Genomic DNA, 72,089 nt, shown 5'->3' with positions numbered 1-72,089 from the left:
CTAGTGTTGGAGAAACTTCGAGAGCACCAACTTTATGCCAAGTTTAGCAAATGCGAATTCTGGCTACAGGAAGTTGGATTCTTGGGTCATACCATGACGGCAGATGGATTGATAGTTGATCCTTCCAAGATTACCACGGTAACCAACTAGAAGTCACCAATGAATGTGAAGGAAGTTAGAATCATCCTTGGACTCGTGGGATACTACTGCAAATTCGTGGAAGGGTTCTCTCGCAAAGCCGGACCAATGACTCAGCTCTTGAAGAAGGTTAAAAAGTCCGAATGGACACCGGAGTGCGAAGAAAGCTTCCACGAACTAAAGAAGAGATTGACCACCGCCCCAGTACTGCCCACTCCAGATATCAACAAGGAGTTCGTGATATATTGTGATGCCTCAAGAATCGGGCTCGGTGGCGTCCTAATGCAATATGGCAGGGTTGTGGCTTATCTATCATGGCAACTGCACCCGCATGAGGAAAACTACGCCACTCATGACCTCGAGTTGGCAGTTGTAGTGCATGCCCTGAAGACGCGACAACATTACCTTCCGGGGAAGCGATGTGAAATTTACACCGATCACAATTGTCTGGAGTATATTTTTACCCAAAGGGAGTTGAATATGAGGCAGCGAAGGTGGTTGGAACTGATCAAGGACTATGACCTCAGCATTCAATACCACCCCGGTAAGGCCAACGTGGTGGTTGATGCCTTGAGCCGGAAGGCCTGCACCTTGAATGTTATGATCAAGGAAAGGCTACCCGCCCTATATGACGAGTTGGAGAGCTTCGGGTTAGATCTGGTTGAACCAGGATTCCTAGCTAACCTCGAAGTCAAACCCACTATGGCTGACGACATCAAAGAAACCCAGAAGGGACACGAGAGCATTGAAGGCATCAAGAAGAAGATCCAGGAAGGCAAGGCCCTAGAATTCTCAGTGGATGAACAAGGAGTTGTGTGGTTTGGGAAACGTTTATGCGTATCCAACAATGCTGAACTCAAGAATTTAATCTTGCAAGAAGTCCACGACACACCCTACTCAATTCACCCATGTGGCACCAAGATGTATCAAGACCTGAGAGAAAGATTCTGGTGGGGGAAATAGTTTCCCATATCGCCAAGTGCGATGCGTGCCAATGTGTCAAGGCTGAGCACCAGCGACCCGCCGGACTGCTACAACCTCTCCAGGTGCGTAAATGGAAATGGGACAAGGTTGGTATGGACTTCGTCACCGGTCTACCTAGGTCCAACAGGGGCCATGACTCCATATGGGTCATTGTCGACCACCTGACCAAGGTCTCACACTTCATTCCTGTCAGCACCACTTATGGTGGTGACAAGCTGGCTAGTCTCTACATTGAGCGTATTGTGAGCCTTCATGGAGTTCCCAAGGAGATTGTGTTCGACCGAGGCACGCAGTTCACCTCAAGATTCTGGAAGAAGTTCCAAGAAGCTCTAGGAACCAAGTTCTCTTTCAGCACCGCCTTCCACCCGCAGACGGGTAGACAGACGGAGCGAGTGAATCAGATACTTGAGGATATGCTTCGCGCTTGTGTCTTAGCACATGGGACCAAATGGGAAGACCGTCTGCCATTCGATGAGTTCTCATACAACATCATCTATCAGTCCAGTCTCCAGATGGCCCCATTCGAAGTGTTATATGGACGCAAGTGTCGCACCCTACTCAAATGGTCCGAAACTGGTGAAGGGTTGATTTTCGAGCCACGCGTTTTTTGTGAAGCTGAAGACGAAGTGCAACTTGTCAGGGAACACCTGAAATCTGCCAAGTCGCAATAGAAGAGCTATGCGGATTCTCACCGCAGGAAAGTGGAGTTCAACCCCGGAGACCAGGTGTACCTTCGCGTCACACCTCTCAAGGGAACTAAGCGTTTCCACGTCACGGGGAAACTTGCTCCTTGGTTCATTCGACCTTTTAAGATCACGGCAAGGCGAGGAGAAGTCGCTTACCAGTTGGAGCTACCTCCGGAACTTTTGAGTGTGCACAACGTCTTCCACGTGTCACAAATCTGAAAGTGCCTTCAAGTGTCGAACCATCTAGATCTACATGATCAAGTTGATGCTCCCCAATTATCAAGCGCAGAACTCTTGGAGCGTCGCGCAACCAAGATTGGATCCAAGCTGAGAGTCAAATCACATCTTATGAAGAACGTGCTTGGAAGTTTAAAAAGGAGAGTATCCACACGTCAACAAATTTTAATTTTTTGTGAGCATCATGCGTTTGTTTCGTATTGTGAACCTCAACAGGTACAGGAAGCGCTCGACGATGAGGATTGTCTTATGGCCATGCATGAAGAACTAAACAACTTTGAGCGTAATCAAGTCTGGAAATTAGTGCCAAGACCAAAGGAGGAACATAATGTCATTGGGACCAAATGGATTTTCAAAAACAAGCAAGATGCCAATGGGATTGTGGTTCGAAACAAGGCGAGATTGGTGGCTCAAGGCTACTCCCAAGTCGAGGGTATTGACTACGATGAAACCTTTGCCCCTGTTGCTCATCTAGAATCTATTCACATGCTGCTTGCATTTGCATCTCATCATGATTTCAAATTACAACAAATGGATGTGAAAAGTGCTTTTCTTAATGGTCCTTTAAATGAGTTGGTATATGTCAAACAACCCCCGGGATTCGAACATCCCAAGCTCCCCAATCACGTATATAAACTTAATATGGCACTCTATGGCCTTAAACAAGCCCCACGTGCGTGGTATGAGTACCTTACCGAGTTATTACAGGATCGTGGGTTTGAAATTGGGAAGATTGATCCCACTCTTTTTACCAAGAAGGTCAAAGGGATTTGTTTGTATGCCAACTATATGTTGATGATATTATTTTTGGTTCCCCTAAAAAAACTTTCAATGAAGAATTTGTTGCACTAATGACCGAGAAATTTGAGATGTCAATGACGGGTGAGTTGAAGTTCTTCCTCGGGTTCGAGATTAAACAAGGTTTAGAAGGAACCTTCATCAAACAAGCCAAGTACACCCAAGACATGCTCAAGAGGTTCGAGCTAGAGGACGTCAAGCCCGTCAAGTTTCCCATGCCAACCAGACGCAAGCTTGACAGTGATCCCAATGGTAAAGAAGTGGATCAAAAGGTATATCGCTCCATGATTGGATCCCTTCTTTACCTTTGTGCATCTAGACCGGATATCATGTTGAGTGTAGGGATTTGTGCATGGTTTCAGTCTGCACCAAAGGAAAGCCATTTTATGGCTGTCAAACGGATCTTTCGATATTTGGCTCATACCCCAAACTTTGGCCCATAGTATCCCAAAGGAGCAAGCTTCAACCTAGTAGGCTATTCTGACTCAGATTGGGCGGGAGACTGTCTGGAGAGGAAGTCAACTTATGGAGGATGTCAATTTCTTGGTTGTTCGCTGGTAAGTTGGTCTTCAAAGAAGCACAACTGTGTCTCATTGTCTTCCACTCAAGCTGAGTATGTTGCAGCTGCGAGTTGTTGTGCACAGTTGCTATGGATGAGGCAAACTTTAAAGGATTATGGTGTAACTTGTGACAAAGTGCCTCTTCTGTGTGACAATCAAAGTGCTATCAAGATTTCCCTCAATCCAGTGCAACATAGCAAGACCAAGCACATTGATATTCGCCATCACTTCATTCGTGAGCATATCAAGCGTGGTGATATTGAGGTTCACTTCATCAACACTGAAGAGTAACTTGCACATATTTTCACTAAGCCCCTAGATGAAGCAAGGTTCCGGGAGTTAAGGCATGAACTAAATATCATTGATTCAAGTAATGTGGATTGAAACTAGGCATTCTGCACCTCATTCCACATTATATCTCGTTCTAGGTGTAGGCATGGACATAGGGGGAGTGTTGTTCTCTCAATGAACTTTACCTCCCCCCATTATGCATAAATCGATTAAGTCTTTCACATTGGCCATTATTGATGGCACTTGTGCTTCAAAGATGAGCGTCGGTGATGAACCCATGGATAATTCTTCGCGGTGTCATACCTTTTGTCTCAAACATAGGTGGCTCCGGCCATCGCCCCTCTCCCTCCTAGTAAAGGAGGGTTATAATATTGCGAGTCAGTATATTTTGCCTCTGTCTTGCCTCCGGTACTGACTGGTATGTGTCCATAGTGTTTTCTCGCTGTTCTAGCAATTTCTGGATTTCTCTGTATGTCCTGGAGCGGTACTACCGCTAGGGGGAAGCGGTACTGATGCCAGGGGGAGCGGTACTACCGCGATGAACCGAGCGGTACTACCGCGATGACCAGCGCGGGACTACCGCTGACTAGGACTAGCATCTGAAAATCCTCAGGGGGAGCAGTACTACTGCCTCATGCGGTACTACCGCGATGATCCCAGTGGTACTATTGCCAAGACTCGAGCGGTACTACCGCTAGGGCACGAGCGGTACTACCGCTAGGGCACGAGCGGTACTACCGTAGCAAGCGGTACTACCGCTTTGCCCGAGCGATACTACCGCCCTGCCCGTGCCCTGGGGTATATAAAGAGAGGGGGCAGTTTTTCCTTGCCCCATTTGCTTCTTCTTTGTGGAGCTCTCCCTCTCTACCTCGAGTTCCCCCAGATTTGATCTTCCTCCGTGACGTTTCTCCTCCCGTTCCAGTTGGAGGGATTGCCCCTCCTCCTCCTTCCTCCCCCATGTGCCATGGACTCCGGTACTACCCCTATCCCCCTCGTGTTGTGTTGATGTTCTTGGTTCTAGGGTTAGGGATACATGTATTGGCTCCATTGTTGTGGCATGATTTTGTTTTGTACATGGATAGGAGGAGAGATGTTGGGAAGTGCCTCTATTTGCGTTGTTGCATAGGTTCTGCATAGTTTTGGGCTTAGATCCATAGTTTTGGTCTCTTATGTTTTTAAATCTGCAGCTTTGTGGTTAGATTCATTCTTCTTCCTCCAGATCTGTAACCACGCGGTACTACCACCCTGCCCCGAGCGGTACTACCGCTAGCTCATGGTACTACTACCTGACCGAGCGGTACTACCGCTCGTGGCGTGGTACTACCGCCCTGGCCGAGCGGTACCACTGCTAGCGCTTGATTTGTTGCCTATGCTTGCTCCTACTTGGGTTCTTTTGTGTTTTCTCCTTGTTCTGGATGTTGCCATGACTTCTCTTGTCATTTTCGCGTGTTTGTGTTGCATGTCTCGGGTGGTGGCTCCTGTCGTTCCAACCTAGTTCGCAACACCGAGTCCAAGAGGTACCGCAACACTGAAGAACCACAAGGTTCCCGTCCTCGGAAGCGCCAAGTCAAGAAGACTGTATCAAAGGACAAGGAGTCCACCATTGACTATGACACTATGGCTCCCAAGGAGTTTGCGAGGCGCCGAAAGCAAAACCCTTATGTTAATGAGAGGGAGGAGTTCAGGGGCTGAGAGATGTTCTGGACCAAGTAGAAGCTCATGATCTATCAAGTTGTCGTCCTGACTAAGTAGAAGAAATTTGTTCCAATGCAGTGGATTGATTTCAATCATCTCCGGAAGGATACTGAATATTTTGGCGAGGCCCTGCGTATGATTGAGCAGTTGGGTATTGAGGATATCATCACTTTTCACTGTGACTTTGATGCAGAGGTAGTGGCTCAATTCTATACCTGTGTCTTCTTCCATAATGATGAGAATCTCTCTTTGACTTGGATGACTCATGGCGAGAAGTTCACTGACTCTTGGGTTGAGTTCATGAAGCTTTTGAGGATCAATTTCGTTGGGCTGCATAATTCTCTTGGCTTGTGCCCTCATCGCAACCGTGATAACACCCCCAAGGACAAGTTGATGCCTTTCTATGTCAGGAAGCGTGTGTGATAACCCACAAGTATAGGGGATTGCAACAGTTTTCGAGGGTAGAGTATTCAATCCAAATTTGTTGATTCGACACAAGGGGAAGCCAAAGAATATTCTCGAGTATTAGCAGTTGAGTTGTCAATTCAACCACACCTGAAATACTTAGTATCTCCAGCAAAGTATTAGTAGAGTGGTGTGATAGCAACAGTAGCAACGGTAATAGTAGCAGCAGTAGCGACAGAGTAACAGTAGCAACAGTAACAGTAGCAACAGTAACAGCAGTAGCGGCAAAGTAACGTAGCAAGGAGCAGTAGGAAAAACTCGTAGGCATTAGATCGGTGATGGATAACTATGTCGGATGATATTCATCATGCAACAGTTATAACATGGAGAGATATGTAACTAGCTCCAGTTCGTCAATGTAATGTAGGCATGTATTCCGTATATAGTCATACGTGCTTATGAAAAGAACTTGCATGACATCTATTGTCCATCCCTCCCATGGCAGCAGGGTCCTAATGGAAACTATGGGATATTAAGGTTCTCCTTTTAATAGAGAACCGGAACAACGCATTAGCACTTAGTGAATACATGAACTCCTCATACTATGGTCATCTCCGGGAGTAGTTCCGGCTATTGTCACTCCGGGGTTGCTGGGTCATAACACATAGTAGGTGACTACAACTTGCAAGATAGGATCAAGAACACACATATATTGACGAGAACATAATAGGTTCATTTATGAAATCATGGCACTCGGGCCTAAGTGACAAGCATTAAGCATGGCAAAGTAGTAGCAACATCAATCTCAGAACATAGTGGATACTAGGGATCAATCCCCATCAAAACTAACTCAATCACATGATAGATCTCATCCAACCCATCACCGTCCATCAAGCCTACGATGAGATTACTCACGAATGGTGAAGAGCATCATGGAAGGCGATGAAGGAAGGTTGGTGATGACGATGGCGACGATCTCCCCTCTCCGGAGCCCAGAACAGACTCCAAATCTGCCCTCTAGAGGAAGAACAGGTGGTGGCGGCGCCTCCGTATCGTAAAATGCGATGAACTCACCTCCTTTATTTTTTTCCGGATGAAAGGGACTAAATAGAGCTGGAGTTGGAGGCGGCGGAGCTCCGAGGGCCCCACAAGCCTGCTAGGCGCGGCTAGGGGGGCCCACACCTGGTGGGCTTGTGGGCTCCTTGCTCCACTCCTCCGGTTGATTCTTGCGCCAGTATTTTTTATATATTCCACAAAAAAATCCTCATAAATTTCGAGGTCATTCCAAGAACTTTTATTTCTGCGCAAAAACAACACCATGGCAATTATGGTGAAAACAGCGTTAGTCCGGGTTAGTTCCATTCAAATCATGCAGATTAGAGTCCAAAACAAGGGCAAATGAGTTTGGAAAAGTAGATACGACGGAGATGTATCAACTCCCCCAAGCTTAAAGCCTTGCTTGTCCTCAAGCAATTCAGTTGACAAACTGAAAGAGACAAAAGAAAAACTTTTACGAACTCTGTTTGATCTTGTTGTTGCAATTATGTCTAACTCATATTCAGATTTTCAGCAAGATCATAAGCTAACCACATAAGCAATGACATTTAGGTCTCAAGAGGAACTCATGTCAATGGCATAATCAACTAGCGAGCAATAATGATAAGTTTCAAACGTCAACACTTCAATCAAAACAATCATGAAGCGGTATGAATAGATGGTATCTCACTAGCTCTTTCTGAGACCGCAAAACATAAATGCGGAGCACCTTCAAAGACCAAGGGCTGACTGAACATTGTAATTCATGGCAAAGAAGATCCAGTCACAGTCATACTCAATCACAATTAGAAGGAAAGCATAGAAATGACGGAGGTGCTCTCTAATTGGTGCTTTTTGAAAGAAGAGGATGACTCAACGGAAACATAAATAGATAGGCCCTTCGCAGAGGGAAGCATTGATTTGCAGAGGTGCCAGAGCTCAAGCTTTGAAGACAGAGATAAATAATTTTGGGTGGCATGCTTTCATTGTCCACGCAATGACCAAGAGTTTTCACCATCTTCCATGCTACACATACTATAGGCGATTTCCAAACAAAAAAGTAAAGTTTTGACTCCCCCACCACCGATCAATCACACTCCACGACTAGTCGAATACTCGGGTGCCGTCCATACCAACAACAACCCAGGGGGAGTTTTGTTTGTAATTACCTTTTCGATTTGAGCATGGAACTGAGCATTCCAATTACCGGCCCCTTTCTTGTGAGTGATAGTGAATAAACACATATCGAGGATAACACGCCTAGCATGGAAGATACCGATCGCCCCTTGTCACCACAAGAGCGGTTCGGGCATGCAAAATAGATTATTACTTGAAGCTTTAGAGAGTGGCACATGCAAATTTACTTGGAACGGCGGGTAGATAACGCATATAGGTAGGTATAGTGGACTCATATGGAACAACTTTGGATTTATGGAAGTGGATGCACAAGCAGTATTCCCGCTTAGTACAAGTGAAGGCTAGCAAAAGACTGGGAAGCGACCAACTAGAGAGCGACAACAGTTATCAATATGCATTGAGATTAACCAACATTGAGTGCAAGCATGAGTAGGACATAAATCACCACAAACATGAAAATCATAGAGGCTATGTTGATTTTGTTTCAACTACATGCGTGAACATGTGCCAAGTCAAGCCACTTGAATCATTCAAATGAGGATACCATCCTATCATACTACATCATAATCATCTCAAAATTCATGTTGGCATCCAAGACAACCCATTATAAGCTCCTAGCTAATTAAGCATGGCATCAGAAACTATGATCTCTAAGTTGTCATTGCAAACATGTTTCTCTCACAACAAAGCTGAATCTGGAACGATGAGCTAGTCATATTTACAAAACAAAATAGATCGAGTTCATACCAGCTTTTCCAGGCTCAGTCACTTCGTCATATATCGTCATTATTGCCTTTCACTTGCACGACTGAATGATGTGAACAATAATAAGAGTGGCCGTGCATTGGACTAAGCTGGAATCTGCAAGCAAACACAAAGGAGAAGACAAAGTAATATGACTCTTTGACATATAAACAGATATGCATGCGAGAGCCACTAAACATTGTAACCATGGTCTTCTACTTGACCCAAAGAAAAAGAAAACTATTTACACGGGAAAGCTCCCAACAAGCAAAAGAAGAACGAGAAATCTTTTTGGGTTTTCTTAAACTAGACAAACACACGAGAAGAAAATGAGAAAAAGAAATAAACTAGCATGGATGATACAATGGAAAAGTGTGAACACCGACTATCAAAGTGAAAGTGTGAGCAAGAATATAAAGTTGGTGAGAAACACGTACTCCCCCAAGCTTAGGCTTTTGGCCTAAGTTGGTCTACTCCCAAGGTGGGAAGTAACCGTATCCGGGGTACTCCGGAGTGTACTGAGGGTGCCACTGCTGTGTGAGCTCCTCTAGCTCCCATAGATAAACTAGCGTCTGGTACTCAACTCGTAGCTCGGGCACGGGCGCCTGTGGTGGTGCTATGCCCCAATATGCGTAGATGTCCGAGGGCATAATAATGTACCTGCCTGGATGAAGATTGAACAAAGAAGGAGCAGGCAAAGTAATAGTCTCATGAGTACCCTGACTAAATACCAGGTTATAAATCATCCTCGTATTTATATCTTTATCAAGAAAGTCATGGCGAACCATGCTATCATAATCTAGATATCTCTCAGGAAGAAGAATCTCTTCTTCCTCGTGCAGTCTAATAGGTATCTCAAAATGTCTAGCAAGACGGGTAGCATAGATACCTCCATAAACAAAGCCTTTAGAACGGTTCGTGTTCAACTGTTGAGCTACTATAGCGCCCAAGCTATAAGTTTTATCATTATAAAGGGCTTCGCGCAAAACCGCAAGATCTGGGGAGCTAAGGGCCCCAGCTCTCCCACGGCCAATCAAAATTTTCCCACGAATAATGAGAAGTACCGAAGCACGGGAAAATGTATGCTAGCATCTGAAAAGACCTTGATGACGCCTAGAGGGGGGTGAATAGGCTATTTAAAAACTTCTTTGGATTTGGCTTAAACCTAATGCGGAAATAAACTAAGAGGATACTTGTCAAGCACAAATCCTAAATGCACTAGGCACTGCAACGTGTATCAACAACACAATCTACCAAGATGGACACAATATAGTTACTAACAAGCACAAGTAAGTTACACAAACTTACTTGAGCTATATCACACGACAAGTAGGTGAACGACACAAGATACTAGATCACACTAGCACACGATATATCAAAAGCTGCAAGTGTGAACGTGTGGATATAGAAGGTATGCTTGAATGATTAATCTTGTACAAGAAATAGCCAACACAATATAATGAGCACAAACAATATGCAATGTATGTATGCTCAAGTAACACAAGCAAACCACAAGTAAGGAGTTAGGGTTAAGGATAACCAAGGTCACTGAGACGAAGATGTATCCCGATGTTCACTTCCTTGGAGGGAAGCTAGTCACCGTTGGAGAGGTGGATGTTACCACAAAGGCACACCAACGCCACGAAGGCTCACCCTATTCTCCCTTTGAGATAACACCACGAAGGCGTTTCTCAACCACTAGTGGTAAGCCTTTGAGGTGGCTTCCAAACCCTCACAAACTTTTCCGGGGGGTAATCACACGGATTGATTCCTCTCCGAAGAACTCCTACCGCCTAGGAGTCTCCAACCTCCAAGAGTAACAAGATCACGAGGAATGCTCAAAACTTGCTCAAATCTCAAATAGCTTGGGTTAAGAGAAGGAGAGGGAGACGATCTATCTTTTGATTGGAACAACTCTCAAAGGGGCTCACAAATGCTCTTGGGATCTAAGATTTGGTGTGAGCAAATGTGTGTGAGGTAGAAATTAGTTCTTATGAGGATAAGGCTGTGTTGGGGCACCCTCTCACAAAGTGGGAGGGGGTATTTATAGTGAGGAGAGAAAAACAGCCGTTGGGGACACTTTAAGTCACACACGGGTCGGACATCCGGCAGTTCACGGATGTCCGAGCGACCATAAGGGGTCGGACGTCCGACAGGGGTCGGACGTCCGAGAGCTGTAAATATATCTGGAACCACTATGGAGTTGAACAGGGACCGGACGTCCGGAGAAGGCCGGAAGTCCGAGTTATTCGACTCAAACTTCTCTGGTGCAAGATTCCGAATTTCCGAAAGGGGACGGACGTCCGGCCATCGGACGTCCGGAGGGAGCCGGAAGTCTGAGTTATATGGCTCAAGTTTCTCTGGTGCAAAGCTCCGGATTTTCGAAGCTGGTCGGACGTCCGGCCCTCGGACGTCCGGAGGGAGCCGGAAGTCCGAGTTATATGGCTCAAGTTTCTCTAGTGCAAAGCACCGGATTTCTGAAGCTGGTCGGACGTCCGGCCCTCGGACGTCCGGAGGGAGCCGGAAGTCCGAGTTATATGGCTCAAGTTTCTCTGGTGCATAGTTCCGGATTTCCGAAGCTGGTCGGATGTCCGGGCCTCGGACGTCCGGAGGAGGCCGGATGTCCGGGCCTCGGTCGTCCGGATGTCCGAGGCACTGGTCCTGTTTTCTGATAACAGCAGAGCAATGGAGATGCGGTAAGAGCAGAACAATGGATATCTAGTTTGAGCAAGTTCATCACAAAACCTGTGATCCCCTCTTAATAGTGCGGGATCCCTAAAGACTCAAGAATTATAAAAGGGTACCGATGATCCATACTTGAGTGTATACTTTTATTCGCTGATCATCACTCCGCACCACTAACGTCAAAGGAACTGATACCTTTGAGTTAGCCCTTTCACTTGACTTGATGTTGTTGTTCCTTCTTGGCTCAAGTTGAAAGCAAGACATGATGAAGTCTTCAAGCAGCTCTCCCATACACAATGTGGAAAGCCTAGCTTATGTATTCATCTTCATTTGTCCACCATGTGAACATCCACAAGAATCAAGCATGTAGTGCTCAGGAATGCTTATCTTGATCTTGTCCTTGTTAGCACATGAGCTTGTCCTTATCAACACATGATCATTAACAATAGTTTCAATGATATATTCGTGCTGATCCACTTGAACTTGCACACCACAATCTTGATGACGATCGCCACTTGACGTCATCCTTCATGGGTTGTATGAGATCTTCCTTTTGACGCAAGCCCATGGAAGCACACCTAACCCCCACATAGGACTCTCACAAAGACCATGGGTTAGTACACAAACACGTCATGGACAATGCTTACCATACCATGGGATTACTTGATCCCTCTCGGTACATCTTATACGCTTTGTGTGTTGATCATCTTGATTTACTCTTTGTCTGAGATCTTGATCAACCTAGTGTCTCTATGACCATTCTTTGGATAATACCTTGAATACCATCTTGGTCATCATATAAACTCCTTGAACCCAACAGATGGACTTCAAGAAGTGCCTATGGACAAATCCTATAAATATAACTTAAGGCAACCATTAGCCCATAGGAATTGTCATCAATTACCAAAACCACATATGGAGATATATGCTCTAACAACATCTCTAGCGCAAGACACTCCTCTCTCCTCTCCTACAGCAATAGTATCTATGAAAGCCTCCAAGTCCCGTGGACGAGGTTCATGAATATCCCCAACATAAGGTAATTTGCAAACATTGCAAAAATCCTGAAGTGACATGCGCTGGGGGATATCATATAACTTGAACTCAACCATAGGAGGACTCTCCCTCGGATAGAAATTAAAGCTTTGCAAGAAAACATTAGTGATGATGAGGTATTGCGGACACTTATCTTCAACGAAGGCGGTAAGGCCTGCGTTCTCCACCAAGTAGTAAAAGTCATCATAAAGTTCGGTGGCGCGTAAGAACACATCGCTTGGCCACTCGCACACTTGAACTTCTACAACTCTGGGGACCGGATACTTGGGTTTCTTCTTCTCATTTTCATTATCCTTGGGGTCACGGCTTGAAGAGCCTCTTAAGAACCTCCTCATCTTTTCCTTTTTCTTTCTCTGAAAATTTCTGAAATTTTTAGTGACTCTAAGGAAAAGTGAACAAGGCCCAACGAAACTCGTAGCAACTACTCCTACAAGTGCCTAGAGGCCATATCACGCATCAAAACTACTTGGGGCCAGCTAAAATTAGCATGCAAAGCTCGAGAACAGGGTCAACAAGGCAGCAAAAATACGCAACGAATAAGGCACTAAAGCAAAAACTAATTGGACCAATGGAGGAGTCACATACCAAGGAACAATTCCCCCAAAACAGTTTGGTGAATGGGGCTTTGCACAAGGAGATCGAAAATCACAGCGAGAAGAGCAAGAACACGGGTTTGAGCTGTAGAATGAATTTTTCTGGAGGTAGGAGAAGGAGATGGGAGCTGGAATAAGTGGAGGGGGGACATGTGGGCCCCCACAAGCCTGGTAGGTTTTGTGGCCCCCTGGTGCATCCCCCTAACTAGCTCTCCGTCTCAGAATTTTTCAAAAATTCCAGAAAAAATCATACTTGTTTTTTAGGGCATTTGAAGAAATTTTATTTTAGGGACACTTTTCTACGGGATGCAAGAAGCAGAAAACAGGAAAAACTAAAGCTAAATCTATCATTTTTCTTCTAAGCAACCGAATGTAAAGGTTTGGAATAGAGGGTTGTGACTCTTAGATTCATCCATCACGGTCATCAAAAGAAATCCGTCAGTGAGGTTGATCAAGTCTCCTTGACAAACTTTTCTCGAATCACGTAAAAACGGAGAATTTTCGAATAGTCACTAGGTTACCTCAATGGGGATGTGCATATCCCCAACAAGCAGATCATACTTCATCTTAACAGTAGGTATAGGGCATTCAAAGCTCCCAATAAGAATCGATGAAGTTTTTTCAATAGCATTGATGCAATGTACCCGATAATGTTTCTTTGGAAAGTGCACCGTATGCTCATTACCATTGACATGGAAAGTGACATTGCCTTTGTTGCAATCAATAACAACCCCTGCAGTGTTTAAAAAGGGTCTTCCAAGGATGACCGCCATGGCATCATCCTCGGGGATATCCAGAATAACAAAGTCTGTTAAGATAGTAACGTTCGCAACCACAACAGGTACATCCTCGCAAATGCCGATAGGGAAAACAGTTGATTTGTCGGCCATTTGTAGAGAGATTTCAGTGGGTGTCAACTTATCCAGTTCAAGTCTACGATAAAGAGAGAGAGGCATAACACTAACACCGGCTCCAAGATCGCATAAAGCAGTTCTAACGTAGTTTCCTTTAATGGAGCAAGGTATAGTGGGCACTCTGGTATCACCTAGTTTCTTAGGAGTTCCACCCTTGAAGGTATAATTAGCGAGCATGGTGAAAATCTCAACCTCAGGTATCCTCCTCTTATTAGTCACAATATCCTTCATGTACTTAGCATAAGGAGACATTTTGAGCATATCTGTCAAACGCATTTGCAGAAAGACGGGTCTAATCATTTCAACAAATCGCTCAAAATCCTCATCATCCTTTTTCTTGGATGGTTTGGGAGGAAAGGGCATGGGTTTCTGAACCCGTGGTTCCCTTTCTTTATCATGCTTCCTAGAAATGAAGTCATTCTTATCGTATCTCTTATTCTTAGGTTGTGGGTTATCAAGATCAACAGGTTCAATCTCCACATCCTTATCATTGCTAGGTTGAGCAACTTCATGAGCATCACTATCGATATTATCATTAGGCTCATGTTCATCACCAGATTGCGTTTCGGCATCAGAAACAGAGACATCGTTTGGATTCTCGGGTGTAACAACAACAGGGTTGCTAGCATGCAAGTTCCTGTCATCTTTCTTTTTCTTTCTAGGATGACTAGGTGCCTCGATGCTAACTCCTTGAGAATCTTGTTCAATTCTCTTAGGATGACCCTCAGGATACAAAGGTTCCTGGGTCATTCTACCGCCTCTAGTGACGACTCTGACAGAATTGTCATTCAACTCATTGAGCAAGTCATTTTGAGCCTTAAGTACTTGTGCTACCTGAGTGGTGACCATAGAGGCATGTTTACTCAAAAGCTTAAGATCATTGACGTTTCTATCCACACAAGCACTTAAATGACTAAGCATATGAGCATTCTATCCCAATTGTCTGCTAACATAATCATTGAAACTTTGTTGTTTGGCAACAAAGTTATCAAATTCATCGAGGCATAAGCTAGCAGGTTTATCAAAAGGAATATCACTCTCATTGAATCTACAAAGAGAATTTACCTCTACTACCTGTGTCGGGTTATCAAGACCATGGATCTCTTCGATAGGTGGTAGATTTTTGACATCTTCAGATTTAATGCCTTTCTCTTTCATAGATTTCGTAGCTTCTTGCATATCTTCAGGACTGAGGAATAGGATACCTCTTTTCTTAGGAGTTGGCTTTGGAGGTGGTTCGAGAATAGTCCAAGCATTCTCATTGCACAAGATATTATTCAATAGGCTCTCAGCTTGTTCTACGGTTCGTTCCCTGAAAACACAACCAGCACAACTATCTAGGTGGTCCTTAGAAGCATCGGTTAGTCCATTATAGAAGATATCAAGTATTTCATTCTTTTCAAGAGGGTGATCAGGCAAAGCATTCAATAGCTGGACAAGCCTCCCCCAAGCTTGTGGGAGACTCTCTTCTTCAACTTGCACAAAGTTATATATTTCCTGCAAGGCAGCTTGCTTCTTATGGGCAGGAAAATATTTCTCAGAGAAGTAATAGATCATATCCTGGGGACTACGCACACAACTAGGAGCAAGAGAAGTGAACCAAGTCTTAGCATCATCCTTTAGTGAGAAAGGAAACAACTTAAGGATATAGTAGTGGCAGATCTTTTCCTCACTCGTGAATAGGGTGGCTATATCGTGCAGTTTGGTAAGATGTGCTACAACCGTTTCAGACTCATAACCGTGAAAAGGATCAAATTCGACCAGAGTGATTAACTCCGGGTCGACAAAGAATTCATAATCCTTGCCGGTCACAAAGATAGGCGAAGTAGCAAACTTCGGGTCGTATTTCATCCTAACGTTCAAAGGTTTTTCTTTCCACTTGCGCGGTAATTTCTCAAGATCATAGCTATCCTTACAAGCAAGAAAGTCCTCAGCTATCTCTCCCTCCATAACATAACCCTCACGCATATCAGGCAATTCATATCTAGGAGAGCTAGTTCTAACAGGTGAAATAACACGTTCTACTTCAATAATCTCAGCAGTTTCAGAAGTATCATCACATCTAGCAGCAACTCTAGCAATTTGTGCATCTAGGAATGCACCTAGTGGCAAAGTAATATCAAGCAAAGCATCATCACAAGCATCATGGACAACATAAGTAGCATCATCAAGCACATGCGACACATCAAAATTTCTAGCAGGAGGTGGTGTCGCAAACTTACTCATAATTGAAGGTGAATCAAGTGCAGAGCTAGATGGCAGTTCCTTACCTGTCCTCGTAGTTGAGGGCAAGACTTTAGTTTTTGGATCTCTCGGATTCCTCATAGTGATCAGTAGACGTAAATCCCAAGTGACTCATAGAATAGTGATATGCTTTCCCGGCAACGGCGCCAGAAAATAGTCTTGATAACCCACAAGTATAGGGGATCACAACAGTTTTCGAGGGTAGAGTATTCAACCCAAATTTGTTGATTCGACACAAGGGGAAGCCAAAGAATATTCTCAAGTATTAGCAGTTAAGTTGTCAATTCAACCACACCTGAAAGACTTAGTATCTGCAGCAAAGTATCAGTAGCAAAGTGGTGTGATCGCAACAGTAGCAACAGTGACAGCAGTAGCGACAGAGTAACAGTAGCAGCAGTGACAGAAGTAGTGGCAAAGTAACGTAGCAAGGACCAGTAGGAAAAACTCGTAGGCATTGGATCGGTGATGGATAATTATGTCGGATGACATTCATCATGCAACAGTTATAACATGGAGAGATATGTAACTAGCTCCAGTTCGTCAATATAATGTATGCATGTATTCCATATATGGTCATACATGCTTTTCGTCAATGTAATGTAGGCATGTATTCCATATATGGTCATACGTGCTTATGAAAAGAACTTGCATGACATCTATTGTCCATCCCTCCCGTGGCAGCGGGGTCCTAATGGAAACTACGGGATATTAAGGTTCTCCTTTTAATAGAGAACCGGAACAACGCATTAGCACTTAGTGAATACATGAACTCCTCATACTATGGTCATCTCCGGGAGTGGTTCCGGCTATTGTCACTCCGGGGTTGCCGGGTCATAACACATGGTAGGTGACTACAACTTGCAAGATAGGATCAAGAACACACATATGTTGACGAGAACATAATAGGTTCAGATCTGAAATCATGGCACTCGGGCCCTAGTGACAAGCATTAAGCATGGCAAAGTAGTAGCAACATCAATCTCAGAACATAGTGGATACTAGGGATCAATCCCCATCAAAAGTAACTCGATTACATGATAGATCTCATCCAACCCATCACCGTCTAGCAAGCCTACGATGAGATTACGCACGAACGGTGAAGATCATCATGAAATTGGCGATGAAGGAAGGTTGGTGATGACGATGGCGACGATCTCCCCTCTCCGGAGCCCAGAACGGACTCCAGATCTGCCCTCCATAGGAAGAACAGGTGGTGGCGGCACCTCCTTATTGTAAAACACGATGAACTCCCCTCCTTTATTTTTTCTCGGACGAAAGGGACTAAATAGAGCTGGAGTTGGAGGCGGCGGAGCTCCGAGGGCCCCACAAGCCTGCTAGGCGCGGCCAGGGGGGCTGCGCCTGGTGGGCTTGTGGGCTCCTCGCTCCACTCCTCCGGTTGATTCTTGCGCCAGTATTTTTTATATATTCCACAAAAATCCTCATAAATTTCCAGGTCATTCCGAGAACTTTTATTTCTGCGAAAAAACAACACCATGGCAATTCTGCTGAAAACAACGTTAGTCCGGGTTAGTTCCATTCAAATCATGCAAATTGGAGTCCAAAAAAGGGCAAAAGAGTTTGGAAAAGTAGATACGACGGAGACGTATCAGTGTGCTCATTCCCTTCTTGGATATCATGCATCGGGTCTTCCGCAACACTATGTTCCCTCGGGTTGGTAACAAAGATGAAGTTCACTCCTATCTGGTGGACATGCTCCTGATGTGTCAGGAAGGACTGATATAGCCCAATGGGTCACTCGATGTGGCAAATGTGATGTTTTGCGAGCTTCACATGATCATATACAACCGTAGGGTCCCCATCTATGGGGCTTACTTGTTCTACTACATCAAGACTAAATGGGTCGAGACCTTCCCTGGCAGGGCCTTTCCTGCACCCACAGAGCTCTTCAGCCATGATCCCATCAAACTGCGCCAGAAAGAGAAGTGGGCCAACACCTCCACTTCATGTTCTACTGCTCACATGGAGGCCGAGGAGGAGACTGATGCTGCTAGGGCTGAGGGCGGCCCTGCTTCACAGACCCGTTCTTCTGCTGAGCCATCTTGGGCCAAGAAGCTGAAGGCACACATGGGGTCCGTGAAGGACCAGATGAGGACCTTGTTTTGCATGCAGGCAAAAGGACAGTATCAAACTCATGTGGCTCAGAAGGAGAACCGTCAGCAGAATAAGCGTCTGCTGAGGACGATTGATGTGCACGTCTCTAGTGGTTCTGAGGATGTCATCACTCTAGAGGCTGCATGGATGTAGGCTAGAGACTACCAGTGGGATGGGACTGATCAGGAGGTGTCTGACAAAGAAGATGAAGCAGGGTCTGATCACGAGGAGCAACAGGATGATGATGAGGACGATGAGGATGCTACGGATGTGTCTGCTGAGGATGAATGACCACCATCTGTGTTCGCATTCTCTCCGCCTTTTTGGTGTACTGATGCCAAAGGGGGAGAGAGTGTTAGAGATTTGCCTTTGGTTTTTTCGTCCGTGTTTGAGTCTTTCTTTTCTGAACTTGGTTGGTTTAAGTCTGTTGGATATCTTATTATGTGTGTGAAGACTCTTCGTCATATGGTGTGAGACGTATGCTATCCTTATATTATCTCTAAAGTCTCTCTCTATACTTAGCATGTGAGATAATTTATCTTGTGCCTTTATCTTTATGCTCACATGTCTATGTTTTCATTATTATGTTTTTGTGCAAATCCGGTGTTGTCATCAATCCATCAAAAAGGGGGAGATTGTTAGGGCATATTTTGTTCTAAGTAGTTTTGGTGATTGATGTCAACACCTCTGCGGACTAATCGTATGCATTGAGCATTTCAGATAATACATCACAGGGCACAAGATGATTCGTCGCCCCTCGGTGTTGTTGGAGCATGGTGTTTCCTACGGTTCTCTTTAGTAGTGTTGAGTAGTAGGAAAGCCGTACTATTAAGAGGGGGTCCACGTCGGAAAGGTTTGGGTGAAATCAACTCTCACACGCGCACATTTTCTTTCCACCACTTTCTCTTTGCGGCAATGGAGCACCCGCTCGGTCTTTCGCAACATTTGCAAAGGGTCCAGCGGTAGTACCGCTCATGCTGAGCGGTTGTACCGCTCGCTAGCGGTAGTACTGCTCCAGATGAGCGGTAGTACCGCTAGCTGAGCGGTAGTACCGTTACAGTCGAGCGGTAGTACCGCTAGGGGACGGTAGTACCTCCCTCTCTGAGCGGTGGTACTTCGTCAGACTTTTTGCGAATACTTTTCCAGCGGGTGGTAGGCTCGGTAGTAGTATTTCTACTGTCGTGGATTTGTGTCAGCCTAGCGGTAGTACCGCTGGGGCTTACGGTAGTACCGCTTCCTCCAGGCGGTAGTACCGCTAGGGACAGCGGTAGTACCGCTGCTCCCAAGCGGTAGTACCGCCAGGGGCGTGCTGACAGTGAGGGTAACGGCTGGACTTGTTCCCCCACTATATAAAGGGTTCACCTACCTCACAAACCCTACCTTTGACCCTCCAAGACTCCATTGTTGCTCCCTAAGCTCATATGTGCCCGATCTCTCTCCCTACCCAATCAAACTTGTTGATTTCCTAGGGATTGGTTGAGTAGGCCAAGATCTACACTTCCACCGAGAGAAAATTGATTCCCCCCACTAATCCCTTGCGGATCTTGTTACTCTTGGGTGTTTGAGCACCCTAGACGGTTGAGGTCACCTCGGAGCCACATTCCATTGTGGTGAAGCTCCATGGTCTTGTTGGGAGCCTCCAAGCTTTGTGTGGAGATATCCCCAACCTTGTTTGTAAAGGTTCGGTCGCCGCCTTCAAGGGCACCTATAGTGGAATTACGACACCTTGCATTGTGTGAGGGCGTGAGGAGAATATGGTGGCCCTAGTGGCTTATTGGGGAGCATTGTGCCTCCACACTGCTCCAACGGAAACATACTTCCTGTCAAAGGGAAGGAACTTCGGTAACACATCCTCGTCTTCATTGGTTCCACTTGTGGTTATCTCTTACCTTTACATTGTGTATGTTATTGTTGTAGAGTATTTCATACTTGCTTTAGCGGTCATAGTATGTAGCATCATATAGGTTGCTCACCTAGTTACTATTTTAGAGAACCTTTATGTTGCTAACCCTAACTTATTAAGAAAAGCTAAAAATTGGTAGTTGCCTATTCACCCCCTCTAGTCAACCATATCGATCCTTCCATTAGTTCTCGAACCCGCAGGGTGTGCACACTTAAGGTTCGGTGACGTTTCGGTATAGTTGAGTTATAGGTGTTGGTAACCGAAAGTTGTTCGGAGTCCCGGATGAGATCCCGGATGTCACGAGGAGCTCCGGAATGGTTCAGAGGTAAAGATTGATATATAGGAAGTCCTGTTTTGGTCACCGAAAAAGTTTCGGGCTCATCAGCAGTGTACCGGGAGTGCCGGGAGGGTACCGGGGACCATCGGGAAGGGTGTCACTCCCCAGAGGGGCCTTACAGGCTGTGGGAGGATACAAACTAGCCCCTCGTGGGTTGACATAAACTCCCACTAAGACCCGTGAGGTTTGAGAGGCAAAAAAATCCAAAGGTGGAAAGGGTTTCCAAGTGGAAAGGAGGAATCCTACTCCCAGTAGGATTGGAGTAGGACTCCTCCACCTCCAATTTCGGCCAAACCTTGAGGATTTGAGGTTGCCTCATCCCCTCCCTCCTTCCTATATATGCTAGAGGTATCGAGGGTTTTTGAGAGACAGAAAAACAGCCACGTGCTGCCCTCTCTCTCTAGATCTGCTTCTCCTCTAGTCTAGTTTCAGCGGTGCTTAGACGAAGCCGTGCTGGAATAGTTTCACCACCACCACCACCACAGCGCCGTGCTGGAGAACTCATCTACCTCTCCGCCCCTCTTGCTGGATCAAGAAGGCGGACATCGTCATCGAGCTGTACGTGTGCTGAACGCGGAGGTGTCGTCCGTTCGACACTAGATCGGGATGGATCGTGATGGGATCGCGGGACGGATCGTAATGAGATCGCGGGACGGGTTGCGATTTGGCTCGCGAAGATGTTCCACTACATCAAACGCGTTATATATGCTTCCGCTTAGCGATCTACAAGGGTACGTAGATGCACTCTCCCCTCTCGTAGATGATCATCAACATGGACAGGTAGTGCGTGTGCGTAGGATTTTTTTTGTTTCCCATGCGACGGTCCCCGTCATAACGGTGTTATGTTCCATAAATGAGCGCTCCTAACATGCTTGGGTTTGTTATGGGGACCCCCTAGATTCTCGTTTTGGGATAAAGCTCGCCTGGCAAGGCCCAATATTGGTACTATATTTGCCCAACATAATAATCCTGATAAGACCGAAAAACATAGGGCAGCATGAACTCGAGGAGTAATTCAACATAATATAGAGGGGACCACTGTTGATGGTATTGTTCCTAAATGGGCTGCCTGCGGGGCCACCGCGAGGAAACTCGAGGTTTGGTTTTACTCATAGCTAGTCCCATCCGGTTGTGCCCTGAGAACGAGATACACGAATCCTATCGGGGTTGTCGACACGTCGGGCGGCCTTGCTGAACTTGTTTTACCTTTCTCGAGCGTCTCGTGCGAGGGATTTCGACGATACTTTGGGCTATCTCGAGGTTGAGTTTTTCCAATAGGAACCCGAGGAGTTCACGGGTTTCTCTGATCGAGGTCATTCCGTCGCAGCGTGTGGTAGTTTGTGATGGACTAGTTGGAGCACCCCTGCAGGGTTTAAATCTTTCGGAAAGCCGTGCCTGCGGTTACGTGGCAACATGGAAACTTTGTTTAACATCAAGTTCTAGATAACTTGAAGTTAACTTAATTAAAACTTGCCAACCGAGTACATAAACGTGACTGTCTCTTTCGTGATCTCCTTCTACGATCGAGGACACGATGGGGTTATGTCTGACGTAAGTAGGTGTTCAGGATCATTCATTTGATCATCAGTAGTTCACGTCCGTTATACATAGATCTTCCCCCCTCTTTTATTCTTGTACTCGTAAGTTAGCTACCAAATAAATGCTTAGTCGCTTACTGCAACCTCAGCACTTAACCATACCTCACCCATTAAGCTTTGCTAGTCTTGATACCTTTGGAAATGAGATTGTTGAGTCCCTGTGGCTCACAGATTTCTACAAGACCAGTTGCAGGTACAGGTAAAGAGTTACTTTGACGTGAGCGCGCTGATTGTGCTATTTGGAGTTGCTTCTTCTTCTTCATCGATCTAGGATGAGTTCCAGGGCGTCAACCTGGGATAGCAAGGATGGACATCGTTTGTTTTCGTCCGTAGACGGACCCTGTTCTTCTTCTTGATGATTGTATGTATTGTACTGATGTGACTCTGATGTAGCTTGTGGCGAGTGTAAGCCAACTCCTTATACTCATCTTTTCAGTACATGTACTTGTAACGATATCCATTCTTGTGAAACGACGAGATGCGTTTCTATCCCTGTCGAGGCCCTCATGCCAAAATAAGGATAGGACCGCATCTTGGGCGTGACAACCGCGATCCCAAGCATGCAGGGGGATACCTTCGATCTCGACCATCACCTTGAACCTCATAATCACGTGCACCGCCTGCGATTGCCTTTCCGTTGGCGGAAGAACAGACGAACGCCCTGGAACTCCACCATCGGATTCTGCCCTAGTCTGTTCCCGTGATCCTGTCGCGCGAACACCGCCAGGAAAATCTCGGGCCTGTAGGAACGCACCGAGACCCAATTAACACAGATGTTCAGCTTTTCTTACAGTCCTTGCAGCACGAACCGCGACAACACATCGCACCGGGCGCCGCCGAGGTACGCAACCATGGCGTGCTGGAGCTGCCGCTCCAGGTCAGCCATGGCATCCGTGCACCGAATGACGCAGAGCTCGGATGCCTTCATCTCCGTGTCAACCTCCACGTACAGCCTAGGGGCCGAGAGCGGGGGCTAGACCGGTGTAGTCATCGCCGCAGCGGGGGGGGGGGGGGGGGGCGCTGGAGGGGGGAACGAATGTGCCGATAAGCCGTGGGACCCCTGACCGCGCCAATCGAGCCCGACCACCTGTCCACCTTTGCAACATCCTCGCGCTGTAGCTCCTCTTTCGGCGCCGGGCTTCGCGGCCTCTTGCAGTCCTTGGCTTCATAACGAGGCATGCTGCAACGTAAGCACACGATGTCGTTCGTGAAGTCGCTCCGCTAGTGCCCCTTCTCCAGGCATCTGAAGCACTTGTCACACGTCTCGGGGTCGACTTCCTTGCGGGTCAGGGGAGTGAGGCGAGAGGCCGACGCAATCTCCGGCTGACCGACGCCATGCCTGCGCTTCCAAAGAGTCTTCCTGAACGGTGGAGCTTCTTGCCACGGCGCAAGACGTCGGCAGTATACATCCTCTGCGCCCGGGGCTTGGGGCACCCCCGGTGAAGCGTCGGCCGCCGACTTCTCTGACGTCGAGGAGATACCCAAGCCGGAAACGACTGGCCGCTCCCGTCGAGGGAAGGTGGAGTTCACAGATCTCGAGCTTGACGACATGATCGACCAAGGGGAGGGAGACGTGGCGAGGAAGGGGGGAGAGGGAGGCGCCGTAGCCGGAGATGCGGGCGCCGGGGCGGGTGGTGGCCACCGTGGCCGGAGTGGCCAACGACGGGAGGGGTGGACGCCGAGGTCGGAGTGACGCACGGCGGGAGCGTGCTGAAGTTCTCTCTTGGGGTAGTCCGTGAGGAGAGGGTTTTTGGTTCACATGAGGAAGAGTTATTTTTTTTATCAGTGTGATATGAATTGAGGCCCTGTTTGGGACCGCTCCGCTCCATCAAAAGCAGCTCCACTCCATCAGATCCACTTTGGAGCAGTTTCATACGAAAGTTGTAGCTTTTTCAAAGAGAACGTTTGGCTTTTATCCAACTCCAGCTTCACTAATGGAAACTTTGGTGGAAATGATCTATTTGATTGGATGAGAGGGGAGAAACGAAGGGGTATCCACTTACGGGTGACAGTGGTGGGTAATTTCGCTCAAACTCCAGCTTCTACAATTTTATGAAGCACCTCCTAGAGAGCTTCATAAAAAACATGAAGTTGGACCCTAGATTCTAGTTTTTTTTGAAGCTGTATATCGTGAAGCTACCCCGTTTGGCTTATATTTTCTAGAGCGGAGCTGAATTTTCTGGAGTAGAGCAGTCCCAAACAGGCCCGAATGTCACAAATGTTATACCATTGGTCCAAAAGAATAATATTTGAAGTTTTTATTGGTATTATTTTTGTGATAGAAAAAAATAGGAAAAATAAATAGAAAAGAGTATCGACTTGCCTAAATCACCGGAGGAAAACCTCACACTTCCTTCCGTCTACCCGAGTCGCCCGAAAAGCCCACCAGTTTCTTCCCTTCCGATTTCGCACGATGGCGACTCTCCTCCGCCGATCCGCCGCCCCCGCGCGGCAGCTTCTCCTCCTTCCCCGCCAGCTCGGCGCCGCCCGCTCCATGTCCCGCTACTACGCCCGTGACGAGGTTTCACGGTAACGCTTAAATCCCTAACTCTTCCGTCCGCGTTCCGGAACCTTCTAGCGGCCTGACGTTTCGCCGTGTGGTATCAGGTTCGACGCGCTGAGCACGCCGGTGAACTGGGGCGTGAGCATCGTACCGGAGAAGAAGGCCTTCGTGATTGAGCGCTTCGGCAAGTACCTCAAGACGCTCGACTCCGGGATCCACGGGCTCGTCCCCCTCGTCGACCGCATCGCCTACGTGCACTCTCTCAAGGAGGAAGCCATCCCCATCCCCGACCAGTCTGCTATCACCAAGGATAACGTGGTCATCCAGATCGACGGCGTCCTTTACGTCAAGGTATACCTCGTTCTCGCCTTGCCTCTTTGGTCCTCACTAGCGAGGCTGCATTTCTGCTGTTACTTCTAGGGGTCTGGTGCTTTTCCGGTCGTCTAGGGGAGTGATGGATGAATGCTGCGTGTTTCGGGACAAGTTTCGTGTGATATGTTGTCATGAGCCACCATCACATTGAATTAGGGCATATCATCTGGTCTTAGAAATGCGCCTCAACGATGGATTTTTATAGCTTCAAGTTCATGCTGTATTGCTGCTGTTGGTGGTGGTTTGATACTCCAATCCGGAAGTTCTGTTGCACTGAAAATTACTCTGGAGAACCAAGTTGGGAGGGTGAAGACGTGTAGATAATACTCATTTGGAGTTTAGGACAATTTCATCTGGTTGTTAAACTGATTTCGTGTGTGATGCCTATACTTGTAAATTATGGGAGCACATTTTCTAGGTTCCTCCTCTTGTGGCCACTTCCTGAGCAAACTAAAGATTTCTGTTCACCTTAGTTATCCACTTCTGAAACATTCACAGAGTCAGCTCGCCTTGTATTAGGACAGAAAAGATATCCTATAGTTGGTATTTTTTTTCCGGTATTTATCAGCATGGGATATTGGGGTTTATTGTGGTACTGCATGTTCAGTTGGTGCAGGTTGCTCTACTTCTGTGGGGATAATGGGGTTTATTGTGGCACTGCTGCACTGGGTGTCCAGTTGGTATAGGTTGCTCTACTTCTGTAGGACTTGAGGATGGGTATAGCATGCTCCTTCTGATTGCATTGAGCTGTAGATGTCATGGCCTATGTTTAATGTGATCAATGCATGGGCTCACTTTGAACAGCTGTAGCTTTAGCAAACCTAAGGTGATGCACGGCCTCATCCTGTAATCCCCTGTCAGTTACATGATATCAACCAATGTTGTTCCATACTTCTAGTTTTGACTGGGATGTTGGCACTTGTATCATTCTTCCATACCTTGTCTGCTGTCCATGTTAATCTGGCTTATGTGCATCTGTGTAGTTGCTGAGGGTCCATAATGAACAAGGCTCTGGACTTGTGGTGCACAAATGTGTTAGGGTCTGACCTAGGGCCACAGCAGTAACAATTGACTTTAAAAGCAAGTGCGTAGATATGCTGCTGTTCAAATTTCTTTGGCAGAGGGTGCATACATTTGTAATAATAATCGACTTAGGTACTCTCTTGGTAATTTGTAGGTCCATTGTTCAGCATTTCACATGGTTTGGGGTATATCCTGTTTAGATTGTTTGGGGATATGGAGGTAAAGCTCCATTGCAAGGAGTTGTATTTGTACATGTGCTGCTCACTTCCTTGTCATGTAATCTTCACAGGCTTCATGGGACCACACTTAGTTTTTTTTATTCAATGCTGTTGAAATGGTTCAAGGTGGATGGCTGCTGTGATGAATGGCATAATTGGTAGTTAGATTTGTATTTCTGGGGTATGTATATGTTTTGTTTGATCGTAAAAGTTAAGCAAGGTTGCTTTATCTGTCTTGAGGATATCTGACACTTTCAGATAATTTGGTCACAGTTGATTAGTTCTTATCTTTCTGTTTTCCAACTTTGCAGATTGTTGATCCCTACCGTGCTTCATATGGCGTGGAGAATCCCATTTTTGCAGTCATTCAACTTGCGCAGACAACTATGAGAAGTGAGCTTGGAAAGATAACTTTGGACAAGACTTTTGAAGAGAGAGACACATTGAATGAGAAGATTGTGGTATGACATTTTGTTTGCATCTGAACTACTTGTTTTTCTTTCTATATCAAGGCAACTGTTGCAGAAAACAACACCTACAAGTTATTACAAGTAATTAAAGTAATGGGAAGTGTTCTTATGTTAACTGTAATACTATGGTCTGTACATCATCTATGTACCAAGGAATCCTTGTTCATTATAATAACTTCCTTTTTCTTAGTTAATTTGCATATACATAAATTAGACTAGTAAAAATAACAAGAATGCTCATTATGAACCTGTACAGTGGAAAGAGCATAAACAGATATACCAAGAAATCCTTGTTCATACTATGGTTTGTACATCATCTATATACCAAGAAATCCTTGTTCTCATCTCATTTATTCAGAATCGCTAGAGTTTGTTAAGTGTGGTTGTTTACATTGCACTGCTGGTAAAATAAATGTTTGTTTATGTATTAAATAATTTTTGCAAGAACGAGGAATTAACTTACAAATATAAACATGGAATATAAAGAGCAGTTGCAAAAACAGCAGGCGTCTTCACTTTGGACAGTAACATTAAATGTGAAAGCCTGAAAGGTAAAATAACTTTATTGCATCTGAGTTTTCGGCAACAACATCCTAGTTTCTATATATAAAGCTCCTCTCTGAAGAATAATTGTACAATTCCGTTGAAGATTGATTGCCTCCTTATGTGGATCACTGTCACTAGATGTTTGTCATGAAGTAGCTGTATCTTAAAATCATGCCCCTTTTAACTAGCATCCTTAACCAAGATGCAACTTAATCTTACAAAGTCATGTGCTCTTTTTCCTCTAATGTAGCGGGCTTCACTATTTCCATCTCCTTATCATACTTCAGCACAGTTATACATGGTACCTTCTGAAATTCTTTTTTCACAGAGGTCCATAAATGAGGCTGCGACAGACTGGGGCTTGAAGTGTCTTCGTTACGAGATCAGTATGTTTTTTCTGTTTTTGATATTACAGTTATATCTGTTAAATTTCTGGTGTTTCTAAACCAATTCTGCATAGGACTTCCCTCTGAGATCAGTACATTTTTCTGTTTTTTGACCTGTTAGATTTATATATCTGTTAAATTTCTGATATTTCTAAACCGACTTTGCAGGGGACATTTCTCCTCCATCGGGTGTGAAGAATGCTATGGAGATGCAAGCAGAGGCAGAAAGGAGAAAGCGTGCTCAAATTCTCCAGTCAGAAGGTGAGTAGCGCATGATCTTTTTATCTTTGTTCAAATTGGTATTTTCTGTAATAATTTATCTGAAAAGGGGATAAATATGAGATGGAATCCAGCTTTATTGTAGCTTAACCACATTAATCCACCCCAAGTTTTTTAGTGTTAATGATGTTTATGTTAACCTATTTTTGTAGTAGTGATGGATTGTGATGTTTTAAGTTGGGTTGCTTGAAAATAATAATAAAAGTTGGGATGCAGCGATGTGGTCCGTACCGGCATATAGTCAGAAGCTACCCCTAGTGTGGAATCCCTGACTGTTTTAGCAGCAGATAGAACAGGTTGGAAATCGGTACGGCACTATGCGTATTATGTATGCCACACTGAGCATGATGGGGGGTCGCAGAGGAATTTTTCATTCATATTTAAGTAGATTGAATCCGTGTGACAGTGTGTGTTAAGCAAGTAGGGAAGATTATTTCTGACGGTACCGACAGATTGCTGAACTGACACGAGGCATTTGAAGACAGTCATTGGCCTTTTTATTGTAGATCAAATAATCAGTGGTCTTGGCTAGTACTCCCTCCGTCCCAAAATAACTGTCTCAAGCTTAGTATAAATTTGTACTAGAGCTAGTACAAAGTTAAGACACTTATTTTGGGACGGAGGGAGTATGTATTAAGTGGTCAATGATGCACCGTGGCGTGTATACATGTCGTACTTGGATTTTTATAGGAATAAGCATATTAACATGTCGTTGGTATCTATTGTTGGGATGTGGTTGGTCGCTAAATAAGCTTCCATTTGTTTACCACAGGGTTAGAGACATAGAGTTGGTAGTAATCCACTTGAGGCCTTGTTCGGTTTCTTTAAAATTGGAGGGGTTTGGAAGGGATTGGGAGGGATTAAATCCCCTACAAGTCAAATTCCACCTCAATCCCCTCCATTCCTCTCCAATCCCTTCCTCGGTGGGATTAACCGAACAAGGCCTGAAAGAGCACCATAACCTAGCAGGATGAGGGCTCTAGAAAAAAAGCATCAGAGGCTTTGCAGACAACCATGGAGACGAAGTAAGTAAACCAGAGCACAGAGGCGTGTGACTTCTGTAACCTATATTTCTGGGAATATTGGTCTAGTATCTGGGTGTGAGAAGAGTGAGCTAAATAACAACAACAACAATGATAACAGAGCCTTTAGTCCCAAACAAGTTGGGGTAGGCTAGAGCTGAAACCCATTAAATCTTGAAACCAACTCATGGTTATGGCAGGTGGATAGCTGTACACGCACCTCTGTCCATGGCTAGTTCTTTGGTGATATTCCAGTCCTTTAGATCTCTCCTTCAGACTCTTCCCATGTCAGAGTTTGGTCTACCCTGACCTCTCTTGACATTACCAGCATGCTTTAGCTGTTCGCTATGCACTGGAGGTCTGTGTTGTCTATGCCCAAACCATCTCAGGCGATGTTGGACAAGCTTCTATTCAGTCGGTGCCTATCACATATATCATCATTCTGGACCCGATCATTTCTTGTGTGGCCACACATCCATCTCAACATGCGCATTTCCGCTACACTCCATTGTTGAACATGTTGTCTTTTAGTCAGGCAACATTCAACGCCATACAACATTACGGGTCGAATCGTCGTCCTATAGAATCTGCGCTTTAGCTTTTGCGGCATTCTCTTGTCATAGAGAACGCCAGAAGCTTGGCGCCACTTCATGCATTTGGCTTTGATTCGATGGCTCGCATCTTCATCGATATTACCATCCTTCTGCAACATTGACCCCAAATACCGAAAGGTGTCCTTCTGAGTTACCACCTGCCCATCAAGGCTAACCTCCTCCTCATGCCTAGTACTCTAGTAGTATTGAAACCGCACCTCACGTACTTAGTTTAGTTCTACTGAGCCTAAAACCTTTTGATTCCAAAGTTCGTCTCCAAAGCTCTAACTTCCTATTAACCCCAGTTCGACTATCATCGACTATCACCACATCATCCGCAAAGAGCACACACCATGGGATATCTCCTTGTATACCCCTTATGACCTCACCCATCACCAATGCAAAAATGATAAGGGCTCAAAGCTGACCCTTGGTGCACATATTTTAATCGGAAAGTCATCAGTGTAGCCATCACTTGTTCAAACACTTCTCACAACATTATCGTACATGTCCTTGATGAGTGTAATGTACTTTGTTGGGACTTTGTTTCTCCAAGGTCCACCACATGACATTTGCGGTATCTTATTGTATGCCTTCTCGAAGTCGATGAAACCATATGCAGGTCCTTTTGCTTCCTGTATCTCTCTATAAGTTGTCGTACCAAGAAAATGGCTTCCATGGTCGACCTCTCGGCCATGAAATCTAACAGATTTTTGGTCACGCTTGTCATTCCTCCTCCTAAGTGGTGCTCAATGACTCTCCCATACTTTCATTTTATGGCTCATCAGCTTATTTCCATGGTTACTACAACTTTGAACATCCCCCTTGTTCTTCAAGATTGGTACTAATATACTCCGCCTCCATTCTTCTGGCATCTTGTTTGCCTGAAAAAAGAGGTTGAAAAGTTTAGTTAGCGATACTATCGCCATGTCTCCGAGGCCTCTCCACGCCTCTTTGGGGATACAGTCAGGATCTTGGTTACCGGTGCCTAGTAAGTCCCTATTTATGCATATTTGTGCCCATTTCTGAAAATAGGGGTGTAACTAATCAGGAGTTTGTTGAAAGAAACAGGGGAAACCATTGCGTGAGAACACAAGATCCTGCCAATGTGAATGCCCAGCGATGATTAGGCTGCTACACAGTGGACAATGGATGGCACATAACGGAGCACCTAGTGTAGCACAATCACATCCTAACACCAATATGCAGGGAGATGGTGCATTAGCCATCTCACAAGCATATTGATGTTACATAAGGGACCTAATTAGGAATCTGAGGAAGAATAACGTCAACATTAGTAAGGTGTACAACATTATTGGAGAGTTCTTCGGGGCAATGGAGAAAGTGCCATTTACGAAACGGTCTCTATGTAATCTCTGTGGGCAAATAAGTAGGGTTGAAGCTGATGATGATGTCAAGAATATCATTTGAGGTTTCCGATGAGCTACTTCCTATGTTGGGGTTTATTGGCCCCCTTATATTCTGGAGCAAATTTTGATCATAAAACTAATAAAATATGAACTATATGTCACAATAATTATACCGTAGGAAAGCTCTTTCGAACAAATATCCAATAGTATAGTTTTTATAATATACATCACATATTTTAGTCAAACAGATAGTCAAAGTATGACCCAAAATTCGAGCGGCCTAATAAGGATCCTGAATTCTTGTTTCGGGCGCAAGCTGATTCTGAGAGTAGAATAAACAATCTGATGTGGACAACCACCAGCAGCCAATAAATTGGGCCGTTGGCTTCCTTGGTACGACTTTTAAGTGGACCATACGGCCTCGCACCCGGTCCAGGAAAGTCTGCTGATACCATGACCGTATAGGACCAACGAGGGCCCCAATATTTATGAAGTAGGGACTGGTCATGCGAGCGCTATGCAATAACAAAACTGCTGTGCGGACGATGCATGCCTGCACGACATCGGCACGAGAGGCAATCCAGCCATGTACTGCACTTTGATGGTATGCATGGACGCACTGATATGTGCTGTCGTGCACAAATCGTCCTCGCAGCGTCGTGTGCATAGCAGTGCTCATACAATAATAGTGTTAGAATCCTGAATATGTTACTTTATACAACCGACTGCTCTGATCCCACGGAGGACTAGCGGCTCAGATAACATGAGCATATAGAGTATGACCTATATCAAATTTTATTAAAAGCTGGGTCTTTATGTTTGACACTTTCCATTTATTCTTAACAGGGGCTATGTTGGATCAGGCAAACCGCGCAAAGGGTATGTTCAATTCTAACCTTATCATTTCTATGTTGTAATGACAATGTGGTCTGTTGATTTGTGTAGCATGCATCGGTTTGCGCTATTTGTTCTGCCAGCACCCCCCTTGCTTTCGAATTTGCTCATCTCCCCATTTGTTGTGCTAACCTCTTCAGATATGGTCCGCATGCACCTGATAAGTTTTGTCATAGTTGTGCTCACATCATGCATCCTCTTTTTTCTATTTATCTTTTCATCATCTTGCTCATGTTGAAGATTGGGCTGCTAGTGTGGATTGGTTTGGTTAGGTTGAAACATTTTGTTTTGTACTGTATTTTTTTTTTCTGAAGGGGAATTTCTGTGCCAATTGGGCTCATTTATTTTTGTTGATAAACATCAGGTGAGGCTGAAGCGATTCTTTCCAAGTCACAAGCTACCGCCGAAGGGATTAGAATGGTCTCAGAGTCTATGAGAGCTGAAGGCAGTGCTGAGGTATCATGATTTGGCAACTCCCATTTTAATATCGCGTTTAATTGACCTTACAGTTGTTTATGTAGAAGTTATCTATCAAAACAGTAAGGTTCCACTGCTCATGTTGTGCTGTTCATTCTCTCCTGTCAGGCTGCAAAACTGAGAATTGCTGAACAATACATCACAGCATTTGCTGCTCTGGCCAAGAATGTGAGATATTTGAAGTTTCATTTTCCTGATTCATGAATCCTTATGGTGTTTGGCAAAGTACTGATGCTTCATTATGAAATGTAGACCACAACAATGCTTCTTCCAAGTGACGCTGGCAACCCATCATCTATGATAGCCCAGTCTCTCCAGATATACAAGCACATAAGCCAGTCCAAAGGAGGGAACCAACAGGCAGAAGAAGCTGAGGAAGCAGGACCGCAAGAAGAGGCCGATATGTTTGGCCTACCTTCTGTGACCAGCGTGACCCCACCCAGCACGCAAACAGGCCATGGCAGCACGTTCTCCCTGCAGAGGCGTAAAGAATGATCAGCCGTGTTCAAGTACCTAAGGGAACCCTTTTTAGATAGTAGGGTGTCACTGAAAACACCAGCAGCATTTGAGGTTTCGAGCTTAATTCATGTGATGTTGAGTCGGCTTAGGTTGATATGGTAATTGACCTGACATTGGTTATCCAGGCGCCAAATGCAAGGAGGCTAGGTGTCTGGAGAGTTTTTGATGGCAGCCTTCAAGACTTGTGCAAATGCAAGTATATCCCTCACGATGCCAGCATACGCTTGATGGCAATATTTCACTGCAGTTTTTTTTTTTTCATGTGTTCCGATGTCAGTTTTACATGTTGACAGTTTGCATGTTGTCCTACTCTATTTACTTCTCCAATGGGTTTACTCTGGAGTTTTGGAGTTTTGTTCTTTGCAGTAAGTCTCTGGATTTTTGTTCAGAGTCGGTGTTGGAGTTGTATCGAATATTGTGTACAAGTAGGTTACAGTTGGACTTGTAGTTGTAGGGTAAAACATCCCTCCTAATTTAAGAACTTGTAATACAAATCCCAACTCAAGGGTTTTGAAACCTTAAAATATATAAATGCCATTTTTGTTGAAATAATTTTAATTTTTTATAAAAATAGTTTATGATCCTATACACATTGCATGGTCGCAAGCGTTGGGGCCGACGAGAGGAGTTTTAGTGAGAAGAATAATTTTGGTGACTTAAAAACACAAGCATGTTGCAATCAATACATCCATCACAAGCTCTCAAAAAGTTCTAGTTGGTTTCAAATTTTGTAAAAACATAATGCGGCAAAGTGATACAAACACAGGGTGTGACAGACCTACCCCCTTACAAGAATCTCGTCCCCGAGATTCCTAGGCTAAGCACTAAAGAGATAAGGAAACTCAGATCTATGGTAGTCTTCACGCTTCCATGTTGCTTTTGCTTCGGTGTGGTTGCTCCACTGGACCTTCAAGTACTTGATGGTGCGGCTTCGGGTGCAACGCTCGGCTTCTTCCAAGTTGTGGATTGGTCTCTCACAATAAGTGAGGTCTGGCTGAAGGTTGATGGCTTGATGATCGATGTCCTTGTAGAGGTCCGGACGGTTGGGAACTTGGAGGCATTTTCGAAGTCATGACACGTGGAAAACATTGTGCACATCTGAAAGCTCGGAAGGTAACTCTAGCCGTTAAGCAACTTCCCCCCGCGTGTCGGAGATCTTGAAGGGGCCGATGTATCTTGGTGCGAGCTTTCCCTTAACGTGGAAGTGCTTCGTTCCCTTGAGAGGCGTGACACGGAGATAAACATAGTCTCCAACACGGAAACACATGTATCAGCGGCGTGAGTCGGTGTAGCTCTTGTGTCTTGACTTGGCAGTCTCACGTTCCTTGATGAGTTGAATTTGCTCTTGGGCTTCACGGAGAATATCCAGTCCAAAGATCAGTCCTTCTCCGGTCTCAGACCAGTTGAGGGGAGTGCGACGCTTGCATCCATACAACACCTCAAATGGTGCCATCTGGAGACTGGACTAGTAGTTGTTATTGTAGGAGAACTCGACAAAGGGCAACCAATCTTCCCACTTGGCTCCATATGCCAAAACGCAATCACGGAGCATGTCCTCGAGTATCTGATTTACTCGTTTCGTGTGTCCGCCTGTCTGAGGGTGAAAAGTAGTGCTGAAGGAGAGCTTGGTTCCCAAGGCTTCTTGGAACCTGTTCCAAAACCTTGACGTAAAGTGGGTCCCTCGGTCTGATATGATCTCCTTAGGAACTCCGTGGAGACTCACAATCCGGTAGATGTAGAGGTTGTCCAACTGGTTGCCGGTGTAGGTCATCTTGTCGGGGATGAAGTGGGCTACCTTGGTGAGGAGATCGACAATGACCCAAATGGAATCATGTCCCTTGTTTGATCTGGGCAGACCGATGATGAAGTCCATCCCGTCCTTGTCCCACTTCTATTCCGGCACTTTGAGAGGCTGTAACAGTCCAGCAGGCTGCTGATGCTCACCTTTGACCCTCTCGCATATGTCACACTTAGCGACATAAGAAGTTATTTCTCATGCCATGCCACCAGAATCTTTCCTTGACTTGGTCCATCTTGGTTCCTCCAGGATAGATGGAATATGAAGTGTCGTGTGCTTCTTGTAAGACCGGGTTCTTGAGCTCAACTTTGTTGGGTACGCAGATGCGATTCCCAAACCATACAACTCCTTGTTCATCCACTGAGAATCCTGGGGCCTTGCATTTCTCAATCTTCTTCTTGATGCCTTCGATGCTCTCGTGTCCCTTCCGAGCTTCCTTGATATCGTCCATTAACACAGGCTTTGCTTCGAGGTTAGCCAGAAATCCTGGTGCAACTAACTCCAATCCCAAGCTTTCAAGCTCCTCATACAAGGCGGGTAGCCTTTCCTTGACCATAGATGTAGGATCGAAAGTATGTCTAGAGGGGGGGGGGTGATTAAACTATTTGACAAGATATTTTTTTCCTTTTTCCAATTTTACTTGAGAGGCAGCTACGACAATTATAACAGGTCAAGTAAAATTGGGAAACGGCAAAAAAGTTATCTTGTCAAGTAGTCTAATCACCCCCTCTAGATATACTTTCGATCCTACAAGTGGTATCATAGCGTTGGTCTCCATTTCATTGGTTTAACAACCTAGGAGAGTATGGCATCTAGCGAGGGAAATTATCATCGTAGAGGTCCATTTTTCGATGGCACTAATTTTGCTAGTTGGAAGCATAAAATGAAAATGCACATTCTTGGCTTTAATCCTCATGTTTGGGCTATTATTCATGTTAGTGTGCAAGGTAACTTCTTTAGAGAAGGGCATGATCCAGATCCTGATGCGACACCTCAAGAACTGAAGATGTTGCAACTTAATGCTCAAGCGTGCGACGTCATCTTCAACTGCCTATGCCCCGAAGAATTCAACAAAATCAGTCGTCTTGAGAATGCAAAATAAATTTGGGATACTTTGGTTGATATGCACGAAGGTACTTGTTAGGGCATATTTCTCCCTAAGTGGTTTTGGTGATTGATGAAAAAGCATGTGCGGACTAATCGTGTGCATTGAGCATTTCAGATAATTCATGACTAGCCACAAGACGATTCGGTGCCCCTCGGAGTCTTTCAAATAAGGTTGCTTTCTACGCTTCTCTTTGGTGGATTTGAGTCGTAGGAAAGTCGTACTATTAAGAGGGGGTCCGCTTCGGAAAGGTTTGGGTGGAATCAACACATACACAATTCTATTGCACCACCTTTCCCTTGCTTCAATGGAGCTCCACCATGTTCCTCCCTGTGTGTGCAAAAGGACCAGGAGTAGTACCGCTAGTGCCAGCGGTAGTACCGCTCTCTGGGCGGTAGTAGTTTTTTACTAGCACTCCCTCGGACTTTTTGCGCAACCACAACCTCTGCGGTGGTAGGCACGGTATTTTTTTTACTACCGTGGTTGGTGAGCCTACCGTGCGGTAGTAACACTCCTAGCAGCGGTAGTACTGCTCCTAGCAGCGGTAGTACCTCTCTGCTCGTGGTGTGAGTGGGGGGTAACTATTGGATTCTTTCCCTCACTATATAAAGGGGTCTTCTTCCCCAAGAAGATCACCTCTTACCTCCCCAAGCTCCATTGTTGCTCCAAAGCTCATTTTCGCCCGATCTCTCTTCCTAGCCAATTAAACTTGTTGATTTCCTAAAGATTGGTTGAGAAGGCCCTCATCTACACTTCCACCAAGAGATATTTGATTCACCCCACTAATCCCTTGAGAATCTTGTTACTCTTGGGTGTCTGAGCACCCTAGACGACTGAGGTCACCTCGGAGCCACATTCCATTGTGGTGAAGTTTCGTGGTCTTCTTGGGATCCTCCAAGCTTTGTTTGGAGATTGCCCCAACCTTGTTTGTAAAGGTCTGGTCGCCGCCTTCAAGGGCACCACTAGTGGAATCACGACATCTCGCATCGTGTGAGGGCGTGAGGAGAATATGGTGGACCTAGTGGATTCTTGGGGAGCATTGTGCCTCCACACCACTCCAACGGAGACGTACTTCCTGTCAAAAGGAAGGAACTTTGGTAACACATCCTCGTCTCCACCGGTTCCACTTGTAGCTATTTCTTACCTTTACTTTGCCCTTATTATTGTTGTGGTGTATTCTTCGCTTGCATTAGTAGTAGTTGTTGTTAGCATAATATAGGTTGCTCACCTAGTTTATCTTTCTAGAGAACCTTTTGTTGCTAACCGTAATTTGTTAAGAAGAGCTAAAAGTTGGTAGTTGCCTATTCAGCCAACCCCTCTAGTCAACCATATCGATCCTTTCAATTGGTATCAGATCCATGTGTCTTTATTAAGGGTTTCACCACTTTGAATAGTATGGTATACGACGGTGAGGTTGGGCACGAAGTGCCGGAGGCCGTGGAGTTGAGTTCGATCACACGGGACGACTTGAATGAGGCTATGGCCTCACTCAAAACATCCACGACGACCGAAGTCAAGTCCATGCTTAAATAATTACTTGAGGGGATGAAGAATTCTCCCGAACCGTTGCTTGTGGCTAAACCCACCACATCGGAGCCGGAGGCCAATTCCAAAAAGGAACCAACTAAAGGTACTCAAACTTCTTCCCCTCTTGACAAGAATGGGAGGGGAACCTTTGCCTCGGTTCCTCCTCCCCCAGTCTATGGAGGACCGGTCCCTACACAGCATATTAATAACCTTGGTCCTCCTCCTAAACAGGTTAAAGGTGATTTTGCTAACTCGGTCTTTTGCATCAAGTATCATTTGAATTACAGCTCAACAAATCTTTGGAGAATCATCTAACAAGGCTTTTAACCACATGATCCAAACAATCTCACTCCAAGAGAAGAGGCGAACAATCAATACAACCATTCTGCATTGTTCATCCTTCAATCCGCGGTTCCTCCCGAAGATCTTTCTCACTTGCGCCCCTTCAACCTTGTAAAGGATTGTTGGGAGCACATCATGGTGTTGTACAAGGGGAGCTCAAGCATTCAATGGTCCAACTTTGAAGTGGTTCTTGATGAGGCCGATGAGTTTGTGATGCTAGAAGATGAGGACCTCCGTGATCTCTATCAAAGGGTGACTACTCTTGTCGTTGCTCTCCAAGATCATGGGAGCAAGGATACGGCTCACACTTGGATCAAGCGTAAGTTTCTCAAGGCCATCATGCCATTCAACAAAGCCATGTCCTCCGTCATTCGTCAAAGGCCAGATTTCCACACCTTGACCTAAAGCGAAGTGTTGGATGAGTTCATTGCCATGAATATCATGAACAAGACCGTCGAAAATGCTCTTGCTTGTGTCCCGTCGAAGAAAGCATCAGCCAACCTTGCCTTGAGAGCCAAGGTCATTTCAGATGAAGAAGAGGAAGAGGAAGAAGAGGGCTGCCCCGAAGACACAAAGTATGCTTATCGCGAGCACATGACTCTTGCATCAAGGCAATTTTGGGCAACAAGAGAAACTCAAGTCCCAACTTCGCCAAGAACAACTCAAGTGGGTCCAAGAACAAGCAACTAGTGTGGACATGCTACAATTGCGGCATTGTGAGTCACTTTGTGGCGGATTTTCCTTATGAGAAGAGGGAAGACAATGGGGGCAAGCTCATTCGCAAAGACAAAGAAAAGTATTTCCCAAGGAAGAACATCTTCACCAAGAAGACTCCTCCAAGGGGTTTGGTGGCCCATGAAGAGTACACCTCCGATGATGACGAAGATGATACAGGGTGTGAGGGGATGGCAACGACCACCGTGGCCATTGCCACTTCCTCCCCCAAGGTGTCTCTCTTTGGCGCCACCAACGAGAATCGCATCGCCAAGTGCCTCATGGCCAAAGGTATTAATAAGGTAACCCCCAACATCAAGAACACTATCACTACTTCTCCTTCATTGTTAGATTGTGTTGATAATAGTGAATAAGTGGAGCTTGATGGGAATGAGTTTGACAAATTCCTGTGTAAGATCAAAGGTGAATCCAAGAAGCACTTTGTTGCTCTTTTGGAACAACTTGGTGAGGCCAATGATCTCATTGAGACCCATGAGGATACTATCTCCAAGTTGGAAGGACATAGTCGTGATTACGTTGATGAGATTGCGGAACTATCCATTGCTCTAGAGGAAGAGTGTGGTCTTCGTTTGGCTCTTGAGGAGTCACACAATGTTGATCATGCTAAACTTCAAAAAGATCTTGATCATGCTATTGTTCTTACACGTGTGCTTAAATTCGAGAAAGTTGCACTTGGGGTTGACCATGATAGACTCAAGGAAGAATTTGACACACTTTATAAGGCACACGGGGTCTTGAAAGGTGTCCATTCTTATCTTAAGCACATGTCTCATGATCGACTCCAAGTAAAACTAACGAAGGAGATTTCTACTTGTCCTCCTTTTGTTCTAATTGATAATGCTTGTGCTACTAACCCTTGTTGTGAGCATGTGCATCTTGTGGAGGAGAATGCCAAGTTGACAGAACAACCTGAAAAGGGCCTTGTATCATGCATCCAAGGCGAGAAGAATCTAAATCGCCTTTTGAGTAATGAAAAGGAAGTTGTAGGAAAGAAGGGACTTGGGTTTGCACCCAAGTTTAAGAAGAAAAAGAAGAACAAGACCAAGCTTTCTCCCCCTCTCAAGGACATTTTTGTCAAAGAGGGTGAGATTACTCATAAGAAGATGAAGAACAAGGAAGGGGGTGACAATGCCAAGAAGGGCCAAACCACCTCTACCAAGAAAGCCGACGACTTTAACACCTCTTATGTTTTATGTCGTGCTTGTGATGGGCATGTTTATGCCAAATTTGTTGGTTCTTATTATGAGTACATTAATGGGCTATTTGGGTTCCTAGGACCCTTGTTTCTAACATCAAAGGACCCATTCAAGAATGGGTACCTAAATCCAAGCATTGATCTCTTGTAGGAGTTTGCTTCCGGTGGGATGTCATGGTTGCTCGATAGCAGAGCCACAAATCATATGACCGGGAGCAAGGACTTGGTGGTGGATGTGCATCCAATTCCACCTATGCCCATCCATGTCCAATTTGCTGATGCCTCAACATCTAATGTAATGGGAAGGTGGTCATCTCTCAAGATTTACCTATAGATAAGGCCATGTTTGTTGAGTCCCTTGCATACAATTTGCTTTCCATTCGTCAACTTTCAATTATGGGCTTTGCCACATTCTTTAATCTTGATACCGTGGCCCTTTTGTGGAGCAATACTCTTAAAGTAGCCTTTGTTGGACATGTCGAGAACGCTCTCTATGTGATGAACTTTTCGGAGCGACCTACTAAGATTGCAACTTGTCTAATGGCTAAAGTTGATGTGGGTTGGCTTTGGCATGGCCGGCTAGCTCATGTCAATATGAGATCTTTGCAAAGTCTCCTCAAAGGGGACCATGTTCCTGTACTAACAAATGTGAGTTTTGCCAGACACTGTGCTTGTGGTGCTTGTATTGAAGGAAAGCTTCATGAAACGGCTCACCATCCCACGACTATCATCTACTCTAAAATGCCCTTGGAGCTCCTTCACATGGATCTCTTTGGTCCTCCATCTTTTGATAGTCTTGGGGGAAGAAATTATTGCTTGGTGATTGTGGATGACTAATCAAGATACACATGGGTATACTTCTTCAAGAGGAAGAGTGAGACTCAACAAACCCTCATCGACTTTGCTAATGAAGCTCAACGTCAACATGAAGCAAAGATATTGATGATTAGAAGTGACAACGACACCGAGTTCAAGAACTACACCTTGGATGAGTTCCTTAGTGATGAGGGGATAGAGTACCAATATTCAGCACCCTATACCCCTCAACAAAACGGTGTGGCGGAGAGGAAGAACCGGATGTTGATGGACGCGGCAAGAACCATGATGGCGGAGTTCAAATCTCCGTACAACTTTTGGGCCGAAGCTATTAACACCTCATGTCATGCATCCAATCGGCTCTACCTCCGCAAAGGCTTGAACAAGACTCCATATGAGATTCTTACCGGGAACAAGACCAACCTCAAGTACTTCCAGTTGTTCAGTTGTAAGTGTTTCATACTCAAGAAAGGTGTTCGTTTGTCTAAATATGAAGCTAGACCTCATGGGGGCATATTTGTTGGTTTTGCTACAAACTCTCATGCTTATCGTGTTCTCAACAAGTCCACCGGACTCACTGAGGAGACATATAACTTAGAGTTTGATGAAAATAATGGCTCCCAAGTGGAGCAAAGTTGTCTTTGTGATGTAGGTGGTGAAATTCCTCCTCAATCCATAAGAAGAATGGGGATTGATCAAATACTCCCCATTGAGGAACCCCTTGTGGTTAAAGGAGAAGGACAATGCTCTACTCAAGTGGAGTCATCACCTTCGCTAGTCCCACATGCTTTCGAAGAACAAAGTGAAGGCCCTCAACCCGTTGAACAAGATCAAGGACAAGATAAACCTCAAGAGGATGGTGTTGCATCAAATGATGTCCAAGATCATGCTCAAGACTTCGAGTTTGCTCAAGATCAAGTGCAACCACAAGATCAAGGGCAAACTACTGAGCAAGCTCAAGACGGTGCTCAAGATGATCAAAATGGCGTTCCTCAATTAACTAGTAAGGAACTCCTAGAGCGCCGTGCTGCCAAAGTGGCTTCCAAGCTCCGGGTTCGACAACATATCTTGAAGAATGTGCTTGCAAGCTTCAATAAGGGGGTAACTACTCGTCAACAATTATCAAACTTTTGTTTGCATCACGCAATTGTTTCGTGTGTTGAACCCCAAAAGGTACATGAAGCGCTCGATGATCAGGATTGGCTTGAAGCCATGCATGATGAACTTAACAATTTCGAGCGCAATTAAGTTTGGTAATTAGTTCCAAGGCCAACAGGGGAACATTATGTCATTGGAACCAAATGGATCTTCAAGAACAAGCAAGATGCAAATGGTGGTGTTGTTCGAAACAAGGCAAGATTGGTGGCTCAAGGCTACTCCCAAGTCGAGGGTATCGGCTATGGTGAAACCTTTGCCCCTGTTGCTCGTGTTGAATCTATTCGCATGCTGCTTGCATTTGCTTCTCATCATGATTTCAAATTGCAACAAATGGATGTGAAGAGTGCATGTCTTAATGGTCCCTTAAATGAGTTGGTATATGTCAAACAACCCCCGGGATTCGAGGACCCCAAGTTCCCCACTCATGTATACAAACTCAAGAAGGCACTCTACAGCCTTAAACAAGCCCCACGTGTGTGGTATGAGTACCTTACCGAGTTGTTGCAAGATCGTGGGTTTGAAATTGGGAAAATTGATCCCACCCTTTTTACCAAAAAGGTCAAAGGGGATTTGTTCATATGCCAACTATATGTTTATGATAGTATATCTGGTTCTCCTAACAAATCTTTCAATGAAGAGTTTGTTGCACAAATGTCCGAGAAGTTTGACATGTCTGTGATGGGAGAGTTAAAATTCTTTCTTGGGTTCGAAATCAAACAAGGAAGAGAAGGAACGTTCATCAAACAAGACAAGTACACTCAGGACATGCTCAAGCGGTTCGAGCTAGAGGACGTCAAGCCGGTCAAATTTCCCATGCCAACCAAATGCAAACTTGAAAATGATCCCAATGGTAAAGCAGTGGATCAAAAGGTATATCTCTCCATGATTGGATCTTTGCTTTACCTTTCTGCATCTAGACCCGATATCATGTTGAGTGGAAATTTGTGCATGGTTTCAATCCGCACCAAAGGAAAGCCACTATGCGGCAGCCAAACGAATCTTTTGATATTTTGCCCATACCCCAAACTTTGGCTTATGGTACCCCAAAGGAGCAAGCTTTATTCTAGTAGGTTACTCTAACTTAGATTGGGCTGGAGACTGTGTCAAAAGGAAGTCAACTTCTGGAGGATGCCAGTTCCTTGGTTGCTCTTTGGTAAGTTGGTCTTCGAAGAAGCAAAACTGTGTGTCACTTTCTTCCACCGAGGCCTAGTATGTAGCCGTCGCAAGTTGTTGTGCTCAATTATTATGGATGAGGCAAACTTTAAAGGATTACGGTGTCACTTGTGACAAAGTGCCTCTTCTATGTGACAATGAAAGTGCCATCAAGATACCTCTCAATTCGATGCAACATAGCAAGACCAAGCATATTGATATTCGTCATCATTTCATTTGAGATCATATCAAACATGGAGATATTGAGGTCCTCTTCATCAACACTCAAGAGCAACTTGCATATATTTTCACCAAGCCTCTAGATGAAGAAAGGTTTCGCGAGTTAAGGCTTGAGCTAAATATCACTGATTCAAGCAATGTGGATTGAAACTAGGCACACCACACCACACTCATCATTATATTTTGCTCTAGGTGTAGGCATGGACATAGGGGGAGTCTTGTTCTCTCAATGAACTTTCCCTCCCCCCATTATGCATAAATTGATCACGTCTTTCACATTAGCCATTGTTGATGGAACTTGTGCTTCAAAGACGAGCTTTGGTCATGAACCCAAGGATAATTCTTCGTGGTGTCATACCATTTTTCTCAAACATTGGTGACTCCGTCCACCGCCCTCTCTTCGCCAGAAGATTCGGTTTCGTGTTCATTTTTCTTGCTTGTTTTGCTTTACTTTCCTTCGCTTGGGTTTTCCTGTGTTCCGGCCTCCTCCTCACGTGTCGCGCCAGGATCCGGCCGGGGACCGTCAGATCCGAAGGGTCTCCGCCGCCGCTTGCCTTTCCCGGCACCGCCTCGCCCCGCCGGAGACGCTGCAGGCCACGTGAAAGCACAATTTCTCCCTAGGGTGGTTTTGATAATTGATCACAACAAATGCATCATTGGACTAATGTGTTTTCCAAGTATATTTTAGAAAAGTTCAAAATATGCTATGGATTATGGTTTATGTGAAGATACCCCTAGATGCAAGAAAAGAATAATATTGTCTCAAGCTTCAAGCTAGAAGACTCTTCATTTTATATTTGTGAGAATTCACTTTTGAGTCCATAGGAAAGACGATACTATTAAACGGGGTTGAGGTAGTAAAATGAATTGATTGCTCAAATGCTCAAAGTTAGCCACCAAAACACTCGGTCATTTTTCCCACATATCCACTCTGTCAAGTTCCACATTCATAAATTTGGTGTCACCAACTTTGCCACATCGGACCCACCGACTTCGAACTTCAGACAGAATCCTAGCCATTCCCACCAAATCGGTGCAACAGAAACTACATCGGTGCTACCGAGTTCAGTCTGACTAACATTCTGTTGCCAAGACATACAAAATCGGAATTTCCGAGTTTGAGTATCGGTGCCACCGAGTTTGGCCATCTGACCATTAGTCACCTTTTCGGTGCCATCGAGTTCTATATATTGGTCTCACCGAGATTCAAAAGTTCACACTTTTAGTACTAGTCGGTACCACTGAGTTGTCCACTTCAGTATCACCGAGTTTGCACTTTTGTGTGTAACGGTTGGATTTTGGCTGCTGCCTATATATACCCCTTCACCCACCTCTCATTCGTGGGAGAAGCACTCAGAACACACACTTCATTTACTGATCCATTTTCTGAGAGAGAACCACCTACTCATGTGTTGAGACCTAGATATTCCAATCCAATCATTTGAAACTTGATCTCTAGCCTCCCCAAAGTGCTTTCCACCAAATCAACCTCTCCTACCCATGCATATTCTGTGTAGAGTGATTTGTGTTGAGGAGACTATCTTTAGAAGCACAAGAGCAAGGAGTTCATGTATCTACCCCATCTATTACCTTTTGGAGGGTGGTGCCTCCTAGATTGGTTAGGTGCCGCTTGGGAGCCTTCTACTTCGTGTTGTGGAGTTGAACCAAGATGTTTGTAAGGGCAAGGAGATCGCCTACTTTGTGAATATCTACCGTGAGTGAGGCTAGTCCTGTGTGGACAGAAGCCGTGGTGGAATAGACAAGGTCGTTTCTTTGTGGACCCCATGTGGGTGGATCCATCCGTGGACTCTTGCGACCGTTACCCTCCGTGGGTTGAAATCTCCAGTAACATGGACGTACGATAGCGCCACCTATCGGAAGCCATGCCAAAAACCGCCATGTCAACCTCATGCGTTTGATCTCCCTACCTTACTCCTCTACTTTACACTTGCATGTTTTACTTTCCGCTACTATACTATTAGAACTGCATGTGTAGGGTGTACTTGACCTGTGATAACTGTCGTAGGTGCCTCTCAAGTAAAATTGGGAAAAGGCAAATGACATATCTTGCCAAGTAGTCTAATCACCCCCTCTAGACATACTTTCGATCCTACAAGTGGTATTAGAGATGTGGTCTCCATTTCATTGGTTTAGCAACCTAGGAGAGTATGACATCTAGTGAGGGAAATTATCATCGTAGAGGTCCTTACTTCGATGGCACTAATTTTGCTAGTTGGAAGCATACAATGAAAATGCACATACTTGGCTTTAATCCTCATGTTTGGGCTGTTATTCGTGTTGGTGTGCAAGGTAACTTCTTTGGAGAAGGGCATGAACCAGATCGTGATGCGACTCCTAATGAACTGAAGATGTTGCAACTTAATGCTCAAGCCTGCTATATCATCTTCAATTGCCTTTGCCCCGAAGAATTCAACAAAATTAGTCGTCTTTAAAATGCAAAAGTGATTTGGGATACTTTGGTTGATATGCACGAAGGTACTGCTTTTGTCAGAGAATCTAAGTTGGATGTGCTTCAAAGTCAGCTTGACAAGTTCAAGATGAAGGATGGTGAAGGAGTCGCTGAAATGTACTCTAGGCTAGCTCTCATCACCAATGAGATTGCCGGCTTAGGAAGCGAAGAGATAACCGAGAAATTCATCATCAAGAAGATATTTAGAGCTCTTGATGGGAAGTATGACACAGTGTGCACATTGATCCAAATGATGTCAAATTACAAAGATATCAAGCCAACTAAAGTCATTGGTAGGATTGTTTCTCATGAGATGTCACTCAAGGAAAAATTACAAAGGACAAGTCAAGCGGTGCTTATAAAGCTTCATGTGATGCTCCCACTACTTCAAAAGACAATCTTATCACTAATGAAGAGATAAGCCTCATGGTCAAAAAATTCAACAAGTTCTACAAGAGTAGAGGCAAAGGTAGAAGCTCAAGTTCAAGATATGATGAGAAGCGTTCGTCCAGTCATGACCGAAACTGCTACAAGTGTGGGAAGCCCGGACACTACTCAAAGGAGTGCTTGTCTCCCTACAAAAGAAGAGAAGAGTCACCTCGAAGACGAAGCTCAAGAGATGAGTCACCTCATAGAGAGAGAGAGAGGGAGTAGAGAAGATCACTATGAACGAAGACACTCACGGAGAGGCAAGGAATCAGAGCAGAAGGACAAATACAGAAAGAGTAGTTCAAGAAGAAAACATCAAGCTCATGTTAGTGAATGGGTCTCTGGCTCCGAGTTTGAACACCACTCCGAGAGAAGCTACAACTCCAACTCTGACTATAGTCAAGATGATGGTGTTGCCGGGATTGCGCTTGTTTGCACCAACTCCTACGACTTGTTTGATTCACCAAATGAGGGAGTTGGAAATTGCTTATGGCTTAAGACCCCAAGGTATCACGTCGTGAGTATCTTGATTTAAATAGTGATGAGGATGACTGGTTAGGAGAAGATGATTTGCTTCTAGAAAAAGCTAGTGAATGCACTGAAAATGAACATGCTATTTATCATGCTAGTCAAGAGAAATTGAATGATGATGATAAGAAACAAATTGAACAACTAACTCAATAATTGAAAACTCTTAAGTTAGCTCATGAGACAACTCTAGAAGATCATAGAGAGCTTGCAAGAACCCATGAGAAGCTACGCTTTGAGAAGGTTAACTTGGAGCAAGAGCATGAGTTCCTAAAAGTGATCAATGATGATCTTCGAAAGAAGAGTTCTTATCTAGCCAAACGATTACTCTTGTCTTACTTAGTTCCACAAGTTAAACCTAGGAACACTATTAACAAAGGCAAGAAGGTTTCTTCATCTAATAACAACAATGCTAAAGCTAAATCCAATAATGTTGTTGCTAGTACCTCTATTGATTCCACTAACGATGATCTTAGCCAAGTTACACTTGTGCAAGAAAATGATCTATTGAAAGGGATTATATGGAGAGGTGTCTTCAAGAGTCTTGCCGGAAGTAAGCAATTTGAGGAAATTATGCGCAAGCAAGGAGGACATTGGAAGAAACAAGGTGTTGGCTACTTCAACATCAACAGAGATGTTTGGGGAGAAGGTCCATATCCCACTCCCAAGTTTGTTCCCCAAGAGGAGAAGTCTACTCCTTCTGAAGGGACAAGCTCACAAGATGGCCTTCTACCACAAGACCACAAAGGCAAGGGAAAGCTTCAAGATGACATTGACCTATTTGAAGAAGAACCCCAAGCCAAGGTCACGTGGGTTCCCAAGGACACTACTAGCTCTACCTCAGCAAGTGCTACCACAAGTCCAAGGATTCCCATCAATTTGGTGTGGATTCCCAAGAGGAAGAACTAGAAGTTCTTGAGGGTTGAATCTGCCAATGAAATTCACTCTTATTCATTTAGGCAAGAACTATATGCAATCAACCTCAACCATATGCATTAGTTCAAGGAGTCACACATTCCCTCAAAGGTAAGCAAGGAACAAGGTAATTAATGCATCTATGGACTTTATCCCATGTGTGCTTCACTCCATGTCCATATATATTCTTGCATATGTTCTATTCGCTTTAGGACTAACTCATGTAGGTGAGAAGAGTATGTAAACAACAAGGATTGCTCCCAACTCAAGATGATCTTCATCAACATCGAGCATCCACCACTACTTCACCTATTTGAAGTCTTCTACGACAAAGCCCAAGGTTAGTTGATCCCTCTTAGTGGGGATATCTTATCAAGGGGGAGCTTCACTCTAAGACTTGAGTATAAGCATCTCCTAAGGATATGAACACATTAATGCTTATGTAAATGTGGTAACCCCACTTGTGCTTAACGATGAGTATGACCTATGATCAAGTATTCTTACTTGGCTCCTAAATCAATATACTCATATATAGATGACTTTGTCATCGCCCAAGTGCTTGATAGCTGCTAGTATGTGTGTGCATGTTCACCACGTTTTATTTGTCATTCTTATTGTGTGAGCATGTTGGTGTGCATGTGTTTGATCATTCGAGGACATCCAATTGTTGTTATTTGGCTTTTGATTTATGTTTTGCCAATTGGATGGACAAGAATGCCTAGGACCCTTCTCTAGCTATCTATGCTATCTCATCTCAAGTTCTATTCATGCTTCATCACAAAACTTGAACAAGCACTTGTCAATCCCTCTGTGTGAAGGTGCACTCGGAGTTCCTTATCGTCAAAGGCTGCCTTCCAAAACCTCTTTGGAAAACTCGGTGTGACCAACTCCACAAACTCGGCGCCACCGATTTTTCAAAGTTGATCAGGTTTTCAATCTCGGTACCATCGAAATCGCCAACTCGGTTACACCGAGTTTCCCTGTCTACTAACAGTTGAGGAACTCGGTGACACCAATTTTGCCATCTCGGTGACATTGACAGCGCACGGGTATATATATCCGCGGACCGAATCTTTGACTTCACTTTGTCAAAACGTTTCGTTCGCCAAAATCCTCGCTGCCCCTGAGACCCTAGGTGTTCACCTTATCTCCCTGAGAACCGCCACCTCTGGGATTCGCCGCTGTCGACGCAATCTACTCCACCGTCATCGCCGTAGCCGGACCCCCGCCAAGTTAGGGTACGGATCTGATTTCCTATGCGTTCCCCGTTTGATTCTTATGCATTGGGAAAGTTTTTTATTCGAACCACCATATGCAAACCCTTCCTTCCACCAGATGAATCTTGTAGTGTAGAAGAAGTAGAAATTTTGGATCTGATATGCCGCAGCATGCAACTCGGTGAGACCAAGTTTGTAAAATCGGTTCACCGAAAAGAGCTGCTCGGTCTTTGTTAAGCGAGTAAACCTTCTCGTGATTCCGATAATGCCAAATCGGTGCCACTGATTTACATCCCGCAGAAGATCATACCCTAAGTTTAAAACTTCAATTTTTTTCAAAAAAATCTGAATTTTGTGATGCTCATCCATTATGTCTTTCCTATATCCACTTCACAGGTTCTGTTGTTTGCTGCTGAGCGTATCTGTCAGTATGTCAGGTTCAGATGACAGTCAGAATGATTTCAGAGAGCAGAGTGTCGAGATGAACTCGGGCGCTAGTCTAGAGAGGACAGACTCTGACCCTGGATCATATAGTTCCCATGGCTTGCCCAAGGAAGCCACCAGGCACAGAAGGAAGCTAAATTCTGATAAGGAAGATTCAGACTTTTTGCCAGAAGAAACTTCAGCCCCTTCTAAGGCTCCTCCAAGGAAAGTTTTTAGAAAGATGTCTACAAGTGTTGCTGATCTGAGAGCACCTGATTATGCCAAGAAGGGCAAAGCTATTGCCAAGGAAGCACCTGCAAAGAAGGCTGGTGTGAAGAGGCCCAGGAAGAGAACTATCCATCTTGTTGGCAGAAAGACTTCTATGTTTGAAGACCGAGAAGAAGCTGAAGAAGAAGCTCCCGAGGAGATCCCAGTTCCTCCCAAGAAGAAGAAGCTGATGGGTGATGCAATGAAGTCTTCTCCTAAGCCTACTACTAAAGCTAAGAAGGTTGTAGCTTCCAGGAAGACCACCAGAGATATACCTGTAGCTGCTAAGAGCAAAGGCCCTGGATCTAGTGCCCATACTGCAGAAGAGGAAGATGATGAGAATGCTCCAGTTCTCAGGAAGCTCAGACCATTCCTTCCACTCCACAATGATGCTCATCCTGTAGCAAAAGACATGAAGAAGAGGAAGGATGCCAGATTAAGAAAGTGGAGAGCTATTGATCCATATGTTGCCAGAAGAAGAACTGATGTTGATCCAAGGTTTCACACCAAGGAACAACAAGATTTTTATGAAACTGTCTTGTATGACAAGAGTCCTGCTGTCAGTGATATGAGGTATGTCGACTCGGCATACATCAAGGAAAACGAGAATTTCTTTCCACATGTTCAAGAGAATTTCGAAGCAGTGGACATAGAAGATTTTGTTGGGAAGGAGATGACCCCATGGAATGACGACTTGATCATGAAATTCTATGCAACTGCTCATTTTATGATGACTCTTTAGTTTGGATGACCGATGGACATAGGTATGATGCTACAATTGCGGAATGGGCTGCAATCATCGGTGTCCCCAAGAAGGAAGGATCCGATGTAGATGTCTATGCACACGCCACGCAGAATCACAACTCTATGGCCAACATGTACAAGACCATTCCACATCAGTACTTGGCCAGTCACAAGTTTGGTTCAGTATATTTTCTTCAAGCTGTCATTCCCACGACGAACACTATACTGCGATACACCCTCATGCCTAAGTCAGGAGTTGAGAAGATGATTAGAGGATATTCTATCAACCTGCTGCACGTGCTAGACACCCATACCAGATTTAGAGTGATGGATTTGATAGTTGAGACTATCCGAAGGACTGCTGCGGATCAGAAGAGTTCCTGTGGATATGAACCTTACATTCAGATGCTCATCAATACCAAGGTAGGCAAGCATGCATATCAACTTGATCGTCCCCATCTACCTGTTCATCCTGAATTTGAAGATAATGAGGTTGTGATGGATGACAATGATCCCAACTCTGCTGTAGCAAGAATGGTAGCAAATGCTGAAGCTGCTAGAAATAGGCCACCTCCAGTTCCACAACACAGAACTCAAGCTGAGCAAATGGCATTTCTAGTGAGTACTGTCCAAAGCATGGAGAAGAACATCCATGAGATCATGCAAAATCAGAAGAGTCTTGAGAGAGTTGTGGAGACAAAATTCCACAACATGGATATGAAGGTAACTGAGTTCACCACCATTGTCAGACAGCTTCAACATAAAGTTGACTCTATGGAGATTCCATGCTGAGAGGATGAAGATGAAGATGAATATGATGATGACAAGGATGAGTCTCCTCCTCCCACTACTATACAGTTCAGCACCAGGCCCCGATCAGTTGTTGTTCCTGCTCAGGAGACCAGCCAAACATCTTCATCACCAGCTCCAGCTCAAGCTCCTTCAATATCAACTCCTCTAGCTCCATGGACGTCACCAGAAGATTTCACAGATGTTCTATCGACTCCATCATCAGCTGCCCAGAGAGACGAGTAGTTCTATACTTTTGAACTTTTTGGTAACTTGTTGCCAAAGGGGGATAAATGAATAGATCATAGACTTCGTGTAAGAGAAAGTTTTTGACTTTAATTGCTCTCGTTTGGTTTTCAAAACTTTGGTTTTTGGATGACTTTATCTTATCTGTGTGTGTGATCATACGCTTTATCATGTGTGATGCTACGATATCATCTTTTAGCTATCCTTGTGATGATCACTCACTTATCTTGTTGGTGTCATGTGCATTGCTATTATTCTTTACGCACCACCAAGATGTATGTGACATGGAAGAGTAACCCATGATCCTAATCGATTGTGCATTTGCATTCAAACACAACTTTTAAATAATGCACAAATTTAGGGGGAGCTCTTGCTTTTCACATACTTCTCAAAGAGTCGATGTTAATCATTGATTATATCTTTTGTCGAAGCTTTAATCTGTATGCTATCATCAATTACCAAAAAGGGGGAGATTGAAAGCACAATTGCTCCATAGGGTGGTTTTGATAATTGATAACAACATATGCATCATTGGACTAATGTGTTTTCCAAGTGTATTTCAGAAAAGTTCAAAAGATGCTATGGCTTAAGGTTTATGTGGATATAGCCCTAGATGCAAGAAAATAATAATATTGGCTCAAGCTTCAAGCTAGAAGACTCTTCATTTTATATTTGTGAGAAATACCTTTTGAGTACATAGGAAATCCAATACTATTAAAAGGGGGTGAGGTACTAAAATGAACTGATTGCTCAAATGCTCAAAGTTAGCCACCAAAACACTTAGTCATTTTTCCCACATATCCACTCTGTCACGTTCCACATTCAAAAATCCAGTGTTACCAACTTTGCCACATCAGACCCACCGAGTTTGAACCTCAAACAGAACCCTAGCCATTCCCACCAAATCGGTGTAACCGACACTGCATCGGTGCTTCCGAGTACAGTGTGACCAACATTTTGTTGCCAAAACACACACAATCGGAATTTCTGAGTTTGAGTATCGGAGCCACCGAGTTTGTCCATCTGACGTTAGTCACCTTTTCGGTGCCACCGAGTTCCATATATTGGTCTCACCGAGATTCAAAAGTTCACACTTTTAGACTAGTCTGTACCATCGAGTTGTCCACTTCGGTGTCATCGAGTTTGCACTTTTGTGTGTAACGGTTGGATTTTGGATACTACCTATATATACCCCTTCACCCACCTCTCATTCGTGGGAGAAGCACTCAGAACACACACTTCATTTCCATGTCTGTTTTCTGAGAGAGAACCACCTACTCATGTGTTGAAACCAAGATATTCCAATACAATCATTTGAAACTTGATCTCTAGCCTCCCCAAACTGCTTTCCGCCAAATCAACCTCTCCTACCCATGCATATTCTGTGAGAGAGTGATTTGTGTTGAGGAGACTATCTTTAGAAGCACAAGAGAAAGGAGTTCATTCGTCTACCCCATCTATTACCTTTTGGAGGGTGGTGCCTCCTAGATTGGTTAGGTGTCGCTTGGGAGCCTCCTACTTCATGTTGTGGAGTTGAACCAAGATGTTTGTAAGGGCAAGGAGATCGCCTACTTCATGAAGATCTACCGTGAGTGAGGCTAGTCCTGTGTGGACGGAAGCCGTGGTGGATAAGTCAAGGCCGCTTCTTTGTGGACCCCTTGTGAGTGGAACCCTCTGTGGACTCTCGCAGCCGTTACCCTCCGTGGGTTGAAGTCCCCACTAGCATGGACGTACGATAGCGCCACCTATCGGAACCATGCCAAAAATCGCCGTGTCAACCTCATGCGTTTGATCTCCCTACCTTACTCCTCTACTTTACACTTGCATGTTTTACTTTCCGCTCCTATACTATTAGAACTGCATGTTTAGGGTGTACTTGACCTGTGATAACTGTCGTAGATTCCTCTAAAGTAAAATTGGTAAAAGGTAAAAAAATTATCTTGTCAAGTAGTCTAATCACCTCCCCCCTCGAGACATACTTTCGATCCTACACCGCGCCGACGCCGGTCAACTGCGGTTGCTCATTCTCCAGGAGGGAGACGAGCTGACGGGGACGAGCAGGTCGCATGGGCGCCACCCGTTGAGTGCTCCAGGCCAGGCTGTAGCCTCTCGCTCGGCCCGATCTGCCCCGTCGGCCAAGGCCCAGCATCCGCGTCGCCAGCCCACCTTGCGCCAGCTGGCCTGCGCCTCTCCCCAGTCGGCCCACCGTGTTGCCCCACCTCGCCTCTCCTCCACCTAGGCCAAGGCCCACAAGGTGAGATCTTCCCCTGTGCTATCTGTTGCCCAGGGTGAAAAATAATTATAATGCGCTCACATGTTCAGCCCAACACATTGCAGTTTCACGCCCGCAGTTTTTTTTTTCTGCTTGACAATTTTTCAATTACCAAGGATTTCAGAAAAAATGCATATTTTTAAAATACCCGTAACTTTTAAACCGTGTGTCGTATGCAAAAACCGTAGATATGTGAAACATGTAGAATTTCACTTAGATTAATATTTTCTAACTCCCATGCATATTTAAAACTGTTTAATGTGATGTTTGCATTGGTTTTCATGACAACGTGTTAAAAACGGTTTAGTTCGTAGTTAATTAATCGTAGCTTCGTTGGAGATGAGCCGTATGTGTAAATGGACTAGAACGACGAGTAGAATCATGTGAAACACTTTGTTTGGATGTTTAACAAACTTAAAATATGTTTAGGTCAGATCTGTATAGATTACAAAGTTAACATGGGGGGTCATTTCGGAGATGCTATATGTCATTTCCGGCCCCATTTAAAATGCCTAGACACGTAGTTTATTTGTGTTTCACCCCTTGCCATGTTTAACAACATTTAAAATTGTCATGTACCTAAATGAGAGTGAACTAAATATTTGAATCTGGAGTTTCGTCAATATGCAACTCGTTGCATATTGAACTTCACTTAATGTGTAGTGTATGATTGTTGTGAATTGCCATGCCATGCCTTGCATAATTAAACCGTTCATGCATCATATGTGTTGTGCACCATGTTGTGCATGTGTCGTGGTGAATACCGTGTGTTGATTCTTGTTTCCGGTTTGCTTCGTCTCGATAAAGTGTCGCAAGCGTGTCAAAATGTGAGGATCCGTTCCACTACGTTGGTTCGTGTGCTTCATGGAGTCATTCTTCTTCCAAGTGGGAGCACATGCAAGATGATAATTTACCTAGATACCATTACTAGCATTGCCATGCTAGTTGCCTCGTTTCTTTCGCTATGTCTCGCTGCCTACCACCTGTTAAATATCAGCCTCTCAGCATTGCCATGAAAACCTCTAACCTTTCCACTACCGAGCAAACCTTGTTTGGCTATGTCACCGCTTGCTCAGCCTTTTGATAGCGTTGCTAGTTGCAGGTGCAGTTGCTTCCATGTGCTAACATAGGTTCCTTGTTATATCACCATATTCATTGCTATTTAACTTAATGCACCTATATACTTGGTAAAAGGTGGAACGCTTGGCCTTCTAGCCTGGTGTTTTGATCCACCTTTGCCGCCTTAGTTTCGGCTACCGGTGTTATATTCCATACTTGAGCGCTCCTAACACGATCGGGGTTGTTATGAGGACCCCCTTGATAATTCGTCTTGGATTAAAACTGGTCTGACAAGGCCCAACTTTGGTACTATATTTGCCTAATTAACTAATGAACCACATAGGGTTTGATCGCCCCATGGATAATTAATCAACCCCCGGGCCAGTGCTCCTCATGAGTGTTGGTCCAAAATGGGCTGCCTCCGGGGCCACCACGAGGAAACTCGAGTTTGGTTTTACTCGTAGCTAGTCCCATCCAGTCCGGTCCTGAGAACGAGATACGCGTCTCCTATCGGGTTCGTCAACACGTCGGGCAGCCTTGCTGGATTAGTTTTACCTTTTACGCAATACCTTGTGCATCGGGATTCCGGTGAGACTTTGGGTCTTCTCAGAATTGAGGTTTTCCACTAAGGAATCTGAGGAGATCACGAGTTTCGTGATCCAGGCTTTCTATGTGGCTTGTGGTAATTTATGATGGACTAGTTGGATCACCCCTACAGGGTTAAATCTTTCCGAAAGCCGTGCCTGCGGTTATGTGAAAAAATTGGAAACTTTGTTTAACATCCGGTTCTAGACGACCTGAAGTAAACTTATTTAAAACTTTCCAACCATGTGCCTAACCGTGACTGTCTCTTTGGTGAGCTCCTTCTCCGACTGAGGACACGGTGGGGTTATGTCTGACGTAAGTAGGTGTTCGGGATCATTCATTTGGTCATCAGTAGTTCACGTCCGCTGTGCGTAGATGACTCCCCTCTTATCCTTGTACTTGTAAGTTAGCCACCTCAAATAAATGCTTAGTTGCTTGCTGCAGCCTCACAACTTAACCATACCTCACTCATTCAACTTTGCTAGTCTTGATGCCTTTGGAAATGAGATTGCTGAGTCCCCTGTGGCTCAAAGATTACTACAACACCAGTTGCAGGTATAGGTAAAGTGATACTAAGACGTGAGCGTGATGAGTGTGATATTTGGAGTTTCTTCTTCTTCATCATCATCGATCTAGGATGGGTTCTAGGCCGGCAGCCTGGGATAGCAAGGATGGACGTTGTTCTTTTATCGTTTGTTTTCGTCTGTAGTCGGACCCTGCTCTTCTACATGATGATTGTATATTGTTGTATTGATGTGGTATTTATGTAGCTTGTGGCGAGTGTAAGTCAACTCCTTATACTCATCTTTTCAGTACATGTACTTGTAATGATCTCCATTCTTGCGAAACGACGAGATGCGTTTCTATCCATGTCGAGATCGTCGCGCCAAAATAAGGATATGATCGCATCTTAGGCGTTATAGAGCCTGTCTCTAGTTTATAGATTTTGGGTTTGCATACATTATTTTTATATCCTTTAGTGCAAATCATGTATTGTCATCAATCCACCAAAAAGGGGGAGATTGTTACGACATATTTCTCCCTAAGTGGTTTTGGTGATTGATGACAATGCATTAGCGGACTAATCGTGTGCATTGAGCATTTCAGATAATTCATGACTAGGCACAAGACGATTCGGTGCCCCTCGGAGTCTTTCAAATACGGTTGCTTTCTACGTTTCTCTTTGGTGGTTTTGAGTCATAGGAAAGCCGTACTATTAAAAGGGGGTCCGCTTCAGAAAGGTTTGGGTGGAAACAACAAGTACACAATTCTATTGCAGCACCTTTCCATTGCTTCAATGGAGCTCCACCATGTTTCTCCCTGTCTCTGCAAAATAACTAGCGGTAGTACCGCTGGTGCCAGTGGTAGTACCGCAGGCACAATGGTAGTGGTTTTTACTACCGCCCCTCGGACTTTTTGCGCAACCACAACCTCTGCGGTGGTAGGCACGGTAGTATTTTTTTACGACCGTGGTTGGTGAGCCTACCGTGCGGTAGTACCGCTCCTAGCAGCGGTAGTACCGCTCTACTCAGGCTGTGAGTGGGGGGGTAATAGTTTGATTCTTTCCCCCACTATATAAAGGGGTCTTCTTCCCCAAGAAGGTCACCTCTCACCTCCCCGAGCTCCATTGTTGCTTTCTAGGGATTGGTTGAGAAGGCCTTGATCCACACATCCACCAAGAGATATTTGATTCCCCCCACTAATCCCTTGCGTATCTTGTTACTCTTGGGTGTTTGAGCACCCTAGACGGTTGATGTCACCTTGGAGCCACATTCCATTATGGTGAAGCTTCATGGTCTTGTTGGGAGCCTCCAAGCTTTGTGTGGAGATTGCCCCAACCTTCTTTGCAAAGGTCCGATTGCCGCCTTCAAGGGCACCACTAGCGGAATCACGACATCTCGCATCGTGTGAGGGCATGAGGAGAATACGGTGGCCCTAGTGGCTTCTTGGGGAGCATTGTGCCTCCACATCGCTCCAACAGAGACGTACTTCCTGTCAAAGAGAAGGAACTTCGGTAACACATCCTCGTCTCCACCGGTTCCACTTGTGGTTATTTCTTACCTTTACTTTGTCCTTATTTTTTTGTGGTGTATTCCTTGCTTGCATTAGTAGTTGTTTTTGTTAGCATCATATAGGTCGCTCAACTAGTTTATCTTTCTAGAGAACCTTTTGCTGCTAACCCTAATTTTTTAAGAAGAGCTAAAAATTGTAGTTGCCTAATCACCCCCCTCTAGTCAACCATATCAACCCTTTCAGTATTGATTATGTCATAGAATCTAAGTTGGATGTGCTTCAAAGTCAGGTTTTCAAGTTCAAGATGAAGGATGGTGAAGGTGTCACTGAAATGTACTCTAGGATAGCTCTCATCACCAATGAGATTGATGACTTAGGAAGCGAAGAGATGACCGACAGATTCATCATCAATAAGATACTTAGAGCTCTCGATGGCAAGTATGACACAGTGTGCACATTGATCCAAATGATGCCAAATTACAAAGATCTCAAGCCAACTGAAGTCATTGGTAGGATTGTTGCTCATGAGATGTCACTCAAGGACAAAGATGAGCTGTACAACAAGTCAAGCGGTGCTTATGAAGCTTCATGTGATGCTCCCGCTACTTCAAAGCACAATCTTTTCACTAATGAAGAGATAAGTCTCATGGTCAGAAAGTTCAACAAGTTCTATAAGAGTAAGAGTACAGGCAAAGAGAGAAGCTCAAGCTCGAGACATGAAGAGAAGCATTCGTCGAGTCGTGTCCGGAACTGCTAAAATAGTGGGAAGCCCAAACACTACTCAAATGAGTGCTCGGCTCCCTATAAAAGAAGGGAAGAGTCACCTCAAAGATGAAGCTCAAGAGATGAGTCACCTCGTAGAGAGAGAAGGAGTAGAGAAGATCACTATGAACGAATACACACACACGGAGAAGCAAGGAATCAGAGAAGAAGGACAAATACACCAAGAGCAGTTCAAGAAGAAGACATCAAGCTCATGTTGGTGAATGGGTGTCTGGCTCCGAGTCTGATCACCACTCCGACATAAGCTATCACTCCAACTGCGACTACAGTCAAGATGAAGGTGTTGTCGGGATTGCACTTGTTTCGACCAACTCCTACGACTTATTTGAAAGTGCGTTATACCGACTCTAGGCAATTTTTAGAAATTCATCGCTGAGGAAATTCCTTGTGAGGAACTTCCTCAATGATGAATTAAGTGCAGCGGAAATAGCGCAGTATGAGAAGTGCCAAAAACTACTACAGCAGATTACTTTGTGAAGATTATGAGAATCGGTTTGCACAGTACGCAAGTACAGAGTAGGCAGGTGAAGATTATCTTAAGTGAAGAATTTGAGGTTGAGGAAATTCAGAGAAAGTCTTCAAGCAAATCCTTCAACAGTGCATATCAAAGGCTTCAACATACAATTTGAGGAATTGAAAGAGTTGAAGAAATAGAACCCATATCACGATGAAGACAATTGTTGATGACCCAGTTCCAACTTCTGTGATAGTTGTACGTCTAGTTTGGAGCGGCTTGGTATTGAAATCAAAGGACACACAGTCCCAGGACACATAGTCCCTAACGTATTCTCCTTGAGCTAAGGACACACAGTCCTCACCCAACGCTCGTGGTAAGTCTTCAGGGCAGACTTCCAAAACCTCACAAACTCGGTCACTCGGCGATCCACAATTGACTGCTGGATGCTCTAGACCATGACGCCTAACCATCTAGAGGATGCACATTCCTCAAAGGTAAAAGGCTTTAGTTCCACACAGGAACAAATTCTTCAGTGATGCTCAATCACTTGGTTTTGGTTTGGGATTTGGTGTTTGGGGTATTTCCTCACTTTATTATTTTCTCTCGAAGACTCTGGGGAATTTGGGTTGCTCTAAATGACAAGTGTCAGTTTCTCTTGGAGCAGCCAACCAACTAGTGGTTGTGGGGCAGCTATTTATAGCCTGGGAGCATCCCGACATGATTTGACATAAATGCCCTTAAATAATGTGACCGTTGGGTGGATAAGATTAGTGAGGTAGCGCGTGTCACGGCAACGGTCGAAACTTTGAACTGTGAAAGTCCTCATGTCTCTCATATTCCTCACTTTGAGGCTTTGGTAGGTTTAGGATTGGGTTGAGCATCATGAGGAAATTCATTCCATAGTATTACTTCAAACCCCTTTAACAGTACGTGTTCCTATGACTCAAGAGTAAAGAAAATGAAAAAGAAAGAGTAAATCTTCACGTTTTAAAGTCTTTAGACTGTTCTTCAGGACACACCGAATTCCTCATCTTCAATATCTTCCTGAGGAATATCAATTTCATCGCAATTTCTTCGCGATCAAAGTCTTCAAAGTAAGACCAAAATCTTCAGCCGAAGACATACATTTTTAGGGGTCGATATTCATCGTATAACTCAAAATCCTTAGTGACTTATGGAGCGTGTGTACACCCACAAACATATTAGTCTCTTAACCTATAAGTCTTCGAACCACCGAAATCACCGAGGGCACTAGATGCACTTACAATCTCCCATTTTTGGTGGTTGATGACAATTAGGTTAAATTATCAACGAGGATAATAATATGAAATGTAAGTACAAAGTTTGAGGAATTTGTAATCAAGATACCGAGAGACTCCCCCTAAAGATGTGCATATTTTGAGGAATTTTCTTTGAACAGCGGATGCACATTGATGATTTATATCATGGAGAACCCCCCTATATCTTGTAAATCATGCATACATTTGACATATAATATGAGGAATTAAAAATGCATGATGAAAAATGGTGTCTGACGGATTTCATCATGCCTGCATTAATAGACTTTGAGTAATAAGCATGTGAAGAAAAACGTTCAAAAGAGTCAGAGCACCATCGGGCTTAAGTTACAACTCATTATATCAAACACTTCAGTAGAGCCAAGAGTTTGTAACTTAATAAAGTTTATAAGCCCCAAAATGGATCCCGCTTGAAGACTAACTCTCAGATTTCTCCCCCTTTGTCATCAAGTGACGAAAAGGGACAAAACTGAGGAATAACGCCCTTGAAGAAATTCACTTCTTGGTTGATGTAGAGGCGTGAGGATTCTTGGAGACAGGCTTCTTCCTTGGACCAGTTGCAGCGTCTTCTAGTTCTTCATCTGATTCAGCACTGCGAAATAAAGAAAATTAATTGTCCTCCAAGTCAGGAACTAGAATTGGCTTGAATTTCTTCTTTGGAGGCCACGACCAATCAAAGTCTTGAGTAAATTCCAATTCCTCAAGTTCCTCTTGGGTCTTCAGATGAGCCAAGGTGGCCCAAGTGCGATCAAACACCTCATGAAAACATAATAGTGATTTTTCTTCACTGCATTCTGAGTCTTGTTGAGGGTCTTCACAATGGCAGAAACCGGCGTTTCACCCATTTGTGATTGCGATCGACCTTTTGATGAAGACTGAGGAGTAGCTCTCTGTTATTCATCACTCTGGGGGCAGTTGCGCTTGGAGGATCTTGAGTAGCAGTTTCATCATATGAAGAATAGGAATCTGCCTTGCAAAATTGGCCATCAACGGGCCGATTTCCTTCATCAATTACAGACTTGCCTTTGCCTTCGACAGGTTCAAATGATTTCTTGATGACTTTGATAGGTGGAAGATATCCGAGGTGATTCTGAAAATCATCTTGATAGTTGATGCCGAACCTGTTTTCTGATGAATCTCATGATCCAAGGTGCATAAATCTTCAACTCATATAATGACAAAGCATTGTCAGCCAAAGTCCTCAAGAAGAAGTCATGAAGATTCATATGTATGCCATGGATGACATTGAACATGATATTCTTCATGATCCCTACGACACCTTCTTCATCATCGTGCCCTTTGATAGGCGCAATGGCATAAGACATGATTCTGTACACTATTCGGGGTTCATACTTCAAGTCTTGTACTAGAAATCGAGTCCTTGGGGGTTGGCCCTTGGCTAAAGGCTTCATGAGGACTTCCATGAGCTTGTTGGGTAGTTCTCGTTCATCATACAACATAACTGCATCTTCTGAGGGAATTGAAATTGGGAGAGCTCAAAGCAATTCAGTGGCACGAGCTTTGTAGTGCGTGTGCTGAGTCATCCAATCCAATACCCAAGTGTTGACATCCTTTGGGTCACCTGAGATATGCAGTGTGGCGTAAAATTGAAGAATGATGTGTGTGTTCCAATCACCGATATCAGTACAGAAAGGCAGTAACCCAGCTTCGTGAAGAACATTGAGGACTGGAGCAAAGCAAGGTATTTTGCTCCATATCACAGTGAGGAATATGGGTATGTTGAAATATCTTGTTTCTCCCACAGAGCACAGAAGCATAGTAGTTGAGCTGATTTCTTGTCTATAACTTCCTGTGTCTGATGCGGAGCTTTTCATATGGATTTTCGCCACTGAAGTACATGCGTTCTTCATAGAATGCCTCTTTCTGAAACTTTGGTATTTTCGAGAAAGGCTGATTTTGCTACGGTTGAAGATTGTGTTGCCGTTCTTGAGGAGTAGCCACCACCATTGTTGTTTTTATGTTCACCACGACAATAGCGGTTACAGTGTTAGGTGCAGGAGCATTGTTTCAGTTTGAGCATTTTCCTCAGTCTGAGGATGCTCTTCAGCTTGAGGAATTTGCTTGTTGGAGGAGGCAGTTGCAGTATTTGACGCTGCATTTCTTCACCTAATGCAGCTGATTCTTGAGCAGATTCCTCACGAATGCTTTTTCCATCAGAACCGGTGAGAATCTCAGTTGCAGAAGGAGTTGGAGGGATTTGAGTTGACCTTGGTGAGAATGGATGAGTTTCTTCCCAGAAATCATCATTGATTATAGGTGTGCTGCATCCAATGCCATCATCATCCACTTGTTCTTCAGTGGTCTTCGGACATGTGGTGGACTAAGGAATACCATCTATTTGTATTTCCTCATCCATTTCTTCATCCTCTTCAGCGTCATTCATTTCATCATCTTCTTCTGGAATGACATAGTCCACTCCGAAGGGAACAATCATGTATGAATGTGATACATTTAGAGGTGTAGCATCCACCGAGGGTGATGAAGATTCTGACTGTGTAATCTTGAGACGTTTGGCCTTTGATGATTCTGAGGCCATTGAAGCTTTTCTCTTTTTGGCTTCTTTCTCAGCCGCTTCGGTTTTGTTCACTTCTGATGCAGACGGAGTCACTTTATTCACCTTTGAGGGTTGTGGTGAAGGGGTAATTTCATCACGCACTGGTTCAGTGTCAGGCCTGACAGTTTCTTCAGTTGGAGCAGTTTCTTCAACTGGAATATTTTGAGTCCTCAACAGCTGGTTCATCAGTTTCATATTCCTCAGGTAGCTTAAGAGTATAGCTTGGCTGAGGTGGTGTTTGCTGCTTTGGAGGGGCAGTTCTCTTGTTATATTCATCAACAACAGCTGTTGCAGCCTTGATGAATTTCACTTTGACGCCTTGACGATCAGATTGAAGACTTGTATACTTGTCTGTGAGGGTTTTGCGTTCAGCCCGAGTTAATACAAGTGCTTCATGCATCAGGTTGAGGAGATTCTGCTTGAGGAATTTATCCTTTTTTGGCAGCCCTTGCTTGCTTGGCTTGGTGCTCTTTCCACTTTGCATCATTGATGAAAGTAGCTACCATATGGCTGACACCAGGGGGAAGCTTCAAGTCATCAACCAGTGTGTTTGGATCTTCATACCAGAGGTCGATGAAATCCAACAATACCTTCGGATCCATAGAAAGAGGAATGGAACTGCCAGAGGCTTGTGCAACACCTTCCTGTTTGTTTCTGATGATTGCTTGGAGTGTTTCATCATCAAATTCTTCACTTCCTTCTGATGCAGAAGGAACGTTGATGACCTTGCTAGGACTTGGCCTGATGCCTCTACCAACAGTCATTTTAGTCTTCAAGAGAGTGGGTGAAGACTTTGAAGCAGAGCGAGTGGAAGATGGCACTGAGGGACTTGATTGTGCAGGTTGAAACTTACTGAGCTGCTTCTATTGTGGAGATGAAGGCTGTGCTGCTGTTGAGGATTTTGCAGCTGTTGTAGCCTTCTGAGGCAATTGCTCTTTTGGCATTGTAGTTGAAGCTTTGGGTTTCTTCAGCAAAGTCTTCTTCTGAGGAATTGCTGTAGCAGAGGCTTCAACAGCTGAAGAAGTGGCAATAGTGGCTGCAGCAGCAGAATCCTCATTGAATTTCTTCACAGCTGCTTGTGCCTTCTTCTGCAACTTAGACTGATATTTGTCTTTCTCATCACGATAATCCTCAATAGTTCTTACACTTGAGGGATGAGCTGCTTGTTGATCACCCTGTGGCGGCCTTTTGCAAGGTTGCTTGAGGGTGAATTTCTTGGCATATTTCAGATTCACATATTTGTACTCCTTCCACTCCTTAGCTCACATGCCTTCAATCTTTTGAAGCCTTATTCTGCGCTTTGCCATGATCTCTTTACCATGTATTTCCTCATCAGGAGTACAATAATGAACATATATGTCTTCAGGTATTTCAAATGTTGTATTCTGTTCCAGCTTCTTTCCTCCTTTCCTCTTCCGATCATCCTCCATTTTCTTCAACTGAGGGTTTTGCTTAGGAATCTGAACTCTTGATGATTCTGAAGACACATGTAAATTTTCTTCGAGGAATGCTGCAAATGAGTTAAGTTGATCAGAACGTAGAGATTCATCAGCTGACATTTTTGTACCTGTGAACAAAGTATAGGTGCAGAGAATTTGGAGAGGTCATATGCGTTCTCAAATTTGAAGAAATTGAAGAAAATTAGAAGTTGAGGAATTTGACCAATGACTTGAGGAATTTGACTAAGCATTCTGATCTTGGGTTTTAGAGTTGTGCGAATTCAAGAATTTACACAATTGAGGAATCTCATGAAGAATTTTAGTGGCTTAGTGAAATTCATCAGGTGTTTGAGGAATGAGTGTGCATGGCTGACAGACTTTCTAACGAAAAACATATTTCGCGAGTCTAAAGTGAATTAAAAGATCAACATAGGCAGTAAAACAAGATTTTATTTACTCTGTGCGAAGAACACGAAGAACTGGAGGAGTAAAAGGGAGAAGTTCCTCGGTTCAGATCTTGAGCGCCCTAACTTGGCAACTGAAATCAGCTACGGCGGCGACGGAAGACAATTTTCCACGGTCGGTGTGAGGCCGGCGACGACGAGAGCGAGGCAGCAATGCTTTTCCTCACCGACGACGAGGATGCTAGCGTCAGCGCTAGGGTTGAGCTCGAGAGGACGAAGAGTTTTGACTGAGGTGAAAAACTCATGTGAAAAACTGTTTGGGCCAAAACTTTCGAACCGAACTGCCATTGCCCCTTCGTCTCCGTATGACACGTGGTGCCCACGACTGAAGCGGTGGAGTTCGTGGTTATCCGATCGTGAGAAGTGGGTCCGGTAACTGTGTAACGTTATAAAAACAGTTTTTAAATTTTGGAGGATTTTGTTGCAAAGTCCTCAGCTGACAAGGACTCAGTGAGGATTTTGAACAAGTGTCAAATAGAACGCATATGAAGAATTGAGAATAGACTTGGTTGAGCTTAGCATAGAGGGGAGTCGGGTCCAATCACATTCACTTATATGAAATGTAAAATTGAAGACTGAGCTATAAGTGAATGATGTTGAGGACTTTGAAAGCTCATTCTATATATATATATATACTCAAATGAAAATCATCAAATGTTTTTAAGAATTTGAAGATTTGAAAGTTTGAAGATTTTGTGACAAAGTGTCAGATTGATGAATTTCAACTTTGAAGAATAAACAGCTTGAAAAATTTCAAAGTTGGGTGGTGGTGTGACCCACCGTATAAGAATGATGATTTCAGGTGCCGCGTACAATTGTCGTAGGGCCTCGAGAACCAAATTCTTCATTAATGTCTTCACACTAAGAGTGATGTTCTTCATTCATTGAAGAAAATCTATTCTTCGTGTGTTGCACATCTAAGTCATCAATTTTGCATAAGTGTTAGGATGTGTGCATGTTTTCACAAAATATTTGAAGACTCTAGGATATTTAGCTCACACCGCAACTTGCAAAACCTTCTCTCATCCAAGGGCTTTGTGAACATATCAGCTAGTTGATCACCAGTCTTCACATGGTCGATGATGATATTGCCCTTGAGGATACGGTCATGAAGAAAATGATGACGAACCTGGATGTGCTTAGTCTTCGAGTGTTGTACTCGTTTGTAGGCGATCTTGATTGCACTCTCATTGTCGCAGTAGAGGGGAACATTCTACATGTTGATCCCGTAGTCTCTCAGGGGTTGCTTCATCCATAGCAGTTGAGCACAACAGGATCCAGCAGCAATGTACTCAGCTTTGGTAGTGGAGAGAGAAACACAGTTCTGCTTCTTTGAGGACCAACAGACTAATGATCTTCTGAGGAAATGGCAAGTGCCTCATGTTGACTTGCGATCCACACGGTCTCCAGCATAATTAGAATCAGAATATCCATCAAGGTGAAGATTTGAGCCCTTGGGGTACCACAATCCTAGTGTTGGTGTGTGAGCTAAGTATCGAAGAATATGTTTCATAGCCTTATGGTGTGATTCCTTCGGTTTTGCTTGAAAACGAGTACACATGCAAACACTAAGCATTATATCTGGCCTAGATGCACATAGATACAATAAAGAGCCAATCATTGAGCGATATACCTGCTGATCGAAATCTTCACCATTTTCGTCACTGCAGAGGTGGCCGTTGGTAGGCATAGGAATCTTGATGCCTTTGCATTCATGCATGTTGAATTTCCTCAGAACATCCTTGAGGTATTTCTCCTGTGATATGAAGATGCCATTGCGTTGTTGAAGATTTTGAAGGCCTAAGAAGAATTTAAGCTCCCCCATCATAGACATATGATATTCTTCACTCATCATGTAAGCAAATTCATCACTGTAACGTTTGTAAGTACAACCAAAGATAGTGTCCTCGACATATATTTGGCACACAAATAGTTCATTGTCATTAGATTTTGTAAAAAGAGTTGGATCGAGTGAACCGGATTTGAAGCCTTTCTTCATGAGGAATTCCTTCAATGTATCATACCACGCCCGAGGGGCTTGCTTGGGGCCATAGAGTGCCTTTTTGAGTCTGAAGACTTTGTCTGGATGCTTTGGATCTTCAAAACCTAGGGGATGAGCAACATATGCTTCTTCCTCAAGCTTACCATTGAGCAATGCACTTTTCACATCCATTTGATATAGAGTAATGTTATGATGATTAGCATAAGCAAGTAGTAATTGAATAGCTTCAAGTCTAGCAACCGACACAAAAGTTTCATCGATATCAATTCCTTCAACCTGTGTGTAGCCTTGGGCTACAAGCCGTGCCTTATTCCTCACCACTTGACCATCTTCATCTTATTTATTTCGGTAAATCCACTTGGTGCCGATGATATTGTGCTTGCGAGGATCTGGTCGTTGGATGAGTTCCCACACGTCATTTAGCTTGAACTGAAGAAGTTCATCTTGCATGGCTTGAATCCACTCAGGTTCCATGAAGGCTTCAACAACTTTTGAGGGTTCTGTGATAAACACAAAAGAGGAATGCCTACAAAAGTTAACTAAATGTGAAGCTTTTGAGCGAGTGAGAGGACCTGGTGCATTGATGTCATCGAGGATTTTGTCAAGTTCCACTTCATTTGCAATCCTTGGATGAGCTGGTTGAAAACTTTGGTTGGGCTCAGGAATTGGAGCTGGAGCAATTTCCTCACGTGCACCTGTTTGAATTTCATCACTATTGGGGACGATTTCTTGAGCAGTTTCCTCAGTAGGAATGATATCTTCAGTAGCTTTGAGCTTGATGGTTCCTCGGGAGATAATTTGTCTGGCTCAGGAGGCAATTGCTCTCTTTGCGAGCCATTAGTTTCATTGAACCACACATTTACAGTTTCAACAACCTTGTTGTGATAGGTGTTGAAGACTCTGTAGGTGTGCGAGTCCTTTCCGTAACCAAGCATAAAATCCTCATGTGCTTTAGGTGCAAACTTTGAGCTATGGTGAGACCAACATTTTGCACCGAACACTTCGAAATGACTTACATTGGGTTTCTTGTCAGTGAGGAGTTCATATGAGGTTTTCTTGAGGAATTTGTGAAGATATACCCCGTTGATGATGTGGCAAGCAGTGTTGATTGCTTCAGGCCAGAAACGACGAGGAGTCTGATATTCTTCAAGCATAGTCCGTGCCATTTCAACCAGAGTCCTGTTCTTGCGTTCAAAGACGCCATTCTGTTGAGGAGTATAAGGAGAAGATAATTCGTGAGTAATACCAAGTTCATAAAGATAATCATCAAGACTAGTGTTTTTGAATTCTGTCCCATTATCACTCCTGATGTGTTTGATCTTGACGCCGAAGTTCGTCGAGGCCCTTGAGGAAAATCATTTGAAGACTTCATGCACTTCAGTTTTATACAGAATGGTATGTACCCAAGTATATTGAGAATAGTCATCAACGATGACAAAGCCATATAAAGATGCTGCATTGGTTAGAGTGGCATGAGTAGGTCCGAACAGATCCATGTGAAGTAATTCAAACGGGCGAGTAGTAGTCATGATAGTCTTCGAGGGGTGTTTGGATCTGTTCATTTTTCCAGACTCAGAAGCACCGTAGAGGAGGCCCTTGAGGAATTTGACTGATTCGATGCCAATGACATGCTTCTTCTTCGCGAGCGTGTGCAAATTCCTCATGCCTGCATGACCAAGTCTTCGATGCCATAGCCAGCCTTTTGAGGTGCTAGTAAGCATGTGGCTGGTTGAGGACCCGTGAAAAAAAAATCAACAATGTACAAATCTCCTCTCCTAAAGCCTTCAAAGACTTTGGATCTGTCAGATTCCATAATGACTACACATCTGTATTTTCCAAAGATAACACCATATCAATATCATAAAGCATTGAGACTGCCATGAGGTTAAACACAAGGGTTTCGACAATCATGACTTTATCCATGTGCCTGTTCTTGGAAATAGCCACTTTGCAAAGTCCCAATACTTTGCTTTTACCTTTGTCAGCATAAGTGATTTGCTTCAGTGGTGATGGAGTCAGTGGCATATTCATCAACAAGCTTTTATCACCAATCATGTGGTTTGTGCAACCACTGTCAAGAACCCACTCCGTATTCTTGGGTTTGTCATCCTGCAGATGAATTAGTACAGCTTACCATCTCATATGCTTCAGACATGAAGAATATGATTTCAATTTCATCAAATAGAAATTTCATCAAAAACAGTAAATTTGAGGACGTGTGAAATGTTATCATTTCATCAATTTAGCTTGCGTCCAATCAAGCATTTTCCTCAGGTCTCCAGGAAATTCTTCACATGATGACTTTCATCTGGAGACCTCACCTGCAGAAGTGATTAGTTCAATTTCTTCACCAACCACATCTGAAGGGATTGGAAAGAGTTCATCATCGCGTGAGCACCATATGAGAAAGGGGAATTGAAGCTAATGCACTTCGTTTCACGGTAGGGGGATTAGAGTATTCAAATGAATAGGCAGAGAAATTCTTTGAGGATTTATGAACATAATGATTTGAGGAATAATGCTCATATTCACATCCCTTGTAATTTCCGTGCATATCAGAAGCATTAGCACGAGTACGAGTATAGTATTGACCATTCGAGGATTTTGATCCTCTTGAAGACTTTGGTCCACCCGAGGAATTTGATCTGAGGTTCAGGTTCTTCATAGGTGGTGTCATGAGGACATTCACCTGAAGATTTTCCAATCAACTTTTGGGGACCCAGATTTTCCTCACGGGTGGTCCATTTCTGCATTTAGTTCCAACACATCTAGCAAATACTTCACGAGATTGATTTTTGAATAGTTGGAGTCAAATGACTCATATGAGGAATAGGATAATTCACATGCAAAGCCTGTAAGAGTGGATGGATCGAGTCGAGGACCTTTAGCAGCAACCCATGAGGTTTTGGGATACTTCTCAAATTTCCACTATGATCCATCAGCATTAAATTTCCTCTTGAAGGCAATTCCTTATTTCCTCGGGTTCCTATTCAAAATATGCTTTTTGAGCACATCAGAAAGGGTTTGATGCCCTTTGAGAATTTTGTATATGCTTGTCACATACAATTCCTTCATCCCTGCATTTTTGTTAGTAGCATTTGTGGTTTCTTCAAGTGAAGAATTTGATATGAGAGGAGCAGTTGAAGAATTTGTAGAGATAGAAGCATTTGATGATTCTGGTGAAGAATTGGTAGTATCATGCCCGATGCATTTGAGACATAGTGGAGTAAATTCAACCTGAGCGGCACTAATCTGTTGAGAAAGTAATGAATCGTTTTCCATTCGAAGATCATCATGAGACATCTTCAACTTCTCATGATCAAGTTTCCTTTGAAGAAATTCATAGGAAAGTTTCTCATGATTAGCCAAGAGTGTGCCATAACGATCTTGAAGACTATCAAATCTAGACTCAAGACTTTTCACGTCTTCAGTGAGAACTTGAGTGCGATTCATTTCATCATTCAACAGATCATCACTTCTGTCTAGTAGTCTGTGAAGCTTTTCAATGGCACTTTGTTGTTTAGTTGCAATGTTGGCAAGTTTACTGTAAGTGGGGTTTTTATAATCATCAGGTTCACAGTCACTTGAGTGAGAGGAGGAAGTATCATTTGGTACCTTTGAACCTTTTGCCATGAAGCAATAGGTTGGTGTGAAGTCATCAACATATTCATTAGTGTAGATAGCGTTGTCATTTTCTTCAAGGTTGAAGATTGACTTCTTGACGAATGTGGTAGCCAGTGCAAGACTTGCCACACCAGACTCTGAATCTTCTCCAGACCCTTCATATTCATAATATTCCTCAGGTTCTTCCTCTGAATTCATTTCCTTGCCAATGAGTGCTCGAGCCTTTCTGAAACTGGTCTTCTTGTGTGATGAGGACTTTGAGGATGAGGATTTTGAAAATTTCTTCTTTTTCTTCGAGTCATCAGAACTTTCATCCTTGTATTTCTTGTTCTTTGATTCTTTCACCCAGCGAGGACAGTGAGCTATGTAGTGACCAGATTTCTAACATTTATGACATGTTCTTTTCTTGTAGTCCTCAGATGAAGATTCTGATTTCCTCATATCTCTTCTTGATAATTTACCAAACTGGTCACACTTTATAAACTTCTGGAATTTTCTCACGAGCATTGCAAGCTCCTGTCCAAGTTCTTCAGGATCACCAATGCTACAATCCGAGTCTTATTCTTCAGATGAGGAAATTGCTTTAACCTTGAGCGCGCGAGGTCTTGAGTAGCTTGGTACATACAGATCTCTCTTTTCTTCCTGTTGGAATTCATGAGTATTGAGTCTTTCAAGTATATCAGCAGGATCAAGCATCTTACAACCTCCTCTTTGTTGAATCATCAGAACCAGTGTATCAAATGCTAGATCAAGAGATCCTAGCAGTTTCTTCACAACTTCATGGTGAGTGATGTCTCGAGCTCCCAGTGCTTGTAGTTCATTTGAGATGTCAGTGAGGCGATCAAAGGTATCTTGACAGCTTTCATTGTCAAGCCTCTTGAAGCGATTGAAGAGATTGCGAAGAACATCAACACGAGAGTCACGCTGAGTTGAGATTCCTTCATTGACTTTGGACAACCTATCCCAGATAAGCTTAGCTGTGGCCGAAGCACTCACTCTACCATACTGACCTTTGCTTAGATGGCCATAGATGATATTCTTCGCTTGAGAATCAAGTTGCTTTAATTTCTTCACATGAGTGGCAGAGATAGTAGCAGTGATGGAGGGAATGCGATGTTCCACAATGTACCACAGATCATTGTCAATAGCCTGAAGATGCATCTGCATCTTGGTCTTCTAGTAGGGAAAGTACTTTCCTTCGAAGGTAGGACATCCTGCAGTAACCTTGATCATACCTGCGGTCAACATAACTAAAACTCCAGGTGGTTAAACCAAAATCACATAGAACAAGGGAGTACCTTGCTATGATACCAATTGAAAGTGTGTTATATCAATTAGAGGAGGGGTGAATAGGCGATTTTTAGAATTTCATCGCTGAGGAAATTCCTCAATGATGAATTAAGTGCAGCGGAAATAGTGCAGTATCATAAGTGCAAAAACCACTAGAGCAGATTACTTGGTGAAGATTATGAGAATCGGTTTGCACAGTACGCAAGTACACAGTAGGCAGGTGAAGATTATCTTAACTGAAGAATTTGAGGTTGAGGAAATTTAGAGAAAGTGTTCAAGCAAATTCTTCAATAGTGCATATCAAAGTCTTCAACATACAATTTGAGGAATTGAAAGAGTTGAAGAAATAGAACCCGTATCACGATGAAGACAGTTGTTGATGACCCAGTTCCAACTGATGTGATAGTTGTACGCTTGGTTTGGAGCGGCTTGGTATTGAAACCAAAGGACACACAGTCTCGGGACACACAGTCCCTACCGTATTCTCCTTGAGCTAAGGACACACAGTCCTCACCCAACACTCGTGGTAAGTCTTCAAGGCAGACTTCCAAACCCTCACAAACTCGGTCACTCGTTGATCCACAATTGACTGCTGGATGCTCTAGACCATGACGCCTAACCATCTGGAGGATGCACAGTCCTCAAAGGTAAAAGGCTTTAGTTACACACAGGAACAAATTCTTCAGTGATGCTCAATCACTTGGTTTTGGTTTGGGATTTGGTGTTTGGGGTATTCCCTCACTTGATGATTTTCTCTCGAAGACTCTAAGGAATTTGGGTTGCTCTGAATGACAAGTGTCAGTTTCTCTCGGAGCAGCTAACCAGCTAGTAGTTGTGGGGGCGGCTAATTATAGCCTGGGAGCATCCCGAGATGATTTGACATAAGTGCCCTTAAATCATGTGACCGTTGGGTGGATAAGATCAGTGAGGTGGCGCGTGTCGCGGCAACAGTCGAAACTTTCAACTATGAATGTCCTCATGTCTCTCATTCCTCACTTTGAGGCTTTGGTTGGTTTAGGATTGGGCTGAGCATCATGAGGAAATTCATTCCGTAGTATTACTTCGACCCCCTTTAACAGTACGGTGTTCCTATGACTCAAGAGTAAAGAAAATGAAACAGAAAGAGTAAATCTTCACGTTTCAAAGTCTTCACTGTTTTTCTTCAGGACACACCGAATTCTTCATCTTCAATATATTCATGAGGAATATCAATTTCATCGCAATTTCTTCGCGATCAAAGTCTTCAAAGTAAGACCAAAATCTTCAGCCGAAGACATACATTTTTACGAGTCGATATTTATCGTATAA

At 44.1% G+C, this 72,089-nt stretch overlaps 1 protein-coding gene across 1 annotated transcript; it reads left to right on the top strand.

Annotated features, from left to right (window-relative positions):
* The first annotated feature begins 24,490 nt into the window (after positions 1-24,490).
* LOC123407370 (stomatin-like protein 2, mitochondrial) lies at positions 24,491-33,178 on the top strand. Its single transcript, XM_045100485.1, has 9 exons — positions 24,491-24,681; positions 24,760-25,006; positions 26,580-26,729; positions 27,613-27,670; positions 27,839-27,931; positions 31,781-31,813; positions 32,193-32,284; positions 32,414-32,473; positions 32,558-33,178. The coding sequence occupies exons 1-9, from the start codon at positions 24,566-24,568 to the stop codon at positions 32,798-32,800; spliced, it is 1,092 nt and encodes a 363-aa protein (XP_044956420.1). The 5' UTR covers positions 24,491-24,565; the 3' UTR covers positions 32,801-33,178.
* The last annotated feature ends 38,911 nt before the right edge of the window (positions 33,179-72,089 follow it).

Source organism: Hordeum vulgare, chromosome 7H, assembly GCF_904849725.1.
Source record: "Hordeum vulgare subsp. vulgare chromosome 7H, MorexV3_pseudomolecules_assembly, whole genome shotgun sequence".
In the NCBI taxonomy this organism is placed as follows: Eukaryota; Viridiplantae; Streptophyta; class Magnoliopsida; order Poales; family Poaceae; genus Hordeum; species Hordeum vulgare.
This window is presented reverse-complemented; position numbering and strand designations above follow the sequence as displayed.

Bases quoted from the DNA above. Each gene is read 5' to 3' on its own strand.
- LOC123407370 (XM_045100485.1), top strand. From the start codon at position 24,566: ATGGCGACTCTCCTCCGCCGATCCGCCGCCCCCGCGCGGCAGCTTCTC. The intron at 24,682-24,759 runs GTAACGCTTAAA...GTGTGGTATCAG, and splicing joins GCCCGTGACGAGGTTTCACG to GTTCGACGCGCTGAGCACGC. The intron at 27,932-31,780 runs GTGAGTAGCGCA...TATTCTTAACAG, and splicing joins TCAAATTCTCCAGTCAGAAG to GGGCTATGTTGGATCAGGCA.